Genomic DNA, 72,089 nt, shown 5'->3' with positions numbered 1-72,089 from the left:
TTCAATGAGAGACATTGTGGAAGCTAAGATTGATGAGGTATAATGGGTCTATACCAGATTTGACCAGTTAAATCTCATAGAAGAAAAGCGCTTGATAGCCCTTTGCCACAATCAACTGTACCAAAAGCAGCTCAAGAAAGCGTTTAGCAAGAAGGTTTATCCTTGCAAGTTCCAAGAAGGCGACCTAGTACTAAAGAAGATCCTGTTGATACATAAAGATTCACGGGGCAAGTGGAACTCAAACTACGATGGGCCATTTATCGTGAAAAAGACCTTCTCAGGCGTAACCTTGGTCCTCACCACCATGGATGGGGAGGATTTTCCACTTCCCGTGAACTCCGAAATAGTCAAAATATTATACCTAAAAAAAACCCGTTAGGTCAAGCTAGGCAAAAATGGGTATCCGAGTGGACTAAAAAAAGAGACATCCAACCAAAATTAGGGATAAAACAAAAAATGACAAACCCGCTAAATTGAAAACCCGAAAGGGAGATTTAGGCAAAAATGAGTATCCCGATGGATAAGAAAATATACAATAAAAGTCCAGGAAAAAATTAGGGATTTTAATAAAGGCATTTGACTGTAGCACTCGAGCATGCATCATCACAATTAGATTTCATATGGAAGGAATCGGTTCAATCATCAACTTCTGAAGCAAAGTATTAAGACTCAGGCTCCTAAGAGAAAGTAACACATGTTGTAGTTCAATGGAAACTCGTATAATTTTCCCATTTTCCATTTTAATTTGATTTCATTTTTGTAATTTCCTCTTTTAGGATCTTGCACCCAGGTGTACTTACATCTTATTTACAATTCATCTTTCACATCAAATAAAATATCCCTCTTTTGAGGTTTTTCTCTATTATTACAATTTACCTTATGTTTATAAAATGTTGATTTTTTTTTGTAAATAATGCATTAAAACATTGAGTATAAAGATAAAAAGTATCAAGAAAACTTTAAATCACTTTTATAGTTAGAAAGACTAAAAAAAGATCGCCCACATGCAATAACATATCTAACGTACAAAAGCATCTCAAAAGGGTCATCATGATCTAGTCAAGTCATAATTTATCATAATATTGCAAAAAGAATCAACATGAAATTTTGAACGACGAATAGCAATTCCAGGTTTTCCTAATCTTCCTACAACTTTCTAGTTTGTCTAGTTCTTAAACGCCAAATACTAAAATAATCATTACATGTCCAGCATATCTCATAGCCATATTCATACCCAAACTCCAACTTTGCTTGGTACATATCAAAGACCAATGTTTCTTGGCACCTCAAACACCAACCTATTTGGTACCCATCAGAGTCATAAGCATTAATGATTCATTATATGCATTATTTCATGCATATCTCGCCCAAACATGGCATACCTTGCTAGATAACTAATAGGGATTTCATACATCGCAACAGCATAAAAACATGCACACATAGTATAAGCCAAATTCAATGATTGAAAATCTAGTTAATTTCCCCATTAAAATCCTTTGGTACTTCTCGAGTAAGTTATGATTCCTACATGTTTTCTAGCTGAATCTTTTCCAATAAAGTATGTTCCTAAAAAGTCTCCTTTGGAGTCTGTTCCCTAGCAGGATTTCTCCCCTGTAAATAATCTTCCTAGTGAATCCCATTGGAACTTTTTTCTCCCTTAATAGATGATTTCCTCATGAGTCACTTGTTCAAGAAACCTATTCCCCGGTAAGTTTCCATTGTGAACGATCTCCCCGCGAGTCTCTATTTGCTTGCTCCTCCACTAGGTTACACTCAGTAAACATTGTCCATAATAACATTATTCTTGCCTCTCGCACGAAAAAATATTTTCTTTAAATTCCCAACGAGCTTCTGTGAAACACTACCCCAGGGTATCCTTCTTATAGAACTAATTCTTTGCAAATCTTCAGCAAGTTTCTATGTTTCGTTCCCCAACCACGATGCCAAAGTTAGCGTTGATATTTGCCCCTTTTTTCTTTTGTTGTGATACCAAAGTCAGTGTTATATATCATTTTCTTTTATCATTTTTCACGATATAAAAATCAATGTTGATATCGGTTATTTTTTCCTTTTCCATGGTACTAAAGTCAGTGTTGGAGACCGTTTGCTTTTATCTTCTGTTGTGATACCAAGGTTAGTTTTGGTATCAAACTCTTTTATATTATGTTGCAATGCCAGAGTCAGTGTTAGTGTCAACCTCTTTTATCCTTTGTTGTGATACAAAAGTCAATGTTGATATCGTTTTCTTTTACCTTCGGTTACAATATCAAAGTCAATGTTGATATTGACCTTGTACCTGTTTGTTACGACATCAAAGTTAATATTGATATCGTCTATTTACCTTCTGTTACAATATCAAAGTCACTGTTTATATTGACCCTTTACCTTTTACTAGGATATCAAAGCCAGTGTTGATATTGACTCTTTATCATTTTCCACAGCAGCACCAAAGTCAGTGGTGATATCATTTTCTTTTACCTTCTTGTTATGATATCAAAGTCAATGTTGATATCGACTCTTTATATTTTACTACGATATCAAAGTCAATGTTAATATTGGTTCTTTATCTTTTTCCATGATATCAAAGTCAATGTTGATATCGACTCTTTATCTTTTGTTACGATATCAAAGTATGTGTTAATGTCTGCCCTTTATCCCTTGTGGTGATGCCAAAGTCAGTGTTGGTGTCGTTTTCTTTTATCTTTTGTTACGATATCAAGGCCAGTGTTAATATCGGTCTTTTACCTTTTGCCACAATAACAAAGTCAATGTTGATATTGACTCTTTATCCTTCGCCACGATAGTGTTGATATCAACTATTTTCCTTATTTTAGTCTAAGCCTTAACACTCGGGTTGAAAATAATCCTCTCTCTGTGGAAATAGTTATTACACTAAAGCGGGATAGTAAGAACAAAAAACTTGTGAATGGGCAATAACCATTCATATCTCTAGCAAAAGAGAATCTCCGAGAATTCATAATATTTTACCTCATTTTATCCCACCGGGTCTGCTTTTCTCATATCCCTAACAAGATAAGTTCTCAATAAACACACATAATCATTGCATTGCATTACATTCCATTTATTTCGCATGGAAAAATTTGGGTCTTCTATATATTTAACTACCTTCCACAATGATCATATGAAGAATGTAATTCTTCATATCCTCTGGTTCAAGATAATTAAATAAGGACAATCGTCATACCCTAAATTTTACCATGAATCTTTTTATCTGCATCTAGCTCATATGCCCCATGTTATTATGATTACCCCATTTTGTCATTAAGTCTAATATGCATAAGAGTCATAGGAATAAAAATCAATAGTTAAACTAATGCATCTGGTCATTTTCATTTTTGAGTCATGGCTTCCAATTACCGGTCACTTTCATGTTGCATTCATTCATCCATTATGGCTTCATTATTAAAGAAATTTTCAATTTATAAGTAACATTCATCCATTATGGCTTCATTATTGAATACATTTTCAATTATGAGTGACATCCATTATTTTCATACATTCATCTATCATTGGTTTTATAATTGAAGATTTTAAAGCTTATCATTCATTTTAATATTTGCAAGAATAAGTTCATCCAATTCATTTTAAGATTTGCAAGAATTAGGTTTGAACATTCATATTTTCATACAAACCACATTCACCATTTTCCTTTTAAGATTTTCAAGAATTAAGTTTGAACATTCTATTTTTCATTCCAAATTTGAACAAATTACAAGAGTACCAAATGACATGTTCAAAGTTCTATGAGTACAAACTTAGCATTGTATAATTCAAGTTACAATGTCACATTTTGATCCATTTTTTCTTACACATGAGCCTAAATACAATCAAATATTTATACAAGCATGACCTAATACTAAAATTCTAAACTTGGCATTCAAGTAACCCAAATCCAATGCTTCTTCAAATCCTACTCAAGTGACTTCATGAGCAAGCAATCCATTAACAACACCTAGACCTGCACACAACATTATCCAAATCAGTTTTGTAATCATTTCAATGCAAAATTAAAAAAGGGACAATTGACTTTCTGGTCAACAGGGTTGACATCGTTGACCAGACCCTGGACCAATTGACAAAATGCTTTCAAATTATTTCGAAGTCTTCAGGCATCTCCATTTCTTCCCAAATCCCTTCTTCATACTTAAGCCAATGTGAAGCCTGCAAAAGTACCCTTTTGTTCAAATTCTAGCCATGCCCAGCCCAATACCAATGACCACTTAATTTTTCAGTCCTGCATGTATTAGGTTCACAAGAACACAAGCTTGCATCACTATAACAAATATTTCAAGCTACTTCAGTTCATTTCCGTACAAGATATGCACATTCAAACTTAAGTATGATTCAAGCAAGCATTACAAATTAAGTGCATAACCAATGTCAAACCACTTGCATTAGAAAAAGTACATCTCAAACAAGTGTTAAACTACTAAGTACAAGGATGATGTCAGTTCAAAACAAGGAAATCAAACAATGCATGTTCAAAAAATGACCAAGGTAATTTTCAGAGGCAAAGCACTATAAGTAATCATGTTGACAATTCCAAAGATTTTAGGCTCACAACACTCATTCAAGTCCAATACACATCAACATACCATTCAATCTATGCAACAAAATATGACATTCACAATGCAGTGCAAGACCATATTTAGGTCTTATGGCTAGGTTTTAGAGGGTTTCAACATAAGATTCAGGCTTGGGATGATAAGACGAAGAGATTGGTAAGGTTAGGGTGAGGTTCTGAAGAGCCCCGCCACCGGAGGTGATTTCCGGCACGACGGGGAGATTTACAGCTACAGGTTAATAAGAGAAGAGAGACGAGACTAATGGAGCCTGGGTGTGAAATGAAGAGAGATTTTCTCTCTTTCCCCCTCTTTCTGTCGTGGTTTGTTGGGCTTTGATCAAAGCCCAAATACCTCTTTCACTTACCAACCCCCTAGAGTACTATTGTACCTCCCCGATTGAACAAGTGGAATAAGCATGGGCATGAATACAAGGCCCAACGTCTCAACCACTATTTCTATACCTAATACCAGTTCCAGAAAATTTTACCTTATACCCCTACATTTATCCTTATACCCCAACATTTTAAAAAAAAATACCAATTTTATCCTTATATATTTTTAAATAATTTATTATTTTATTATTTAAATATTTTTTAAATTTTATTTTACATACCGAAAGACTTTGTAAAAGAATTTCGGTAGTCGTTTTTCACGTATTTTTTTTTTTTTATGTATCGGAAGACTTTACAAAAGAGTTCCGGTACACAAAAATTGACTACCGGAACTCTTTTACAAAGTCTTCCGGTATACAAAAAAAAAAGTCAAAAAATGTTTGAAAAATGAGTACCGGAACTCTTTTGCAAAGTCTTCCGGTTCACAAAAATTGACTACCGGAACTCTTTTGCAAAGTGTTCCGGTACAAAAAAAATGATAAAAAAATATTTGAAAATGACTACCGGAACTCTTTTGTAAAGTCTTCCGGTACATAAAATTTGACTACCGGAACTCTTTTGCAAAGTCTTCCGGTACACAAAAAAAAATATTAAAAAAATATTTAAAAAAGGACTACCGGAACTCTTTTGCAAAGTCTTCCGGTACACAAAAATTGACTACCGGGACTCTTTTGCAAAGTCTTCCGGTACATAAAAAAATATTAAAAAAATACTTGAAAAATGATTATCGGAACTCTTTTGCAAAGTCTTCCGATACACAAAAATAAAATTTTAAAAATATTTAAAAAATAAAATAATTAATTAATTAAAAATATATAAGGATAAAATTGGTATTTTTTATAAAATGTAGGGGTGGAAGGATAAATGTAGGGGTATAAGACAAAACTTTCCCAGTTCCATACTCCGTAGACTGAGTTCACTTATTCCTTTAACATTTGTCTTTTTATTTATTTATTATAGAAGTTTTATTTTCTTTTTACTCTTAGGAATTAACGTTTCCTTTTAGGACTTTATTTTGCTTCTTAAAAGTTAATCTTAATTATAGTAATATCGGGAGGGTTAATTAGGATTAAGGTTTTGATCATGAATTTTAATTTTGGTTACATTTCTTTTATTCATGACTTTTAATCTAGATTATATTTCTTTAATTCATGAATGGTTAGACTTATGGATTATTTTATAAATCTTGTAAGATATGATTATTTTATAAATCTTATTTTAATATATGATTATTTTATAAATCTTATTTTAATTACGTAATTCATTTAAGTGGTTAAGTTTAATACACTTAGAATTTAATCATCAATATATATAAAAAAAACCTTTGGTTATGTAAGAGAAACTTGCGATTATCTTAGTACTTTATCATAAAATGACATGTTTACTTTCTTCTATTTTTATCTCCTAAAACAAGATCCTTTCACAATAAAAATGGAGGAAGAAGGATCAGACGCTGTTGTAGAGCTCCATGTTTAAAACTTCATCTTCCATATTATAACACGATAATCAATTGAATTAAGTCGGTTATCTAGTAATGAATCGACTTAATTCGCCACACATCTTTTACAAAAATTCATAAGAAAAAGGAGGGGGTGTAGACCTTTTCTCCCCCGAATTTTCATACACTGCCGTAAAGCTCCATGTCTGAATTTGTCCTCAAACTGAAAACAATCTCAACACATTTAACCCTATTTTTGCCTTAGGACAAACATCATAAGAAAATTTCATAAAAGAATATGTTATATCCATTTGATTGCAATACAAACAAACGCTTAAGTCTCCCATGTGCGAGCAAACAAGTAACTTTTAACTGCTAGAACACGACCTTAACATCGTTCAATAAAATCAACCAACAAACACTTATTTTCTATCATGAACTACGAAGCTCTGATTTTCTCATTGCACCATGAGAATACATAGGCACAAGATTTCGATATATTCACGAGTACATTTATTAAAAACTTTTTTCCCTTAATTAAAACCTTTATAAAATAAAATAATAAATTAGTAATCGCAAATAGCTTTTAGTTAACACCCATATATGCAAAACGGTTCTCGTTGAGCACAACGGATGTGAGGGGTGTTAATACCTCCCCTTTGCATAATTGACTCTTGAATTCGCTCTTGGTTGTGATGACCATACCTTTTCTCTTTTCTTTGTGAGTTTTATCAATATTTTACCTTTCCTTTTGGAATAAATAAAATTCGGTGGCGACTCTGTTGTATTTCGAGCATTCCTCGTACTCAGGTATTTTTCACGATGCGACAAAGACACACAGCCGAGCCTATTCCGATTAGTGTTGTCTTCATCCACTGCACCTGCATTAGAAACAGGGACAAATATAAATAGCATGTCAGGAGAAATGCACAATTCCACAAAATCAACCAATTATTTTCCTGAGTCCAATCCGGAGATGTATCTCCGAAAACAATGTAGAGAAAATTCGGAGATACATCGCCTGGCAAACCTGCGATTGTCTCCCATGGCAGAAACCTCTTTTGTGCCCTACCGGTCAAAAAAATACATCAATGCATGTTCTTCTAGCCTACAAAATTTGTTTACACTACTTTCTATCGTACTTAATACATCTAATGTAGCATAAACAACTAACTACAAATCAAAAAGTAAATAGAGATTAAATTTTGAAATGCTTACCTAATCAAAATGATCAGAAGTAGCTTGAATGTTTGAGACGCTAGAAAAGAGGAGAAGATTCAATGTTGCAGAGCTCCAATGAATGAAGCTTGAATGAATGGATGAGAAGGTCAAAGAAGGTCAATGTTGCAGAGCTCAAAATGTTTTATTTTGAGAACCTTTTAGAAACTGAAGAAGGAGGAAGAGGAAAGGCCTGACACGAGATATGAAACAATAGCGTTTGGAGATGCATCTCCAGATCATCCATCAACTTCTGAATAAATGGTGTTTACGGAGATACATATTCAGACACACTTTTTACGCATATAGAGATGCATCTCATAATTAATTTTTGGCATAATGAGGATGCCTCTTTAATTTTGCCTGAGAAATAGCTAAAATAGGTGCATTCAGATATGCATCTCCGAACTCTATGGGCAATGTGGACTTTTATGATGGTGTGAGAGTATCCATAAAAGTGGAAAGAGCATCCATCAAATAATATCATGTCTTTCAATCAGGCTCGACCCAAGGGCAAGGCAAGTAAGGCCTAAGTCCTTGGGCCTAATTCTGTTGGGCCATAAACCATACCTCCAAATAAATTGGTTACTAATCTCACCTCAATAGATGGAAAAACACTCAATGAAATTTCGAAAATGTCCCTCAGGTTTTAGAAATGCATCTCCGGACGCACCCTGAGTCTTACTAAAACACGTTCTAAGTGAAACTCACCTTATTTCTCCCAAAAATTTAGTCCAAATATGCACTTTTGAATTCACCTTATATTCATTTACCCGAAATCTATACTTAATTAAGTCACATATTCGTTAAAAAAAAGTTTAAAAATTCACTTCTGGAATAAATCTGAAATTACATTTTCGAAAACATTTAAAGCCACCTTTATATATTGGTTTTGTTTTTTCACCTTATTATTCCAATGCACTCTTTGAAGAAGCAAAAAGAGACGCAACTTATTACTTCACACTGATATAAGAATCACCAGTCTAATAAAAACCACACTCTAGATTATTCCTCTATACAACTTTTCAAATTCATTGCATTTTATTTAATTACAAATCATCAGTCTTCTTCAGCTTAATAAACGTGGCATAAAACATTTTATTAGTTTATTTATTTAGTCATTGATATCGTCTCCTGTGCGCAACCTTAATATGTCTCTCATGTGAGAGACTAAAATTTTTTCTTTTTTTTTCTTTCGTTTTTCAACTATTTAGCGAGAGTTATGTTGCGGGGGTTTAAACCCCACACAAAATAACCACCGCTTAATTTAATGGTTGAAAAAAATGCTGAAAATTTGTGAGGTTTATAACCCCCGCTAAATGGTTGAAAACGAGAAAAAAGAAAGGGGAAGGCTCGTAGGAAACCATGTTATAAGACATTAAAAAAAATAAAGTATTACAACTCTGTCACTTTACATCCAAATTTATTTCAAAAGTATATTTTCAAACTATTATTTTTTTACAAAAATAAGGGTATAATTCATTTATGTATAAATTTGAGGAACTTGAGGTGCAAATGCATATTTAAAATTTTGAGATATTTTTTATTTTTCACGAGATTCTGGTAGTAAATCTTAAGGTGCATTAAGTGATTCTCACAAATATATTCTAGCAATAGAATTGTTTGATGTGTATTATGTAGGAAAATTTTACCTCATACTCCATAATTTATTCCTCTACCCCTACGTTAGATTTTTTTTGGATCAAGATGTCCTCATATAAATAATTTATTAAAAGTTAAAAATTATTAAAAAACTGACTATCAGAACTCATTTACAAAGTCTTTTGGTACACAAAATAAAAGTTTAAAATGTTAAAAACCTGCCTACCAAAAGTCTTTTCCAAAGTCTTTCGGTACACAAAAAGACTTATGTTAAAAATTGACTATCAAAACTCTTTTGCAAAGTCTTCCGGTACACAAAATAAAAGTTAAAAAATGTTTAAAAAACGGACTACCACAACTCTTTTTCAAAGTATTCTGATACACAAAATAAAAGTTAAAAAATATTTAAAAAATGACTACCAGAACTCTTTTGCAAAGTCTTTCGGTACATAAAATAAAAGTTAAAAAATATTTTTAAAAAATGACTATCGGAACTCTTTTGCAAAGTCTTCTGGTACACAAAATAAAAGTTAATGTTAAAAACTAACTATTAGAACTTTTTTGCAAAGTCTTCCGATACACAAAATAAAAGTTAATGTTAAAAACTGACAATCGGAACTCTTTTACAAAGTCTTCCGATATACAAAATAAAAATTAAAAAAATGTTAAAAAATTGATTATCAGAACTCTTTTGCAAAGTCTTCTGAAAACAAAAATAAAAAAATATATTTAAAAAAAATAATAAATTAGTTAAAATATATAAGGGCAAAGTTGGTATTTTTTATAAAATGTACGGGTATAAAAACAAAGATAATATTTTAATTTAAATTAAGAATTAAATTAATAAAATTAATATGTTTTAGAGATTATTAATTAATTTTATATTATTTAAAGACTTAAATAAGAAAATATGAATTCAAGAAATTCATTGATAATTTCTTTTATTTTAAAATAAAAATTAAGACAATTATATATATATATAATATATATATATATATATATTATATATATATATATAATATATATATATATATATAAAAAAAAAATTTAAAAAAAAATATTTTAAATTTAGTCTTAGACCTTAAAATTTGTTAGGTCGATCCTGCTTTCAATGGGTCTTTGAACCATTTACACCTAAAATGATACCACGAATACTAAATTGAAAGTATATACATCTAGTGGTATAATGTGTTGTTATAATAGTACGATGTTATGTTTAGGGGTGGCAAAATGGATCGTCCGTCCCATCTTAAGTTCCCCAAAAAAAGGGGTAGGGCAGGCAAATCTGTCAAATAAAATTGTGCTTAAAAATCTAACCCACTCCGCTAAAGTGGCGAGTTGGCGGGCGGCAACCTATTTTTTTTTAAATTTTTTTAAATAGATTAATAGGTTTATTTTTATATTTTAATTAGATTTTTCACTTATTTTTTAGAACAAATTTTTATAAAGCATCTTTTTAACAAATTTTACTTTAAAAAGTATTGCATATATTAAAAAATAAATGTATAAAATAGAATCATCAACAAGTATTTCAAAACTACAGTTCAAGTATTAACCTTCAACCAACGAAAATAAATATTTTGAGTGCTTGATAACTAGGTTAGCGGATTGCGGGGTTAACTGGCCCTTTTTATGGCGGGCTTAAGGTGGGGCGGAGTGGGCGGATAGGCGGATAAAAAATCCCAACCCAACCCGCCATTTTTTGATGGGTGCGTAGACCGGTCTGACGGGCCACACCCCTTTTTCCACCCCTAGTTATTAACATATCTTCATGATATTATTCAAAATTAATGGCAATATACCATATGTCTAAGACTCACTCAAGTCGAAACATGCAGATTGGGAATTCCTAACTTGTTTGAAAAATAACCAAAATGTTACTTTCTAAATGCTTTAACATATGTCAGCTAGTTGAATATTAATGGGTACATGGTGAGTTAAAATGTTTCCTTTTAGAATCTCATCTCATAAAAAATGACAATAACCATGAATGTGTTTTGTGCATTCGTAGAATACTAGATTGACAACTATATGTAGTGTAGATTGACTATCATAATATATCTTTGTAGGGGTAAGACTAAGGGGTGCCAAGAGAGATCAAAAGTGTTTTCAATGATTTGAGCTCACATGCCATAATAACCATAAAATGATATGCTTATCTAGTAGAGGAACGAGAAATAACTCGTTGCCTTTTGATTTTCCAAGAAAAGCTCACACTAGACATAAAGTTGAAGATCACACTAAGCTTGAAAAGGAATACCTTAGTCGATATTTCTTTGAGATAACGAACAACATGAAGATCTGTATTCGAATCCCATTCTAATGATTTTGGAATGAAATGAGCCAACATATGAACATAGTAAGAAAGTTTTTGTCCAGTGACAATTAAGTAAACCAAATGACCTTTTAGTCTTTGATAGTGACCTGGATTGGAATATTGAGTTTTGGTGGCCAAGGAAAGATGATGATTCAGATCTAAGAGAAAACCAACTAGTTTAGCTCCCAACACATCAACTTCATTGATAATGTCAAATACATATTTCCTTTGACACAATAAAAAAAGCCATTGGAATTGTGAGCCACCTCAATGCCGAGAAAATATTTTAAAGGACCAAGATTTTTTAAATGAAAGCATATGCTCATGTAGGTTTTGAATGAATTGATTGATTGTTGTTGTTGTTTCTAGAAATGATAAGATCATCCACTTAAACACATACAACTGTACACAATCACATTATAGAGTAAATAGAGAATAATCAGAGTATGACTGAATGAAACCATGTCGTATCAGAGTGCTTTTGAGTTTATCAAACTAATATTAAGGTGTTTGTTTTAACCTGTGTAGAGATGTGTGCACACGACATGCCTGATTTGGTGTAGATGTCTTGCTAGGTAAACCTTCATACTTTCTGGACATTAAAGTCAACTACCAATCTAATGGCTTATTACTACTAATTCAGTCCAAATATGTCAAGGATCTCATGTTAATATCTCACATGTATGTTTTCAATGGTGTCCCTACACCTATGCTCAATCACTACAAATTGGGTAAGAATGGAACATATACATTCAGTGATCCTTACTATACATGTCCGTTGTATTTACCTTCCAATATGTAACATTAACAAGACCTGACTTAGCCTTCTTTGTCAACAAGGCTTGTCAGTTTATGGCCTCTCCACTTGAAAGATACTAGTTGATTGTCAAGTGAATCTTGAGTTACTTATGTAACACTTCCTCACGTGGCCTCTTTCTCATGTATGTTCCCATTGATAAAAAAATTCACAATTCGTGTTTAGAATGAGTTAGATTAGGCTAGTGACCCTGACAACTATTGAGATATAAATAATATAATCCAAGTTGTGTGGACCAAGCCCAAACTTAATTAGGGTTTATGGTTTGTTATTTAGTAGACAAGTTAGTTAGTTGTATATAAATACATATTATGTAATTCAATTCACATTCATTCAATTATATAAATCCTTATTTCATATTCTCTTTCTCTTTCTCTCCTCACTAAAACTGCCTCACACACTAACAAATTGGTATCTAGAGCTTCAGTTATATTTTTGATCGTGTTTTCAAGAATCACATGTCGATGATCGTGTTTTCGGGATCATGGGTTGTTAATCAATCGCTGCAAAGATGAATGGTACTAATGGCACTCTGAATTCTCTTCTAATTATTGACGGTAAAAAATGGAACCGATGGAGCAAGCAGATGAAGCCCTTGTTCGACTTTCATGAAACCCTAGAAGTGGTTACTAACGGAGTCCGTGAGCTTGTTGAGAATACAACGATACTTAGAGAGTCGTGAACAAGGAGGCGAAGAAGAAAGACTACAATGATGCGTATTGCATTCAATCGGCGGTAGATTCAGCGAATTTCGATAAGATCTCTTATGTTGAATCAGCGAAGGAGGCATGGGATATTATTTTCAAGTACTATGAAAGAGGTGAGAAATTCAAAGTCGTCAAATTGCAGACTTTGCAACGACAATATGAATTGGTGTAGATGGGAGAAGATGAAAAGATTGCATGTTATGCGTCGAAGGTTCATAATCTCGCCCATCTCATGAAGGGTTGTGGTGAAACTCTAACTGATAAGAAGATAGTTGAGAAGATAATGTGCATGTTGACCTCTCACTTTGATCACGTTATCGTAGTTATTCAAGAATCTGACAATCTTGAAACCCTAAAACTGGAGGATTTGGTTGGTTAATTGGATGCATATTGTAACACCCTTCTAAAATACCCCGAGTATATAATTAAAATAACAACATATCAATCAGAGTAAATATGCAATCAAGGGTGTCACACGGCTACTTCACACCATAATAACTGCCATGCTCTTTATTTAATCAAAATAACATTTTTGCATAATTCGCAGCGGATAGAATCAAATCAACCAATCAAAACATATAATATATTACATGTAAATTGGTTCACAACCAACAATAAAACAATTAAAGACATCCCGTCCCGATGTTACATCTATCAGAGCATGACCCACTAAGGAGACTACACTAGACTCCAAGCACTAGCTTCTACTCAATCACTGCTCGTTACCTGAAAAATAGTTGTAAGGGTGAGTTCCTCAATCGATATAATAAGCATTATAAATCATCACGTAATGCTAAGTAAATTCACACATTTCATCACCCTAATCGTAACATACATCCAGTAACGGCACATCAACTCAAACATCATACTTAATATCAACACAATTCCACTCCTCAATTAAATTAAATATCCACACAACAAGCCAACAAAATGCAACTCTAATGAGACTCGACTCGTCATGCATGTGGTACCATTCAGAGTAAAACTCCCAACTTAAAATCATTGCCATTTTATTGGGCATCAAGGCATAAGCCTTCAACTTTCAACTTAAAATTTGCCAATCCAGGCCAACGTGGTGTGAGCAAAGCTCCGACTTAATGCATATGAATGTACATGGCATACACGACTTTAAACTGTCGACAACATAATAATAATAGCAATACAACAATGTTTTCAACAACATCAACTTATAATCAACTTTGGCTCACCAAGCCTACAACTCAGTATTTTCAACAACTTTCCGTACACGGAACAACTCAGCAACATACTTGTATCAACACTTCATGACATAAATCCAACAAAATTACTCATCACAGTTAACTATAGTAGGCCAATCACCAATTAGGTTCACAACATTAAAATATCATTTTTTCAAATTTCCAACAGTGTTAACCGGTTAACGCCCTGGGTTAACCGGTTAACGCAGGACAAAACACACTTTCTGGCAAAACGCAACAGTGTTAACCGGTTAACGCCCTGGGTTAACCGGTTAACGCAGGCAAAACAGCACATTTCCACAAAATATAACAGTGTTAACCGGTTAACGCCCTGGGTTAACCGGTTAACGCAGACAAAACAGCAGTTCCTGCGCTAACACAAGGCAGAATGCAGAGTTCTTCGCATTTTCCGCCGTTGGAGGACTTCCGGACCTCCGATTCAATTTCCGTAAAAGCTATACGTTTGGGGGAACACGACTCACACAATTACGGACTCAATTACAGCTTTAATGCAACTTATTCATCACAATATTTCAGCATTCAACATCCCAATTAGGGTCACTTCAACGGTTTATCACTACCCATGACATGTTAATCTATAATATCCATTAAACGACGATAAACCCCCCTTACCTGAGATAATCCGGCAATCTCTAAGCTTCAAGCTTTTCCGTTCTTCAACCTTTGCTCTCTAGCTCTTCCTCTTTGCCCTTTCTCCACTTTCCACTTTTCAGCCGCTTCTCTGTTTCACGTGAAAACTCTTTACCAAAAATGAAAACCCTTTTCTCTTATTCCAACTTATATATTTTCCACTAATTATTATTCCAAATAATAATAATAATAATAATAATCCAATAATTCAATTTATTTAATTAAATTAATAAATATATTATTAACTTAATTTAAATAATTCTCTTATTTTATTCGGGGTGTTACAACTCTCCCCCACTAAAAGAGTTTTCGTCCTCGAAAACACACCTCAAGCAAATAACTCTGGATAAGACTCTTTCATCTGACTCTCCAGTTCCCAAGTCACATTGCCACCTGCTGGTCCTCCCCAAGCTACTTTCACTAAGGCAATCTCTTTACCCCGCAACTGCTTCAACTCTCGATCCTCAATCCTCATAGGCGATATTTCAACAGTCAGGTTATCTCTCATCTGTACATCATCTACTTGGATCACATGCGACGGATCATGAATGTACCTCCTCAACTGAGACACATGAAAAACCTCATGCAAATTCGCAAGTGACGGCGGTAAAGCGATACGATAGGCTACCTCTCCTATCCTCTCCAAAATCTGATAAGGACCAATAAATCGAGGTGTCAACTTCTTTGACTTCAAAGCTCGACCAACCCCAGTTATCGGAGTAACACGAAGAAACACGTGATCTCCCTCTCGGAACTCAAGTGATTTCCTCCTCTTGTCATGATAACTCTTCTGACGACTCTGAGCAATTCTCATCTTCTCCTGAATCATCTTAATCTTTTCCGTAGTTTGTTGAACAATTTCCGGTCCAACCACAACACTCTCACCGGACTCATACCAACATAAAGGTGTCCGACATCTCCTACCATACAAAGCTTCAAACGGTGCCATACCAATACTCGAATGAAAACTATTGTTGTAGGTAAACTCAATCAAAGGTAAATAACAATCCCAAGTACCTCCCTTTTCCAAAACACAAGCTCTCAAAAGATCCTCTAATGACTGAATCGTCCTCTCAGTCTGGCCATCAGTCTGCGGATGATATGCAGAACTCAACCTCAGCTTAGTTCCCAAAGCCCTCTGCAAACCTTCCCAGAATTTCGATGTAAATCTAGGATCTCTGTCCGAAACAATACTCGACGGAATACCATGCAAACTTACAATCTTCTCAATATACAACTCAGCTAATCTCTCTAACGGATAATCCATTCTAATCGGAATGAAATGAGCCGATTTCGTCAATCTATCAACAATCACCCAAATAGCTTCAAAACTCTTACTTGTCCTCGGTAAACCAGAAACAAAATCCATACTGATACTATCCCACTTCCACTCTGGAATAGCCAACGGTTGCATTAGCCCAGACGGCTTCTGATGCTCAATCTTTGACTTCTGACAAGTCAAACAGGAATAAACAAAACTCGCAATTTCTCTTTTCATTCCCGGCCACCAAAATAACTTTTTCAAATCATGATACATCTTCGTAGCTCCAGGATGAATACTCAGGCCACTACGATGTCCTTCTTCAAGAATACTCTTCTTAAGTTCGATAACATCCGGAATACACACCCGATTACCAAATTTCAAAACATCATTCTCATCAACTCTGAATTCGCCACCTTGACCTTGATTCACTAGAGTCAACTTATCAACCAAAAGCACATCGGATTTCTGACCCTCTCTGATCTCATCCAGAATACCACTTGTTAACTTCAACATCCCCAATTTAACACTATTGTGAGTACTCTCACACACCAAACTCAAGTCTCTAAACTGCTCAATTAAATCCAATTCCTTAACCATTAGCATAGACATATGTAATGATTTCCGACTCAATGCATCAGCCACTACGTTTGCTTTACCCGGATGGTAATTCAAACCAAAGTCATAATCCTTCAGAAACTCTAACCATCTTCTCTGTCTCATATTCAGCTCTTTCTGATCAAACAAATACTTTAAACTTTTATGGTCACTGAAAACCTCAAATCTTGACCCGTACAAGTAATGCCTCCATAACTTCAGAACAAATACCACAGCCGCCAACTCTAAATCGTGCGTCGGGTAGTTCCTCTCATGAACCCTCAGCTGTCTTGAAGCATAAGCTATAACCTGCTTATTCTGCATCAACACGCCACCCAAACCCAACAATGAAGCATCACAGTAAACTTCAAATGATTCCGACGAACTCGGTAATATCAGAATAGGAGCAGTAGTTAACCTTCTCTTTAACTCTTGGAAACCTCCTTCACATTTTGAGTCCCAAACAAACGCTTGCCCCTTCCTAGTCAACATCGTCAATGGTAACGCCAACTTAGAAAATCCCTCAATGAACTTCCTATAATAACCAGCCAAACCAAGGAAACTTCGAATCTCAGCAACAGACTTCGGAGCTTCCCACTTAGATACCGCTTCTATCTTAGAAGGATCAACAGCAACACCACCTCTTGAAATCACATGACCCAGAAAACTTACCTCTCCTAACCAAAATTCACACTTGGACAATTTAGCAAATAACTTCTTTTCTCGTAGAACTCCCAAAACCACTCTCAAATGTTCAACATGCTCTTCTTCAGATTTCGAATACACCAAAATATCATCAATAAACACCACAACAAACTTGTCTAGGTACGGATGGAAAATCCTATTCATATACTCCATAAATACTCCAGGCGCATTAGTCACACCAAAAGGCATTACAGAATACTCATAATGTCCATACCTTGTTCTGAAAGCAGTCTTCTGAATATCCTCGGTTTTCACACGGATCTGATGATACCCAGATCTCAAATCTATTTTGCTGAACACACTTGCACCAACCAACTGATCCATCAAATCATCAATCCTCGGCAAAGGATACCGATTCTTGATCGTCACTTTATTCAGTTGCCTGTAGTCCACACACAATCTCATAGTACCTTCTTTCTTCTTAACCAATAGCACTGGTGCACCCCACGGTGACACACTCGGACGAATAAATTTCTTATCCCACAGATCTTCCAACTGACTCTTCAATTCAGTTAACTCAACAGCAGACATACGGTACGGAGCCATCGATATCGGCCTAGTACCAGGTACCAAATCAATCGAGAACTCCACTTCGCGCTCTGGCGGTAATTCATTCACCTCTTCCGGAAACACATCAGGAAAATCACACACCACGGCTAGATCGCCAATCACCATTTTATCTTTAGCCTCCAAAGTCGCTAACAACATAAACAACTCTGCCCCATCAGCTACTTCCTCATTCACTTGCCTTGCTGATAGAAACAAACTCTTTCCCTCCTCAATCCCAGGAAAGACCACCGTCTTATCAAAATAGTTGATAGAAACTCGGTTAAACACCAACCAGTTCATACCCAGAATAACATCAATCTGCACTAGTGGAAGACACACGAGGTCCATCCCAAAGTCTCTACCAAAAATACTCAAAGGACAATTTAAACAAACCGAAGTAGTAGTCACTGAACCCTTCGCAGGAGTATCAATTACCATACTACCAAACATCTCAGATATCTCTAACTTAAGTTTCACAGCACAATCCAAAGATATAAAGGAATGAGTCGCACCTGTGTCAATAATAGCTACTAGAGGAAAGCCATTAATATAACACGTACCTCGGATAAGTCTGTCCTCACTGGAGGTTTGAGTTCCGGTCAATGCGAACACCTTCCCAGTTTGAGATTTCTTTGGCTTCTGACACTGACTTCCACTATGCCCTTCTTCGCCACAATTAAAACAAATCATTTCCTTGTGCTTGCAATCAGCTATTGCATGACCAGTCTTACCACAACGAAAACATCTCTTTACTTCAGCAGTGCATACATTACTCTTATGACCAGCCTGACCACATTTGAAGCAAACTATACCAGCAGGAGCACCTCCCCTACTAGTCCTCTGAGCCGGAGCAGCTCCTTGTTTCCCTTTTCCCACTGGGGCATCATACGGCTTGCCACGATTTTGATGTTGCTTGCCCCTGCGGTCACTGACAATCTTGTAATGAGCATTATTGTCTTCTTCAAATATCCTGCAGCTATCAACCAATTCAGTAAAAATGCGTATCTTCTGATACCCAACAGCCTTCTTAATTTCAGAGCGCAGTCCATTTTCAAACTTGATGCACTTTGAAAATTCAGCACCAGCACCAGTGTAATGAGGATAAAATTTGGACAGCTCCACAAATTTCGCAGCATAATCAGTGACAGACATGTTTCCTTGCTTCAGTTCAAGGAACTCAATTTCCTTCTTACCACGAACATCTTCCGGATAATACTTTCTCATGAATTCCCTACGGAATACATCCCAAGTAATGACTTCACCTGCCACGGTCAACCTCTCGTGAGTCTCTAGCCACCAGTCATCAGCTTCGACTGCTAGCATGTGAGTACCATACCGAACCTTCTGAGCTGGAGTGCAATCCATAACACGGAAGATTCTCTCAATCTCTTTCAACCATCCCAAGGCTGCATCTGGATCATGCTTCCCTTTAAACACCGGCGGATTCTCTCTCTGAAAAGTCGCCAAGCTACGTGATCCAGCATCACCACCAGCATTTGGCAAGTTCTGCACAGCTTGTGCCATCGCTTGCATTGCGGCAGCCATTGCAGCGTCATTCCTTCCAGCCATTTCAACTTATCAATACAACACAACTTAAAAGTTAGATTAGTAACAATACACAATTGTTAGACAGTAACGACACGACAACTGGTCGGACAGACCGACCTGCTCTGATACCACTAATGTAACACCCTTCTAAAATACCCCGAGTATATAATTAAAATAACAACATATCAATCAGAGTAAATATGCAATCAAGGGTGTCACACGGCTACTTCACACCATAATAACTGCCATGCTCTTTATTTAATCAAAATAACATTTTTGCATAATTCGCAGCGGATAGAATCAAATCAACCAATCAAAACATATAATATATTACATGTAAATTGGTTCACAACCAACAATAAAACAATTAAAGACATCCCGTCCCGATGTTACATCTATCAGAGCATGACCCACTAAGGAGACTACACTAGACTCCAAGCACTAGCTTCTACTCAATCACTGCTCGTTACCTGAAAAATAGTTGTAAGGGTGAGTTCCTCAATCGATATAATAAGCATTATAAATCATCACGTAATGCTAAGTAAATTCACACATTTCATCACCCTAATCGTAACATACATCCAGTAACGGCACATCAACTCAAACATCATACTTAATATCAACACAATTCCACTCCTCAATTAAATTAAATATCCACACAACAAGCCAACAAAATGCAACTCTAATGAGACTCGACTCGTCATGCATGTGGTACCATTCGGAGTAAAACTCCCAACTTAAAATCATTGCCATTTTATTGGGCATCAAGGCATAAGCCTTCAACTTTCAACTTAAAATTTGCCAATCCAGGCCAACGTGGTGTGAGCAAAGCTCCGACTTAATGCATATGAATGTACATGGCATACACGACTTTAAACTGTCGACAACATAATAATAATAGCAATACAACAATGTTTTCAACAACATCAACTTATAATCAACTTTGGCTCACCAAGCCTACAACTCAGTATTTTCAACAACTTTCCGTACACGGAACAACTCAGCAACATACTTGTATCAACACTTCATGACATAAATCCAACAAAATTACTCATCACAATTAACTATAGTAGGTCAATCACCAATTAGGTTCACAACATTAAAATATCATTTTTTCAAATTTCCAACAGTGTTAACCGGTTAACGCCCTGGGTTAACCGGTTAACGCAGGACAAAACACACTTTCTGGCAAAACGCAACAGTGTTAACCGGTTAACGCCCTGGGTTAACCGGTTAACGCAGGCAAAACAGCACATTTCCACAAAATATAACAGTGTTAACCGGTTAACGCCCTGGGTTAACCGGTTAACGCAGACAAAACAGCAGTTCCTGCGCTAACACAAGGCAGAATGCAGAGTTCTTCGCATTTTCCGCCGTTGGAGGACTTCCGGACCTCCGATTCAATTTCCGTAAAAGCTATACGTTCGGGGGAACACGACTCACACAATTACGGACTCAATTACAGCTTTAATGCAACTTATTCATCACAATATTTCAGCATTCAACATCCCAATTAGGGTCACTTCAACGGTTTATCACTACCCATGACATGTTAATCTATAATACCCATTAAACGACGATAAACCCCCCTTACCTGAGATAATCCGGCAATCTCTAAGCTTCAAGCTTTTCCGTTCTTCAACCTTTGCTCTCTAGCTCTTCCTCTTTGCCCTTTCTCCACTTTCCACTTTTCAGCCGCTTCTCTGTTTCACGTGAAAACTCTTTACCAAAAATGAAAACCCTTTTCTCTTATTCCAACTTATATATTTTCCACTAATTATTATTCCAAATAATAATAATAATAATAATAATCCAATAATTCAATTTATTTAATTAAATTAATAAATATATTATTAACTTAATTTAAATAATTCTCTTATTTTATTCGGGGTGTTACACATATGAGATTAGGATTTTCGAAAGGGGTTCAAGATTTGATACAAGCACTACAAACTAAGGCTTGGAAGAAGCATGGTGGTTCCGACAAGTTCAAGGTCAAAGGAGATAAGACTTAGAGCAAGAAGTCTTGGTCGAACCCTCAAAGGCATAAGGTCAATGATAGGGCTTTTGAATCCTCGAAAAGAGGAGAAGGAATATCCTATCAGAAAGACAAGGAGAAAAAAAGGTGTGTAGTGTTATAACTGTGAAAAGTGGGGCCACTTGACCAAGAATTGTTGATATAATAAAGACAGGGGAGCAACAAAACACAAAGAGGAAGGAGAGAACCTTGCACGCCAAGATTCATAGATTATGAAGATATGGTGGTTATATTTGTATTTGAAAATGACCATGTCAACTCCAAGATCTGGTTCCTCAACTCAGGTTGCTCGAATCACATGACTGGTCAAAAAATATGGTTAGCATATTTTGACTCATCGAAGAAGAGCAAGGTCAGACTTGCTGATAATAGCTCGTTGCAAGCAAAAGGTACTAGCGACATAGTTATTCAAAGGAGTAATGGAGGAAAAGTTATGATAAAAAATGTACTCTATGTACCTGGAATAAAGTGCAATCTGCTAAGTGTTTGACAACTGGTAGAAAAAGATTTCTTAATGATTATGAAAGATGGAGCAGTAGAGACTGTTTGACTAGTAGTTGCTTTGGCATGTAAGCAAGGTTGGTCGATATTTCACTTAGATGTGAAATCAACATTTTTGAATGGACCTCTAGATGAAGAAGTATATGTCATACAATCTCCTGGATTTGTGATACATGAGTAAGTAAGGAAAATGTAAAGGTTGCACAAAGCGCTCTATGGCCTCAAGCAGACATCTAAGGCATGAAACAAGGAGATTGACTCATACTTGGTCAAATTGGATTCATCAAATGAAAATCTGAGTATGATGTTTATGTTCAGGTTTTGACACAAGATATTACAATCACCTGCTTATATGTTGATGACTTGTTAGTAACTGGAAATAGCTTGGAGAACTTGTCGAAGTTCAAAGAGATGATGAAAAAGGAATTTGAAATGTTGGATCTGGGAAAGTTGTCGTACTTTCTAGGCATGGAATTTCAAATATCTAAGCAAGGTATGGTGCTACATTAAAGAAACCATGTCAAAGAGATACTCAAGAGATTCATGATGGATGATTCGACTCTTACATCTTCGACTGTCGAACCAAATTTGAAGTTGGAGAAGCATGGAGAGGAAGACAAAGTCGATGAAAATTTATTTAAACAAGTTATCGGATCTCTGAGATATGTGTGGAACAGTCGACTTGATATAGGTTTCTCAGACAGATTAGTGAGCAGATACATGAGTGAATCAAAGGTGTCACACATGAAGGCTGCAAAAAGAATCCTTAAAAAGATTGATAAACTATGAAATTCTATTTCGACGAGACTCTGAAAACAAAGAAGTCATGGTTACTTGCTATTCAGATGTTGATCGGTATGGAGATAAGGAAGATCGAAGAAGCACAATTGATTATTTCTTTCAAGTCTTTGGTGCCTCAATATCATGATGCTCGAGAAAGCAACCTGTGGTGGCATTGTCATCGTGTGAGGCTGAATATATATATAAGGATCCTATGTTATGTGTCAAGAAATTTGGATCATATATGTGCTTGAAAAAATGAAGGTCGAAGTGAAGAAACCTCAGGTGCTGCAAATCGACAACAAGTCAATCATAAGTCTTACGAAGATTCCAGTTTTTTTATTTCTTAAAGGAGAAGATAAATCAAGATGAACTTGAAGTAAGACATTTCTCAAGTGAAGCATAGTTGACCTACATTTTTACCAAGGATTGAAGATCGACTGATTCCTAAATTTGAAAAAAAAAATAGTAATAATTCAGATCGAGTATAATTAGCGTTTGTTCGACAACTTGAATTATAGAGTGGTATGTTAAGATATAAGTAATATAATCCAAGTTGTGTGACTCAAATCCAAAGTTAATTAGGGTTTAGAGTTAGTTAGTTAGTAGATAAGTTAGTCAGTTGTATATGAATACATATCATGTAATTCAATTTGAATTCATTCAATAATATAAATCCTTATTTTATATTATCTCTCTTTCTCTGCTCATTAAAAATGCCTTACGCACTAACAACAACGAATATTCCACCTTCAACTCATGTATCTACTTTAAATTGAATCTAGTTGTTTGATGTTCTAAGAAGCAGCCACTAGTGGCACAATCTTGTCCTGAAGTTGAGTATAATGACTTGCATACACAACATATGAACTACTTGATTGAAATTCTTTCTCGTTTAACTCTTACACTCTTTTTAATTTTATCCCATACTTTTTATTTTGAAAATAGTTAAAATTATAAAAATATAAAAAAAAGTAAAGATATATTTAGAATAATAATATTGAAAGTAATAAATATAGATGCCTGATCATTAATTTTTTTTTTTTTTTATATTTGAGAAGGAGGTAGTACTAGTTATAGTTAAACACCTCTGCACAAATTGCTAAAACAATCCTTTTTGTAAAACTAAGTTTAAAAATAATAATAATTAGTGGCAATGGGAGAGGGAAATGAGTTTCCAGTTTTCTATCCAAAAACCAACCTGATATTTGTTTCTACTACAGAACAAGAACAAGGTAAGAACCATACGCCATTTTTTCAATTTCAACCTAACACCACAATCGTTTAGTTTTCTCTCTTTACACATTCATGTGAATCTATCATCAAATTCAATGGCTCTTCTACCCACTCGCCAACTTCACCCATTCCACACTTCTCCTAACTTCAATTCTCTCCGTTTCTTCACCTACACTTCTTCATCAATCCATAGAAACTTCACTTTCAAAACACCCATCACCAATTTCACTTATCTTCGTTTCAGAAAGCCCATTTTTCCTTGCAACAGTTTCTGCACGGATACCTGGTTGAAACGCTGGAATGATTCCTCTTCCAAACACTCCCGTCCAAAACCGCCGCGTGCCATTCTAGATCATTCAAGCTCTGATGATGAGGATGTTGGTGGTAGTAGAATGGATAGGATTGTTGAGAAATTGAAGAAGTTTGGGTATGAAAGTGATGGGGTTGAGAATAAAACAGAAGAGAGTGTGATTGAAAAAGGGTCCGTGGAGGATATATTTTATGTGGAAGAAGGAATGTTGCCTAATACAAGAGGTGGGTTTTCGTCGGAATCTCCATTTGGGGTTGGAAGATTTGGAAGTGATGGTGGTGGTGGAGAAGTAAGGTTTCCTTGGGAGAAACCAGTGGTGGATAAAGAGGTTGAAGAGAGGAGGGCTTTGAGGAAAAAAAGTAAGACTTCTATGGCGGAATTGACTCTTCCTGAGTCTGAATTGAGGAGGTTGCTTAAGTTGAGTTTTTTGAAGAAGCACAAGACGAGAATTGGGGGTGGCGGGGTTACTCAAGCTGTTGTTGATAAGATTCATGAGAGGTGGAAGGCTTCTGAGATTGTGAGACTCAAGTTTGAAGGTGATGCTGCTCTTAACATGAAGAGGATGCATGAGATATTGGAGGTTTGGTTTTTTACTTGTAGATTCTTGTTTATTTAACAAAGTTTTGTTCTCGTTGGAATACTTGCGCAACTTTGGAGCTTCATGAAATTCTTGATAACATTACCAAATAGACTAACCTAGATTGTATGCAATATTATATCATGTTTTACATGTATGGAAAAGGTCTTCTACACAGAAGGATAGCACAATAGCCAACAATTGTGTTATTTGAACTACTAAAATTTGAGAATATTCACGCAATGTTATCATACTCGGCCGTTCTGACCATTTTCTCGGCATGGGAACGCAAAACCAAAAAAACCACGTCAGGCCGTGCCATTCCGTTCCAGATGGGTGACTCGGCTCGAACAAATTGTGATAATGAGATTGGATTCGGAACGAGGCCGCTCTGACGTGGTCACTTCGGCGACATCAGCGTATATGATTTTACCCTTTAATTTTTAAAGATAGCAAGATTATTTTGTTGAATTTTATTGGCATTTGGAAGTTTCTTTTGCTTAAGACTTATGATTTATATTTCTAAATATGAATCTTCATGAATTTTGATTAGTTTATTCTAGTTTTTAAGTATTATGTGTTCATTAGTATTAACCGTATCAGTGTATGCGTCACTAAAATATTGACCGTTCCGCTCCCCGCTCCCTTTCCGTTCCCTTTTTGGGAATGGCCACTTGTACATTCACAGTTAATCACGTCCAAATTTGCGGTTAATGAAGTTAAGTTGGTGGTTGATAAGTTTTGCTACTTGATATATCCATTAACCATCTACTAATCATAATTAAACACTTATTTGATTTGTGTTGTTGAGTAATGAGATTTTAGATAAAAGGTGGAGAGAAAATAATCAATACTTGAAATAATATTGACAATCACTTGAGACTCCTTCGATACAGAAGACTCATTACTAATCCCTATTTATAGGGATGGGATACATAGACTCAATCAAAATCAAGAACAAATTATGATTAAAAATAAGTAATATAAAATCTGATCCTAAGAAATGCTCTAAATTAATATAAAAGATACTATAACATATTTTATAATATTCTAACACGTGTTAACCACTTTAAATGTTCATTAGTGTCTTCAAATGTTCTTTTATAACTCCATCTCTGACTATCAATAATTGTTGCTATATTCTTGTTAATTCTTGATGTTACATTCAGAGAAAAACTGGTGGTATGGTGATTTGGAGGTCTGGCAACTCTGTTTCTTTGTACAGGGGTGTGAGCTACAAGGATCCTTCAATACAACATAACAAACAGTTATATCGTAAACGTGAAAACTCATCGAAGTTTCTATCACCACCTTCTAATAAATTTGCAGTGAACCCTTCTGAATTTACTTCTAATTCCGAGACAAACACTTCACTGGAAAAATTGGAATCTACAAATGATCAGAAAGAAAAAGTCAATCTTCCAAAAGTTAGTTATGAAGATGAAGTAGACAAGTTACTGGATGGTCTAGGTCCTAGATATACAGATTGGTCTGGATGTGAGCCATTGCCTGTTGACGCAGATATGCTTCCTCCAACTGTTCCTGGTTACCAACCTCCTTTTAGAGTTCTTCCTTTTGGAGTGAGACCGACACTTGGTTTAAAGGAGGCAACTGCTCTACGAAGAATTGCTAGGGGACTCCCTCCACATTTTGCATTAGGTTTGTCATCTTTTTCCTTATGCAGTTATGCATGTGAAGTTTGGAATTTCATTATGATCCTATATTTATCATGAAATGTAGGTAGAAACAGGCAGCTTCAAGGTTTATCTGCGGCCATTATCAAATTGTGGGAAAAAAGCTCTATTGCAAAAGTTGCGCTCAAACGTGGTGTGCAGCTAACTACCAGTGAGAGAATGGCAGAAGAGATCAAGGTGATTAATCATGTTTTTCTTTTTTCAATTCCACTAATAAAATTTGTTGACTCTGTTTTTGTAGCTTTGTTATTTTAGCACTTTGTCAATGTTCATGTATCCTTTGTATGCCATTTCCTAATGTTCACATTGTGGATAACTAAATAATGTGCATTGATGTGTAAAAGTCGGTTAGATTGTTTTTGTAATTAGCTTAGTGTAGGATGGAATTTGATGCTGACATCAAATATAAGTAATCAGTATCAAGTTATAGGCTTTTTAACGCGCATAAATGCCCGGTTATCTTGTTATATGCATTTGTACTACACCATTATGCGATGATTTCTTGATGAACATTTGTTTTAATTACCGGATGCAGAAATTGACAGGTGGCATAATACTCTCTAGAAATAAAGACTTCTTGGTCTTTTATCGGGGGAAGAATTTCTTATCATCAGATGTCACTCAAGCTTTGCTAGAGAGAGAAAGAATGGCAAAAGCAATGCAGGATGAGGAGGAGCATGCAAGATTGAGAGCGTCATCATTGATCTTACCATCTATTAATACATCAGAGTTGTCAGCAGAGGCTGGGACTCTTGGTGAAACTTTGGATGCAGATGCAAAATGGGGAAAGACGTTGGATGAGCGTCACGAGCAAAAAGTTATGAGAGAAGTAGAACAATTACGGCACGCCAAGCTTGTTAGAAAGTTAGAAGATAAGCTTTCACTTGTAAGTCCTTCAAGTTTATGCGTGAAGTCAATTCCCACATTATCAACTGGTCTAAATTATTTGTTATAGCAGTTAGATTCGTTTGATTTTTGCACGTGTTTAAGAAGACTCATATAGATTCTAGACATTCCTTATTTTAAATGATATATATACAGTGTTAGTGGTGCCGGAGGTTTTGCTATTTTTTATCATCATCTCTTGGTACCTAATTTCGCACTAGGTTTATCATCCAATTTAGAATTTACATGATTGTGAACCCTGGATTTTTGCTTACCAGGCTGAAAGAAAGATGATGAGAGCTGAAAAAGCCCTAATGAAGGTGGAGGTGTCTTTGAAGCCATCAGAAAACAGAGCAGACTCAGAAAGCATAACCGATGAAGAGAGATTTATGTTTCGCAAATTAGGATTGCGGATGAAAGCTTTCTTACTTATGGGTAGAGCGCTCTATCTAGATAATATATTCTTTACTCTTTGTTAGGAACACTTTGATTCACTTCACCACTTGCTAAGGGTGGTATGAAAGAAATCAAATAGAAAAAGTTTATGTTAAAATTAAATCTGATTCATGATAATGATATGTGAGGGTACTTTAATTATGTGGTTTTAAAATGAATGTAATCCATGGTTTCAGGTAGACGTGGAGTATTTGATGGTACTATCGAGAACATGCACTTGCATTGGAAGTATCGGGAACTGGTCAAGATAATTGCGAAGGCTAACAACTTTGAACAGGTTAAAAAAATTGCACTGGCTCTTGAAGCTGAGAGTGGTGGTGTTCTGGTTTCAGTTGACAAAGTTTCAAAAGGATATTCTATACTTGTTTATCGAGGAAAGGATTATAAACGTCCGTCAATGTTGAGACCAAAGAATCTCTTGACAAAGAGAAAGGCTCTAGCACGTTCAATTGAGCTTCAGCGACATGAGGTATGCTTTTAAACTTATTTCTTATAATTTCAATCTTGTAAATAATCGATAAAAGATATGTTCCTGTATTCTAGTTGTACTATAATTATTTCTATTCATTTCTTCCTCAATGTAAATGTACATATGTATGCTTTTATTATATTTTTCGTATTCATAATAAACGCTACCTGCTTCATTCTGTTGACAAACAGGCACTTTCGAGTCACATTTCAACTTTGCAAAGTAAAGTGGAGAAGTTAAGATCCGAAATAGTACGTGATACTGATCTATACATTTTTCACATCTCATATTGCAATCTAAGTTGTATATTATACTGAAACCTCTGTTTGCTGATCTTGTCCGCTCTGTACCATTTTTTATAGGAACAAATAGAAAAAGTAAAGGAGGAAGGAGATGAAGATCTGTATAATAAATTAGATTCAGCTTATTCTACAGATGATGATAGCTCAGAGGTCTTTCTCTCTCTCTCTCTCTCTCTCTCGCCCTGGACTATAGGAATTTATGACACTGTATTTCATTTTGTATTTGTGTTAATATCTATATATGTAGGTGGAGGATGATGAGGAAGGTGACGAGACATATCTTGAGAGCTACAATAATGAAAATGATAGGGAAGTTGAAGATGATAGTGAAGTTGAAGATGATAGTGAAGTTGAAGATGATAGTGAAGTTGAAAATGATACGATTAATTTCCAACCTGAGGAGTTTGCCTCACGTAGCTGAAGGTCAAGAATCGCGGTTTTGTGGATTCCTGACGCTTATGTAAATCACCAATGGCGACTGCAGCTGATCGAGGAAGAATGTAGTAGCTCGTTCGGATCAAACAATTGAAAAGTTCATTCTCAATTCAGATTATGCAAGTGGACAGTGTCCTGAATGTAATTGCGTATACAGTATTATGGTTAGTATAAGATGTAGTATGTATATACATTTGTTGGTATTAAGTTCTCTAGAATTGAATAAGTTAAGGGGTCTGTTAACATATGATGATTCTTATAGAAAAATATATCTGCTGATTCTGATGTTTTATTTTTTAAAATATTGAAAAGAAATCGGTTTTCTATATACAACTACATAATTTTCACAAATGCATTTTCATTTGCACCAATTTAGAAATTTCAGGATTGTGTCATGGTTTTACACCAATACATTTTGAAAAGCCTTTTCTTTCTTGTCTTAGTAAATCATAGAATTGAAATAAACAAATGTTTTTATAACATCACACTTCACAAGATAGTAACATTGGTTCTGGCAGAAAAGTCATATTTTCCCGACGGACTTTTCTATTTTATGAATGGATTTCCTTAGCTCTTTCTGAACATTAGACCTTGAAGGTGACAGAACAAAGTCATTCCAAACAGAACCAGGTTCCATTACCGGACTCGGTTCCATGTGAAGTTCACAGATGGAGTCAGCTTCAGCATTCAAACTTGCTACATTGTTCAAGCTTTTGATATCTTCAGGATCCACTAGTAGATTGTGATCACCATCTTTCCACCCAATAAGCTGTTTTTTCATATGAAAAGCAAATCACCCTCTTGTTATTTCAACACTAACTAGTAGAGTGTAAAATCAACCACAGAGAGAGGAAAAAAAGTTTGTTTACCTTTGGTGGAACCCCAACACCATTTGTGCAAAACAACCTTGCATTATCAACAAGTTTGCAATATTTTGGAAATGCCTTGGCAAATCTTTTGTGAGATTTCAATTGTGAATTGACCCTTACTGCCCTCCCTGTCATAATAGCTCTCCTGTTAAAAGTTCCAATAGGAAATGTTAAATTCTATATCATAACCAAAAATCACACTATGAAAATATACTAATATAGTTGAATTGATTCACAATGATATTTACCTAATGCCTCTAATAACTGCAAGATATCCATCACAAACCACACCAACTAGCTCAATTCTGTAAGGTTTTTGACTGTGTTGTTCTGCTTTAGAATTTTCCGCCTGCTCTTCTGTCTCATTCACTTCCTCCCAGTAATTTTCAGTAATTGTTCCATCCTCTGCCACTTTATACCCTACCCCCATTCTGTACTTACATTTGTGAACATTTCTTGCCATAGCAATAGTCTGCTCCACAAAAGGCTCCCATGAAAACGTACCGTCCATGATCACATCTCGCCCTTTGTTTAGAGCCGCTACTAGTAGAGACGATGCAGCATCGGTGGAAGATTGATGCACCTGCTCAGATTTTGACTAGTTTATCGCATACAGATACAATGAATGACCATAGTAGCATCACATGAAAGTGTTTACATAGAAGCATACCAATTCAGAAGTTAGAAGCATGTCATCATGGTGACCCCTAGAGTTAAGGGTTTTATATATGACATCTTTCTCCTTAAAAGCATCTGCCTCAACAACCACAGCCTTCGAAGATGCTCCTAACCAAAATGATCTGCCAAAGCCATTTTATTTATCGCGCAACGATAATCGCAACTCACGAGAGTAGAACTAGAATGGATGATACTTACTCTTTAAGAATGTCTTTAAGAACGGTACTTTTTCCGGCCCCCATGCCACCGCCCATGAACAGAAGCACTGGACTTCTCTCACTGAGGTCCATCGGGACCATGACTCCCTTATCACCGTCATCGATTACTCTCATCTCTGCTACCAAAGTAGAGAACACTCTTGTCAACTTCAGGTTCTTGGTTACTCTCTCAAATCTCTGCTTCCTGTCAACATGTACAACACTTACATAGTTTCATTCTCACTTATATAATGATGTGACGTTTTAGAGTAAAACTTTACCTTGTAGCTGCCAATAAAATTTCTTTCAGTTTTGTTTTGTGCTGAGATTGAGTATTCAATACCTAAAATTTAGATAAGAAAGAGATACTTAATACTCAACACTTAACACTCAACATGCAAGGGAAGGAAAATTGAAGGAATGGAGAATGAACCTGACTAATAACAAATGGAGCTTGTTTCCAGTGAAATGCAAAATAACTGAGAATGCATCTCTCAAACTCATCAACCAATTTGACATAGAGAGATTCAGAGTCCTTTTCATTGACAAGATATTCAAATATGCTCTGCTCACAGTCTTTAGATTTTTGTAGGTATTGTTGGGCAAGTATGCATAGCTCTGGAACTTCACTAGCATCTTCAAATCCTAATTGCCTAGCTGCACACATACAACCCAATGTAAATTTATGAATTCATCAAACGTTCAGTTGCAAAATGATAGTCTTTATTCTTGGCTCACAAACCTTAATTTTTAGGTGAAATGCTTAATGTGACTCCTAATAATAACCTTTTATGTTTGATTCCTATAGTTGAGTAGATTGAATCACATTTATTGTTAGAATGAGTCTTTTTAATCACAACCATCTATTCTTGATCAAAAGGTTTATAAGTATTGTTATCATTCTCACATATAAAATGCATTCTCACCAAAAGATACAATGACTGAGGGGAACTTGACCAAAAACCTCAGCAACTAAGTGATTCAACCCAAAAGATACAATGATTGAGAGGAACTAGACCAAAAACCTCAACATCTAAATGATTCTAAAGTTAGTAAGACCTAGTCTATTTCGATGATAGTCCCTTAGGACATCCATGTGTTTACCATCCCACCAAATAAAATCTACTAATGTTCGACCTAAGTTAGTAAGTCTATCTGCACAGTGGTTGTCCTCCATGTAGATGTGGGTAACCAAGAAGTATATAGACCTCATGCCTATTAAAAAGTTTTTCCATCTATTTCTTTTATACGCCACGGGAGAAGAGAATAATTGTCACAAGCCAACACCACTAGGCTAGAGTCAGATTCCAACCAAAAATTAGTCCACCTCATTGCCATTGTGCTCCATTGCCAAAATAGCTCCCATTAGCTCTGCAAACAGAGCATCACCTGGTCCCACTTTACATGAAAAACTACATAAGTGAGTAGTATCATGGTCTTTAAAAACACCTCCACGCGCTGCATAAGAGGGTATGTCCTGTGAAGTGTCATCAGTATTAGCTTTTATCCAATTTTCCAAAGGAGGACTCCGTAAAACATCCTTGACAGTAGACATAGAAGGTGGATGAAAACCTTCAAAATCATGAAATCATACATGACATTGCTGGATGTTGTCATGGTCAAAGAGCCTGAAAGTAAAACCTGAGACATGATGCAAGTAATTGATGTTCTCTAAGGTATGAAAGTATCATTGAATCTAGCCTGGTTCCTCACTTTCCAAATATTGTCAAAAATATTAATTATGGCTGCAAGCAAAACTACAGAACATTCCTTCGACCAGGACTGTCCAAGAAGCTTCCAACAATCATCCATCAAAATAATGGCAGGGCCTGAGTTCACTATTGAGGCAAAGGTTGCCCAATCCAATTGTCTAACCAGAAGTTGACACTATTCCCATTGCCAATGAGCCAAGAAGAATTAAATTTAAACTCGACATAGGCTTCATACTACTCCAAATAGAGGAGAATATGTGATAACCTATATTCCCTCCAAGCCTAAGAACTTTGTTACTCAGCATGTTGTCCCAATGGTCCTAAGAGTTATCCAAATGCCAGCATTGCAAGAGATTTGAGGCCAGGAGTAGACTAACATACTATGAATGACAACTTTTACCAACAAAATTCTCCAGAAATAGACAACAGAGAGGCCTTCCAAGCAGCAAGTTTAATCTTGATTCTATCAATAATAAATTGAAAGTAGATTGGTTTAGGCTTGCTCTTAAAATTGAAGTTGGCCATTGCAATAGGCATGTACTTCTCTATGTAGTCTGCACCATCAACCTTAGGGATGAGGATGAGGGTATTGGAGTTGTAATTTGGTAGAACCCAACCATCTGCGAAGAATTGCATTGTGGATCTAATCACATCTTCTTTGATGATTGACCAATATGTTTGGAAGAAGAGAGGGCAAAAACCATTAGGGCCTCTGTCACTCTTGAGGCAAAAAACAACACCCATCGATTTCCTCATGTGAAGACAACATGCTGATAAGGTTGTTAGCTTGATCATTGACAAGGTGAGGAACCGTCCTTTCCACTAGGTTGTTGTCCTACAAAATAGGAAGAGTGTTAAACAATTAAGTATAGTGATTTACCACATGCGTGGCAATCATGTCAGGATCAGTTGAAAAATTGCCCTCAATCTTCATTAAATATATCCCTCTTGTTCTGTTCTTAATCTTTGCAATCCTGTGGAAGTACTTTATGTTCCTATCACCTTCAACAAACCACATCACTCTGGCTTTTTCTTTCCAGAACATTCTTCCGTAGAGAGGGCATTGTCTAATCTGACCTGAGCCTATTTTTCTTTGTCACTGAGCTCATCAGAGTGGTCTTGGACAACTATGATGTCCCGCACATCTTGCAAATAAACATCATATTTTCTAACATTCTCGTGAATATTTCCAAAAGTAGTCTTGTTCCATTCCTTGATCTTTCCTTGATCTTTCCTTGATCTTGTTCTTCAACAGCTGCAATTTCTTGTTGAGAATGAACATAGGGCATACCACCACCACACTTCTCCAAATTGATTCCACCAAGTCCCTGAAATCCAGATGTTTGGACCACATGTGGATATATTTGAACTGGGAACTAAACTTGCTCTCCTGACACTGAAAGTCTAGTAGAAGAGGGTAGTGATCTGACCTATTTTTTGTGAGAGTGCAGCAGGAAATGAGGGAGCAAGAATCGATCATAGCATGTGTACGAATTACTCTATCCAACCTCTTTTGAGTTGTCCCTTACGCCCATTGGACTAGGTAAAAGGACCCCTAGTGGTTGGCAGATGGATAAGCTTGTTGGTGTCTGTCCAGTTAGAGAAATCCTGCATTGGAACCTTTGTTGGCTGATAGGAACCCTTGTATTCATGCATTCCAAGTATGGTATTAAAGTACCCTAAAAGAACACAGGGAAGATTATGAGAGCTTGTCACACCTTGCAGGGTATTCCAAAGAGGCCTTCTGGTTAAATAGTTTGTGGATGCATAGACTACAGAAAAACCAAACTCGTTACTATTATACTGAACTGTTGTTGGTCATCCGGGCTTATCATTCTAGGATCTATATCTGTCTTACAAAGGCACCAGAGGTTAGCCTCAAGACTATCAAGTTTGTGGCAAAAAAATTCATGTTAATTCTATCCAGCCATCTACAAGGAAGACTTGTCTGAGACATCTAGGGTTCAGCAATGAACATTAGATGTGGCTTATGTACATTAATCAATATTTTCAGGGCCAAATTTGTGGGAGAGTTGGCCAATCCTCTCACATTCCAAAAAATGACCTTCATGGAGAGGGCGTGCAAGGCGGGCTACCGCACAGGGCCTCAAATTTTTCACGATAAAAGTATAGCTAAATGAGACCTCATAAAATATTTGTCAGGTTAAATAGTGATTAAATAGGGTCTCTATTTGTTTTTCCCTTGTTAAAGTGTAACTAACCTACACAGAGTCTCCAAACACTTGAGACGGCTTTGGGTGTGATATCACTAGACCTGGATCTGGTACTATAACTGGTTCCTTTGTGGTTGTTTTCCTCTCGTGTTTCCTTTTGGATTTTGATGTAACCAACTAGAAACCATCATCCTGGTTGTGGCCTCACTATCTTTTTGAGTCAAAGCTTCATTCTCTTCTACATCTACCATATTAGCCCAAGAAGTCTTAAGGAATTCCACATATTTCCTAACCACTTCAGGTATGCTTTTCTTACCTATTCTTCCCACCTCCAGTGCTTTTTGAGTGTTGTCAACAAATTCAGAGTCCATGGAGTCCTTTGATTCCCCATGGTCTGGTTCAAAATATTTCACCACCAGTGTTTCCATAATTGTAATGTCCTTTGGATTGCTACCACTGGTTTCAACCACAGTTGGTATAACCATAGGCTCCACTTGAGTAGGCTCCATCTGAATTTAAAGTTCCCCACATGCTCCTTGCCTTTGTCATTGTTGTCTTCAGTCTCCTATTTTTCACTTGCATCTTTGCTAGCCACCTAAACATATTTCCTTTTGTTCTCTTCTGCTTTGTTGATCAATGTTTCTCTCTAGTTTTGGTTATGAACCATAACAGGTCTTCTCTTCCAAACATCAAAATGATGCCTAATGCAGTTGCAATAATTGCTGAAATCTGGTACACTTTCGTACTCCAATTCAAAAAAAAAGGAAAAGCCTTGTCTTTCCACCAAAACCTTGTATCTTAGTTCTTTAGAAATTTCCATGTCCACAAGAACGCTAACATAACGCCCAAAAGGTCTTTCAAAACACCCTTTGATGGTTGCTGAATCAGTGCATAAAGGGGTCCCTACGCTACTAGCAATGACAAATAGAATTTTCGGTCTGCAGTACTCTTGAGAGAGGCCATGGATTCTCACCCAGACTTGAGCCGAGATTTGCCTCAAAGTGGTTGGGTTGAAGTACTTGGTACAATGAAAAAGTTTCAAGTAATCAAGACTTAAGTTCCACGAGTTCAGAGCTCTAACCCTTCTAACATCTTCTATAGATGAAAAGGAAAATTCAATATACGCTTTCTTTATGTTGGTTCACAAGGTGAAGAAGATGAAAATGAAATAAGAGAGAAAAGAGCGAATAATAAACTTCCACTACTCTTACAAAACGGTTACAACAAATGATTACGCACACACACTGTACACAATGCACACACCCAGTACACTACACTGCTGTATACACTGTTGACAACTACACTTGTTTATATATACAAACAATAATGCCACATATAGGCAAAAGTGCTTACCTACACTAGATAGGTTAAGCTTAACAAAAACTAATATTATTACTACTACTATTGAATATGAATTATTTATAACACCATCCCTTAATTCATATTCAGCTAATCAAAACTAACAACACCAATTCCATTCCTTAAGTGGAGAAATTGATTAGTTTCGATCGCTTTCGTCAGAACATCTGCCATCTGCTTATAGGTTCTACAATGCATAACTTCTAGCACTCCATTCTGAACCTAACTTCTCAGAAAGTGATACTTAGTCTCAATAAGCTTGCTTCTCCCATGCAGCACTGGGTTCTTGACAAGATTGATTGCAGACTTGTTATCAATCATCAGCTTCAGAGGTTTGTTTTCCTTGATCTTCATATCGTGCAGTAAATTCAGAAGCCAAACAGCTTGACATGAAGCCACAACACCTGCAATGTATTCAGCTTCACAGGTTGACAAAGCAACAACTGATTGCTTCTTGGAACACCAAGAAATAGGACTTCCCAGATACTTAAACAAATATCCAGAAGTACTTCTTCTGTCAACCCTGTCTCCACACCAATCAGAGTCTGAGTAACACATTAACTATGAATTAGTCTTTTTTCCAAAAGGGAATAAAACTTCATACTTCAGAGTCTCCTTAATATACCTCAGAATCCTGACAGTAGCTTGGTAATGAGACCACTTCGATTTACTCATGAACCTACTAACCATTCCAACTGCATAGCAAATATCAGGTCTGATATTACACAAATACCTCAGAGATCCAACCAACTGCTTGAAAGTTGTAGCATTTACATCATCATCTTCAAGATCAGAATCCAATTTTTAATTTGTTTCTGAAGGTGTGACCACAACCTTACAATTCAACAGCTCAAATTCATACTTCAGCTGATGCAAAATGATACCCTTTTCAGAGTACATAATCTCCATCCCTAGCAAATATGTCATAATCTCCACCTTCTTGAACTTAACTATCTCATGTTCACAACTTTCTGTTAGCAATATGTCATAAACATACAGACATACTAGAATCATATTGTCTTCAGAAGTCTGCTGAACATAGACACCATACTCCATCTCACACTTTCTGAATCCTTGAAGTTTGAAAAATGAATCAATTTTCAGATTCCAAGCTCTAGGGTCTTGTTTCAACCCATACAACGCTTTATGTAACCTGTACACCATCTCTTCCTGATTCTTTTTCACAAATCTAGGAGGTTGTGATACATACACCTCTTCTTGCAATGGACCGTTCAGAAATGCAGATTTCACATCCATATGCATTAGAGACCAATTCATGTTAGCAGCTATCGCAGTCACCAATCTGATTGTCTCATGTTTCGCTACAGGAGAAAACACCTCAAGGTAGTCTAACCCAGGTTTTTGTAGAAACCCTCTTGCCACTAACCTTGCTTTGTGTTTGCCAATTGATCCATCTGACTTCAGTTTCACCTTGAAAATCCACCTGACGTTGATGGCCTTCTTGTTCTTTAGAACCTTAGTCAACTTCCAAGTCTTGTTTCTTTCTATAGCCTAAAGTTCTTCTTTCATGGCCTTCAACCACACTTTCTTCTTGAGCACTTCTTCAATACTAACTGGTTCAAAGTCTACTAACATGGCACACTGAATGATTTCTTCTTCAGAGTTTACTTCAGTATCTTGCAGCATGTCAAACTCTGCAAACCTTCTTGGAATGTTTCTGATTCTATGGCCTCTGAACTTGTTCAAAATCTTCTTCGGACGCTGGAACAATATCAGATGCTGGAACCCCAGAAATACCACCTTCAGAGGCATGACCATATTCAGAGTCTGGAATATTCTCAGAGTCTGGATCACCACCAGAATTTGAATCACTATCAGAATCTAGATCAAAATTAGATTCACCTTCAGAGTCAGACTCGCCTTCAGAGTCAGACTCACCTTCAGAGTCGCCTTTAGATTCTGACTCATCTTCAGAACCTTCAAATTCTGAAGTATCTTCAGCAGTTAACTCACCAAAATTAGATTGAGATTTACTCCAATCCCACACTTCTGATTCCTTCACAATGACATCTCTACTGAATTCAACCTTGTCAGTGACAAGACAATAGAGCTTACAAGCACCTATATTGTGGTACCCTATAAGAAACATAACTCTGCTTCTGTCATTCAACCTCCTTCTCTTAGCATCTGGAACATGTTTGTAATAAACAGAACCAAACATCTTCAGATGACTCACATTTTGCTTATCTTCAGTCTAATTATCTAAAGGAACAATTTTCTTCAGCTTCTTGGTTGGACACCCGTTGAGCACATATGTTGTAGTGGCAACAACTTCTCCCCACAAGGTGTAAGGTAGCTTCTTCTCCTTCGCATTGCTCCTTGTCATATCAAGCAAAGTTCGGTTTCTTACCAGGAGCTATTTTCAGAGCCTGCTAATCTACCTCCATTTTATAGTTTCTCTCAGTCAGACGCAACTCTTGTGCCTCTAGACTGCTTTGCAACTCTTTAATTTTCATGGTGCTAAGATCCTTAGAATGTTCAATTTCTACCACAATATAATCAAACTAAGGAGTAAGAGATCTAAGTACCTTCTCCATGATCCTTTCATCAAAGAGAGTTTCTCCACACGACTTCATCTCATTTGTGATCAGAATCATTCTGGAGATGTAGTCAGGTACCTTCTCACTGTTCTTCATGCTGAGATTCTCATACTGCTTACATAGAGACTGAAGCTTCACCCTCTTCACTGATGCATCACCGCCGTAGCATCGTACCAGTGTGTCCCACGCAGCCTTCGTCGTCGTCGAATCAACGATTTTCTCAAACACGTCTGCATCCACCGATGAATGTAGAACAACACATTCTGATCCTTCCTCCTTAGATCACGCCGAGCATTCCTCTACGCATCCGTTGCATTTTCAGGAAGTGCAACCGGAACGTCGTTGACGAGATCAAGAACATCTTGAGCGTCAAACAACACACGCATCCGAATCATCCACTGATTCTAGTTCTTACCATCGAACACTGGAAGCTTAGTACTCAGATTACCGTTTCCGCTCTTCTTCAATCTTGTGCAAATCACTCAGATGTCACAAAACACTAGTATTTTCCAATCCGGCAGAATCAAGAAATATGATTCTATTACGATTTCGATCAGAAATTCAACACGAATTTAAGAAACGAAATCAATCACACAACGCCTCACCGTTCACTCGTGTTTCCTTGTGGATCTGAACCGGAACTCTAGATACCAATTGTTGGTGCACAAGGTGAAGAACATGAACATGGAATAAGGGGAGAGAATAACAAACTTCCACAACTCTTACAAAATGGTTACAACAAATGGTTACGCACACCCACCGTACACAATACACACTCAATACACTGCACTGCTGTATACATTATTGACAACTACACTTGTTTATATATACAAACAATAATATCACGTAGGCAAAAGTGATAACCCATACTAGCTATGTTAAGCGTAACAAAAATTAATTATATTACTACTATTGAATGTGAATTATTTCTAACACTTCAAGGATGTTACACCCCATCTCCCAATCGATTTCCATATTGTAGAAAATTTATTACGCAGACCAACCACAATTAGGGGAACATTACCTTTTGGGTAGACGATTCTCCATGAAGATTGTGTTTGCAAGATTCTACCATTTTCTAATATTCATCTTCAGGTATGACAATTACAATTCTATCCCTTTTGACACAAGGTTTAGAAAATTGACTAATCGAAATGTGACTAATTAGATCAACATTGCAAATCGCGATATGGTTATTGCAAAACAAGTAATTTAATTGGGATTTGTTCGAGTTAAAGTTGAATTTTCATAACAATTTTTCCTGAACCAACTTGCATTTAGTTAATTTAAATAATTAGAATTCTCTCTATTTCTAAAGTACAGCTTGACTAGAAAGCACGCCTACTATCCTTTAAAGTCTACTTTGCTGATATTTTAATCACAAGGCCTATCTAATACACTCTGGATATATGAGTCATCATTACAAAAATAAACAAATTCAATAATGTTTTCATTCACCATTTCACATTATATGACACCTTAAAATTTAAAACAAAATAATAATAATATTTTCATTCTCCCTTTGATATTTTAATAATTTAATTCTATTTTTGCAAAACATTTATATTTTCTGTTTTCTTAAGCAATTTTTTCCCACAGCTTTTCTATTCTACTTCATTTTCCTTCTTTTTGACTAAGCTTATCTTAGAAATCTCAAAAAGTTAAAACATCCGTACCAACATAGTGGGAGAATTTTTCTATCTTTTCAATACGTCCAGATTCTGACTTATCCACTTTGGGAATGATCTTATCGTCTACAACCACCGTTGACACTTGCTTCCGGTAACGCGAGGCGGCGGCAGCGGCAATCAAACCGGCAAAGGAGGCAGCCAGAACATGTGTGAGGCGGATGGCTTTGCCATAACCATCTGAAAATTAAACAGTATATGTTGGAGTTGAACTTGTCATGTTTTTAATTATACAAACATAATATTTATGTCGTGTTGAAAAAAATGAAGAGAAAGAAAAACCTTGATCCATGTTGTTGGAGATTTACAATCAGAAACACAAATTGACTTGAGCAAATAAAGAAGCTATGAAAGAGTAGTTGGCTGCCATAGCTCAAATTTAATGTACAACTCATTTTTTTTATTTGTAGTTAAAACACATATTAAGACAGACACAAATTCCGGCATGATAGTGACGGAAAGCTGACTAATAAAAAATTGTAATCTTTAATTAAAGAAAAAGATAAAATTAAGAAATAAAATAAAATACATTTTTGATTTTATTGATATCTTTTTAATGTCTCAAAAGAAAAGACTACGTGTATTACTTACTCGGTGAAAATTCGCCGCACAGTTCAAAGTTTGAAATTCGAGCGTACCACATCACAACAAACCTTTTCATCAGAATTACTTGTAAGTAAAAAGTAGGTTTAAATATATTTTTGGTCTCTCTATTATATAATTTTTTTATTTTTTAGTTCCCATTTAATTTTTTAGCGTTTTGGTCCTCCAATTTAATTTTGATTTGTTTTTTTTATCCCTCCAAACTTTGGCTTACATGGCAATGGCAAGTGAAAAGGCTGAGTTGACATACAATAGTTTCTGATTTTTTTTAATAAGTTAAATAATAAAATATATTTATAAATTAAAAAGAGTAAATTGAAGATGAAACTCTAAATCTCCGGTTCATCCCCTTTTCTTTTTCAATCTTCAATCGTTCATCCCATTTCTTTCAGCAGTTCATCCCCTTTCCTAAATCGTTCTTAAAAACTACCAGAACCTCATCGTCTACATCATATCGTTCTTAATCTTCAACCATGTCCAGATATTCCCAAGGAAGCAAATGCAGCAAATCACATTTCATCTGTGACGAATGTAGATGTGTCATCGATGCACCATTAATGACATCATGGACTGGTGTTAACCCAAGACGTCGTTTCTATGAATGTGGAATGTACAAGGTATTTAACTTATCTCATTCAAATTTATGTCTGTTACATTCGAAATTCATTGAAACTCTATTTCTTCTGCATTCTTTCTAGCTTCAGGGACACAAAATGTGCAATCATTTTGTCTGGTATGATGAGGAGATGACTCCAAGATCAAAAGAGTTCATTTCTTCATCGAATGAAAGATTAGGTGTAGAGAAGATTAAAGTCGATGAATTGAAGATGAATATCAAGTTTATGAAAATCCAGTTGAAGTTTACAATTGGGATGATCATTGTGTTTTTAATAGGACTAGTTGCCACAAGTATATTGAATTAGGAATTGCCTATGTTCTTTAGTTTTTGAACCAACCATGTTGTGTTGTTGTTGTTTAGTTGATAAGGTTTTGAAACAACCTTGATGTAAACCATGTAACCAAAAATTATGAATGGAAAAATTTTGTTCCAAATATTATTCCAATTTTGTGACAGTAAACTAGTGTAATGACAATATGCAACAAGAAAGCAAAATTTGTGCAATATGCAAGCAAATTTTTTGCAATATGCAACTTGTGGAATATCTCAAAAATATGCAGTATGTATAGTTGATAAGACAATATGCACATATAAATTGACAGACCAATATGCACCAAAAATAAATATTATCATAACATCAAAATAACCATTGTCATTACATCAAAATAATCATTGTCATTACAGTTAAATCCCATTTTCTACAAGCACATGTCTTTTGTTTTAGATTAACAACATATGTTTTGTTTCCATTTGTCACACCATATATGGACAAATCATCATCATCATGCCATGCAAGTGTCCAATTTTTAGCAACCTTCTTGTTCTTTTCAAGCACCAATTGTATTCTAGGATAAATATCACCATTGTACTTACTCAATGCATCCTTCTGACAACTATCCTCTTAGTCAAATAATGCTTGATCTCTTCTAACATAGTTATGACTGGTTTATATATATACTCTAGAATTACCTTGTTAAAAGCCTCACACATGTTATTTTCTTGAAGGTCACATTTAGAATAAGTCCTGAAATGTGACCTTCTTCAGTGTTGTGTAGGAATATCTTTCATTTCCTTCCAAGCAGCTTCATTCAAGCCTTTCATCCTTAGCATTGCCCTCTCCCATGCTACAACTGTTGTAGCCCTTGCTGCACTCCACATAACCTCTTTCAATTCCAACCCAAGATATTTCTTCTTCCAGTTCCCATATAGATGCTTCACGCAAAGGCGTTTCTCCACGTGTGTACTCACACTCTGCACTGCTTGTACTAGGTCCTGACAATAATATAAGGTGATAATCAATATCATGTTACACTATATTCAGGAAAACTTATACAATGAAAGCAAAAGGATGTTACATTAAAATGTCACCTTCTGTTGGTATGAAATAAAAGCATATCACATATGGTTTATGATTTCTAGATCCTCCATTATAATGTCGATGAACCACTCCTAAGAGTCTTTTGTCTCAGCCTCCATAACAACATAAGCAATATGATATATCTTGTTATTTCCATCCATCCCCACAGCTGCCATCAATTGCCCACCATAGTCTCCTTTCAAAAAACAAGCACCCAAGATTATTAATGGCCTACAATATTTTGAAAATCCAAACTTACAAGAATCTAAACATACATAAATCCTCTTAAATACATGACCTTCATTAGAATCAGCACATTGCACCACTACATTACTATTAGGGTTTGACTTTAGTAACTCTTGTGCATAAAGTCTTAAATGGGTGAGGTGTATGCAATACATCAGAGTCATCATCCACAACAAAATTGTTCACATTATCAACTAACTTATTAGAAGGTAAGATTGTGGTCCAATCTATATCATCAATCTCATCACTATGCTCATACTCAATGTCACTGACACTGTCCAAATCATCTTCATTTCCAACATAGTCTGGGTCAACACTTTCACTCTCCACCTGTACTTTATCCTCAACATTTTTACTCCCTACTTACACTTCATCCTCAACATTTTCACTCCCAACTTGCACATCATCATCAACCCTGTCAGCTTTTACTTCCTCATCATCATAATTTGGAGAAAATTCATCATTAAAATGTACTTCCTCAGCATAATCATGAACTAATTATGCATCATCTATCACTTCAGGATTACCAATGGTATGCTCTACATACACATCTATCAATTCAAACCCATTAGCATCCTCAATAAACTTAAGAATATTAGCATCACAGTTAAGGGGTCTAAGGTCACGACTAAAGCCAAACCTAAGGTTCCAGTACCACAAACATTTGATATTTGTATATCCCTTATTTCTTCCAGCTGCATATAAGACATATAGTCTACATCCCACTTCCAATTCATTTCGGAGACTATTCCATTAACGCACCACTTGGCATGTGTTTCTGCTAGTTTTCCCCTATTCCAACATAGCCTGGGTCAACACTTTCACTCCCCACCTGTAACTCATCCTCATTATTTTTACTCCCTACTTATACTTCATCCTCAACATTTTCACTCCCAACTTGCACATCATCATCAACCCTGTCAGCTTTTACTTCCTCATCATCATAATTTGGAGCAAATTCATAATTAAAATGTACTTCCTCAGCATAATCATGAACTAATTATGCATCATCTATCACTTCAGGATTACCAATGGTATGCTCTACATACACATATATCAATTCAAACCCATTAGCATCCTCAATAAACTTAAGAATATCAACATCACAGTTAATGGGTCTAAGGTCACGATTAAAGCCAAATCTAAGGTTCCAGTACCACAAACATTTGATATTTGTATATCCCTCATTTCCTATCATTTCTTCCAGCTGCATATAAGACATATAGTCCACATCCCACTTCCAATTCATTTCAGAGAATATTCCATTAACGTACCACTTGACAGGTGTTTCTACTAGTTTTCCCCTATGATGAATTCTTAACCTAATTGAACGATTCTGAGATGGCCTGGAAAATAAATTAAAATGCACAATCATAACTTGTACCCATAAAAGACAGATATAGAACAAGAAACCCTAAACCCATAGAACAAAAAGTGTTTCACATACCTCAAACAATATTTCACTTCTTTGTTCTTCTTCTTCTGAATACTCAGTGTCAACAAAATGCGATGAACGCCTTTGGTTGTGTTGACGAACGAAACGGGTTGGTCTAGAAGACAATGTGGGTGGACAATGGTGAAGAATGAAAGGGGATGAACGGGAATTAGGGATTCTGGTTTTGTTTTAATGTTTTAATTTGATTTTATAAATTATATTGGACTATATATAATAAAATAATATTTTAGGAAAATCAAATGTTTTTTTTTAGTTTTTAATTTTCATTAATGATGTGGCGCCAACTATTGTATGTCAACTAAGCCTTTTTTGTTTACATGTAGACCAAAGGCTGGAGGGACCAAAAAAACCCATTCAACGTTAAATTGGGGGATCAAAAGGCTGAAAAATTAAATGGGGGACTGAAAAATTAAAAAAATATAAATATGGGGACCAAAAATGCATTTAAGCTTAAAAAATATAACCGAATTACAAATTTCGAATATAGTATACGAACATTGAAATCCAGACACACCATATATTATAAGAGAGATTAACTTCACCTGAAACACACCACAAATAACCCTATCTAAATTTGAAATATAGATATTTGGCTGATGTTTTTCTCAATTTATGGAGAATAGACGGTGTGGCTAGTGATCGAGAGGGGGGGTGAATAGATCACCTTTCTAAAATTGAACGGATTTAAAATTTTATCAGAGTTTTTAAACTTTGGCGGAAAATTTCAGTCCCGAATCGACTTCCGTCTATTCTGAACCGCTACTAGAAAACCGGACACGCGAGTTTAATGCTGGATTTGGATAAGAATGACAAAAATTATTAACACCAGAATCTTAGCTAATTGAATGCACTTATCATTAAAGTCTATTTCCAATGAATAAAACCTGGCTAACAATTTTGTCAAACAGTTGGTGTGTATGTGCTTGATGATGAACAATGGTGGACTTTAGTTTGACAGTTTTCTTGCCACTATTGTATCGCAAAGAGTTCAGCCACAACACACAAACTGATATTGCAAAACTGATGAAAAACGTAAAGAAAAGTAAGGAAAGAATACGATACGCAGAGATTTGGTAAGGAAGTTCCCCACGTCGCCCTCGCGTGTGGGTACGTCTCCCTCTCAATTTCAAATGAAATTGAGAACTTTGATTATCAATTATGCCGAATTCGTAGATACAAGGTTACGATACAAAGACAGAATTCTAAATTCCAAGAACTTCTTCTTGTATGAAACCTCCACTTGATCTGAGCACGATCAAGAATTTCCTGCACGAAATTGCAAACAATTCACCGGTTCCACGACCTGTTTGCGAAATCCCCCGATCTCCAAACGCAACGCTGCGGCTGAATCCGTTCTGCAAACGTGACTTACAAACCCGCAAGAACACTCCAGTTCTTGAAGGACAAACCAGTAGGTTTTTCCTCGAAACCCCCTTCAATCTTCAACTCAGCTAGATCCTCGATCGTTCCACTGAAAACCTCAGCTAGATCCTTGATCGCACCACTGAACGTTATCTCGTTGATCCTTTAATCCAAAGAACAAGAATGATTATGTGTTGATGTTCTTGAAGAAAATTGATTGAGAAGATGAAGAAGATGAAGTCTCTTTCAGGTTTCTGATTGCTCCAAAAACAATTGTTGCTACACTCTTTTGATCTTGTGTTCAACTGTTTTTCTTCACAGAATTCGTATCTGCCCCTGCTGTCACAACATTTCTTATATATGCAAAAATAGAAGCTGTTAGAAAATAAAACAGACTTATGCATTGATACATGAGGGTATGCATCGATGCATACTGTAAGATAAATGAGTTTTTGGTGAATTTAAGTGAGCATGGATCGATGCATAATTCGTATGTATTGATGCATATGACATTTCCACTAACATGGATCGATGCATAATTCGCATGCATTGATACATAGGACATTTCAACTAATCATGGATCGATGCAAGGCTCGTATGGATCGATCCATAGAGCATTTTTCCTGTCCATGTATCGATACATGACTCGTATGCATCGATGCATACTGAACAAAAGAATTTTGTGATTTACAACATACTGTATGGATTGATGCATAGGATTATGTGTTGATGCATACTGACACAAAATGGATTTTATGAGTTCTTTTAAGAGATGTATCAATGTAGGTCTTTATGTACAGTCACGCAACAATAGAATGGAATAAAAACACAATAAAAACACAAATGTATCATGTAAGGTAATGCACAACCAACATTTGGATGATGATCACATAATTTGCTATCATTCAAAATTTATTCAAAGTAAAGAATTTTCTCACAAACTCCCCCTTTTTGATGATGGCAAATTTTTGGCAAGATGTGTGATACTCCCCCTGAGTTTGTGCATATCTGAATTTCTCCCCCTTTGTCAACATCAAAAAGAGGAAGAAACAGGTTTATCAAGGCAACATAAAAAAGAGTTTGTAGCAGGACATGGCAAAAAAATTGATAAAAAAGCTAGCAATCACAAAGAAGGAAGCTTCAAGGTAACGAATCCCTCACAAAGAATGACAAGTAAGGGCAATAACAGTAGAAGTAAACAGAAAGTGAAAAGCATTTGAGGATTCGAACGAGTTTAAGAATTACATAAGCTAAACCATATATTGTGCAACAAAATAAGACTTGAGCAATATGAGATGAAATGCAGTGAAATGAAATGATGATGGGTTAATGGGGATTGTGGCCACCACAGGACTCCTCATCATCTCTATCATGATCTCTGTAGCTTGGCGGAGGCGGAGGAGGAGGCATTGTGTCTGGATTTTGGCCCATGAAGGAGTAGTGCCTAAATCGGTCCTGAACTTCAATACTTCTAAATCTGTCCATAATACCAGGATTTTCACGGCAGTCGTCCATAAAGCCAGACATTTCTATGTGTCGATGCATGTGGCCATAGGTCGATGCATATCAGGCATTTTTGTTTTTAACAGGTCTATGTATCGATACATGCGACGGATGGATCGATGCATCCTGAACTAGTTTTGAAAAATTTGAAATGCAGAAGATATGAATCGATGCATACATGTTTGGATCGATACATACTGATGCCAAAGCAGATTTTAATGAGTTTTTATGCAGTATGGATATGCATTATGAAGTATGTCATGATGGTTATGCCCAAGAATAATTCACAAATCAGATTGTTAATGTGCAAACAGTATAGGCAGACAATATATGCATCCAAATTTACCTCAATGGGAGTAAGAACTTTTGTTCTAACATACACAACCACTTAGTAGTAAAAGAATTGTAGAAGGGAGTGATATTACCTCTGTTGACGTAATCTTGTGATGGATAAATGACATCTAAAAGGAATCTCATCAACCAAGGTGAGGCATAATATAATTAAGAACCAACATGCTTAAGACATCAAATGAGACAGATCTAGGATCCCTAATTCACGACGAATGTTGAAGAACGGTTCCGTTGCCAAAGGTTTAGTGAATATATCAGCAAGCTGATTTTTGGAGTCAACATGCTCAAATACAACGTCTTCTTTTTCAACATGGTCGCGAAGAAAGTGATGTCTAATCTCTATGTGTTTAGTGCGTGAGTGTAAAACAGGGTTTTTAGTAAGGTTTATGGCACTAGTGTTGTCACATTTTATAGGAATACGTTTGAGTTGAATGTTAAAATCTTGTAGTTGCTGCTTTAGCCATAAAATCTGAGCGCAACAACTACCGGCTGCAACGTATTCTGCCTCTGCAGTTGACAAAGCCACATAAACCTGCTTTTTGCTATGCCAACTTACCAAGGAATTTGAAAACAGGTGACATGTACCACTTGTGTTTTTCCTATCTGATTTGCAGCCAGCAAAATCAGAATCGGAGTACCCTACTAAACTACAATCACTTCCTTTGGAATACCAAAGCCCATATTTAGGTGTTCCGTGAAGATATCTAAATATGCGCTTAACAGCTTTTAGGTGTGATTCCTTAGGATTTGATTGATAGCGTGCACACATACAAACACTAAACATGATGTCAGGTCTAGAAGCAGAAAGATACAAGAGAGATCCAATCATACCTCTGAACTTTTTGACATCTACACACTTACCATGCTCATCCTTATCTAGATTTCCGTTGGTAGGCATAGGTGTGTCAATCGATTTTGAGTCATTCATTCCAAAGCGCTTGAGTAGTTCTTTGCAGTATTTTGTTTGACATACTGCTGTACCCTCATCAAGTTGCTTAATTTGCAGTCCTAGGAAGTAATTCAGCTCCCCCATGAGACTCATCTCAAATTCACCCTGCATAACCTCAGAGAATTCTTCGACCAAGTGTATGTTAGTTGAACCAAAAATTATATCGTCTACATAGACTTGGACTAGAAGTATGTGCTTTCCCTTGTGTTTAATAAAGAGAGTATTATCCACCTTACCTCTTGAATATCCATGATCAATTGGAAATTTGCTAAGCCTTTCATACCAAACCCGAGGGGCTTGTTTAAGACCATACAAGGCTCGTTTTAATTTGTAGACATAATCTGGATTTTCAGCATTTTCAAAACCAGGAGGTTGTGAGACATATACCTCTTCATTTATGACACCATTAAGAAAAGCACTCTTTACGTCCATTTGGTAAAGCTTAAAATCATTAGAACACGCATAGGCAAGCAAAAGACGTATAGCTTCAAGGCGAGCAACTGGAGCATAAGTTTCCTCATAGTCTATGCCCTCCTCTTGGTTATACCCTTGTGCTACTAAACGTGCCTTGTTCCTAGTTATCACTCCGTTTTCATCAAGCTTATTTCTAAAAACCCATTTAGTACCTATGATATGATGATCTCGCGGACGAGGGACAAGTTCCCAAACGTCATTTCTTTTAAATTGATTAAGCTCTTCTTGCATGGCCATTAGCCAAAATTCATCAATCAAGGCCTCTTTGGCATTTTTAGGCTCTACTTGTGAAACAAAAGCGAAGTGAGAACAAAAATTACTTATCTTAGAACGAGTCATTACTCCCTTTGAAATGTCTCTCAAGATGTTGTCAATAGGATGGTCTTTTGAGGATTTCCAAGCTGTTGGAAGATCATTCACTTCAGCTGTCTTTTCTTCCTCATTTTCTTCATGACTAGTATCTTCCTCCTTCTCATGGGCAGCTGTTTTGGACTGATCAGTTTCCTCAACAGCTTCCTTGAGTATGTCTTCTATAGATACACCTGCGTCATCAAAAGAAATACCTTTTCCGACATTTTTCGGATAAGACTCATCAAAAGAAACATGAACAGATTCTTCAACAGTAAGTAAACGCTTATTATACACTCTATATGCTTTACTTGACAGTGCGTAACCAAGAAAGATACCTTCATCTGCTTTTGCATCAAACTTCCCAATATTTTCCTTACCGTTATTCAAAACAAAACACTTACAACTGAATACGTGAAGATGTGACAGGTTTGGCTTTCTTCCTTTTAAAAGTTCATAAGGAGTTTTATTTAAAGTAGGGCGAATTAAGATTCTGTTTAAAACATAACAAGTTGTGCTAACAGCATCAACCCAAAAGTATTTTGGTAATCCACCCTCATTTAGCATTGTTCTTGCCAACTCCTCTAAAACACAATTTTTACGCTCCACAACGCCATTTTGTTGTAGAGTTCGAGGAGCTGAAAAGTTATGCTCAATACCATACTTGCCACAGTACTTCTCAAAGTGATAGTTTTGAAATTCACCACCATGATCGCTACGAATTGTAACTATTTTGGAATTCATTTTGTTTTGGGACAGATTTGCAAAATTCTTAAAAGCAGAAAAAGTTTCATCTTTGCTATGAAGGAATATAGTCCAAGTAAATCTAGAGTAGTCATCAACTATTACAAAGCCATAGTAATTTCCACCTAGGCTCTTTGTCCTAGAAGGTCCAAAGAGATCCATATGGAGAAGCTCAAGAGGTCGTGAAGTTGAAATTATATTTTTAGATTTAAAAGAGACCCTCGTTTGCTTTCCCATTTGGCACGCGTCACATAGGTGGTCTTTTGAAAATTTCATTTTTGGAAGACCGACTACTAGATCCTTAGATACAACCTTGTTAAGCAAATCGAAATTAACATGCGCTAGACGTCTATGCCAAAGCCAAGAATCATCATTCAAGGTGACTAGATATTTAGTACTTGTTAAAGATACATCAAAAAGGTCAAGCATATAGATATTGTTTACTCTTATTCCCTTAAACACAACGTTTTGTTCAGCATGTTCAATTATGCAGCAAGTTCTTGTGAAAGAAACTTTATAGCCCATGTCACACAATTGACTTATGCTTAACAAATTATGTTTAAGTCCCTTTACTAGGTGGACATTAGAAATAGTAGTGGTGGAGGGATTACCTACACTACCTTTGCCGAGTATAGCTCCTTTGTTATTGTCTCCATAAGTAACATATCCCTTCTTCTTTGCTTTGAAGTTTATGAAAAGCGATATGTCACCGGTCATGTGCCTTGAGCAACCGCTGTCAAGAAACCACCTTCTATCTACGGAAGCAAGACACTCATCCTACAATATCAAAAGAGAGAAGTTGGTACCCAATTTTCATTGGCTCCAAGTGGGTAAGTGCTAACATGGTTGCCTTTTGGCTTCCATTGATAAATACCTTTAGGAACAAGAAATCTCCTAAACTTGCATTTCTCAATGGTATGGCCAGCATGACAACAATAATGACATAAACCATGATGATGTGTTTGTTGTTTCTTGTTCATTAAATCCTTTAGAATAAAAGAGTATTTTGCATATGGTAGATTTAATGACTTCTTAAACAACCTAGAGTCAACGGCATAAGTAACTTTAGGTTGTAAGGCTTTTTCCAATTTGACCTTGAGAGTGTTTACCTCTTTTTGCCAAATGTGACAAGCTTCACAGTACCTAACTTTACTACATCCGTCAATGTCAATAACTTTTGAATTTTCTGCAATACTAGCTTTTAACATTTCTAAATCTGTTTCAACTTTGTATACTTTACCTTCCAAAAATGAAAAAATCGGTTTATCGGAAGATAGTCTTTTAAAAGCATCTACGTCTTCGTTATGCAGTTTTTCAAAAGCTATTTTCAATTCGGAAAAAGACATAGAAGAGAAATTATTATAATAGGCTTGTTTTACCTTTTTGTCATTGATTTTCTTCTTGTGGTAGGACAGATTTTTTGTGTGAGCCATAAGACACAGATTTGCGGCTTCATCACCATCACTTGAGCTTTGTGTACTTGATGAATCACTATCACTTTCCCATGCAATGTACGCTCTTCTTTGTTTGCTGTATCCTTTTGGTGAAGCTTTTCTTTGATCCTTATACTTCATAGGGCAGTCCGTTTTATAATGTCCAGATTTACCACAACTAAAACAAGATCCCCTTCCTCTACTCTTCTTGTTCTCTTCCTGTTTCGAATTTGTAGATTGTCTTCGAAACTTCATGAGGTTTTTGTCGGAATGCTTGACTCCATTCTTTCAAATGAATCTATTATATCTCCTTACAAACAGTCCCATTTCCCCATCATCCGAATCTTTGTCACTACTTGAATCATTGTCGCTTTGCTCTTTTCGTGAGGACTTAGAGCTAGAGGCCACAAGAGCTATTGGCTTCTTCTCTCCCTCTTTGTCTCTTTTCTTCTCCTTTTCTTTCTTACTCTTGTTCTCAAACTTTTCAAGACTTTCTAATGCTTGCTGATGTTCTTCCAGCTTTCCAAACAGAGTTGTGATTGTAAGTCTCGTTAGATCGTTGGCTTCCTTAATTGTTGTTACTTTAGGTTGCCACTCCCTGCTAAGACACCTCAGAATTTTATTAGTAGCAATTTTATTGGAAACAGGTTTTCCAAGAGCATTCAACCTATTAGTGAGATGAGTGAATCTCTTTTGCATGTCGGAGATAGATTCTCCTTGTTTCATGCGAAAGAGCTCAAACTCTTGATTGAGTGTGTTAATGCGGGACTGTTTTACTTCAGTAGTACCCTCATGGGCAACTTCTAAAGCATCCCACATTTCTTTAGCTGTCGTGCAATGGGATACCCGATAATACTCATCAACACCAAGTGCTGAAATTAGCATGTTTCGAGCTCTCCAATCACACGACCACTTTTTCTCATCTTTCTTATTCCAATCATCTTCTGGTTTAGGAACTATGGCGCCAGCCGCATTTGTCATAGTAATTTGAAAATGACCATTTTCGATGGCAGCCCATACTAGCCTATCCACAGAATTTATATGAACTCGCATGTAGTCTTTCCAGTAGCCATAATTTTCACCGTTGAAAATAGGCGCTCTATTATACGCCCCCTTTGGTTCAGAATCCATACTGTTACAGGCAGCCACAGAGCACCAGCGAACCAGGCTCTGATACCACTTGTTAGACGGTGTGGCTAGTGATCGAGAGGGGGGGTGAATAGATCACCTTTCTAAAATTGAACGGATTTAAAATTTTATCAGAGTTTTTAAACTTTGGCGGAAAATTTCAGTCCCGAATCGACTTCCGTCTATTCTGAACCGCTACTAGAAAACCGGACACGCGAGTTTAATGCTGGATTTGGATAAGAATGACAGAAATTATTAACACCAGAATCTTAGCTAATTGAATCCACTTATCATTAAAGTCTATTTCCAATGAATAAAACCTGGCTAAAAATTTTGTCAAACAGTTGGTGTGTATGTGCTTGATGATGAACAATGGTGGACTTTAGTTTGACAGTTTTCTTGCCACTATTGTATCGCAAAGAGTTCAGCCACAACACACAAACCGATATTGCAAAACTGATGAAAAACATAAAGAAAAGTAAGGAAAGAATACGATACGCAAAGATTTGGTAAGGAAGTTCCCCACGTCGTCCTCGCGTGTGGGTACGTCTCCCTCTCAATTTCAAATGAAATTGAGAACTTTGATTATCAATTATGCCGAATTCATAGATACAAGGTTACGATACAAAGACAGAATTCTAAATTCCAAGAACTTCTTCTTGTATGAAACCTCCACTTGATCTGAGCACGATCAAGAATTTCCTGCACAAAATTGCAAACAATTCACCGGTTCCACGACCTGTTTGCGAAATCCCCCGATCTCCAAACGCAACGCTGCGGCTGAATCTGTTCTGCAAACGTGACTTACAAACCCGCAAGAATACTCCAGTTCTTGAAGGACAAACCAGTAGGTTTTTCCTCGAAACCCCCTTCAATCTTCAACTCAGCTAGATCCTCGATCGTTCCACTGAAAACCTCAGCTAGATCCTTGATCGCACCACTGAACGTTATCTCGTTGATCCTTTAATCCAAAGAACAAGAATGATTATGTGTTGATGTTCTTGAAGAAAAGTGATTGAGAAGATGAAGAAGATGAAGTCTCTTTTAGGTTTTTGATTGCTCCAAAAACAATTGTTGCTACACTCTTTTGATCTTGTGTTCAACTGTTTTTCTTCACAAAATTCGTATCTGCCCCTGCTGTCACAACATTTCTTATATATGCAAAAACAGAAGCTGTTAGAAAATAAAACAGACTTATGCATTGATACATGAGGGTATGCATCGATGCATACTGTAAGATAAATGAGTTTTTGGTGAATTTAAGTGAGCATGGATCGATGCATAATTCGTATGTATTGATGCATATGACATTTCCACTAACATGGATCGATGCATAATTCGCATGCATTGATACATAGGACATTTCAACTAATCATGGATCGATGCAAGGCTCGTATGGATCGATCCATAGAGCATTTTTCCTGTCCATGTATCGATACATGACTCGTATGCATCGATGCATACTGAACAAAAGAATTTTGTGATTTACAACATACTGTATGGATCGATGCATAGGATTATATGTTGATGCATACTGACACAAAATGGATTTTATGAGTTCTTTTAAGAGATGTATCAATGTAGGTCTTTATGTACAGTCACGCAACAATAGAATGGAATAAAAACACAATAAAAACACAAATGTATCATGTAAGGTAATGCACAACCAACATTTGGATGATGATCACACAATTTGCTATCATTCAAAATTTATTCAAAGTAAAGAATTTTCTCACATTAACCTTCTCAAAATGACATGCGGCGCTTTTAAAAATGATAAATTTGACAGATTGCCAATGGCAAAAAATTTATAATTTTGCAAGTCTTTTAACCTTTCTACCCCCACCAGTTTTGACTTTGACAATTCTAAGAGGAGAATACTAGCCGAAATTAATTTTTATTTGACTTCTATTAATTCTTCCAACTTTTTCTCGGAGACTCTATAACCTGAAGCTATTTGTGCCAAGTCATTAGGCTCTTGATTTTCCAGTCAAGGCACATTTTTTATGCCAACCAAATCAAATATTTTTAACAATGAGTTAGATGCAAAAAAGTACATCAATAGATTCTCTTAGATGCATTTGTATTCTCTTATTAATTGCTTCACAACCAATTCTGAGTCGCCTTTAATTTCAACCTTTTGCCCCAAGTCTAACATGATTCTAAGGCCTCAAATCTAGCCTCATTATTAGGCCAACGTGATTACCCTCAACAAGCCTCTCTGAAGTATTTATCTAAAATAGACATCTCCTTATCAAGGATAACTCAAGTTAGTAATCTCCCCTTAGTGAGTATAATGGACAAGAGTTCCCCAACAGATAAGTTGCACTAAAGGATCTTAAGTATATCTCCAACAAGTTTCCTGTGTGTTTATTCCCCATAGATTCTTTTGTATTCCTCTACAGACTACTTCAGTCAATTCCTGAAAGAGTCATTGTTCCTTATTGATTTACTCTCCGAAGAAGCATTGGATTGGACCATTCAGCCAGATGTTTGAAAGTAAGTTCTAAACCTTTTGGTTATTATTAACCTTTCATTCCCCATCAAATCCCTAAGATCTTCTTATTCCCTAGAGAATCTTTATGTTTGATCTAAGAAGCAACCTTCGGGAAGACGACAATCAACATAATTCAACATCAATAGTACGAAGATCTCTTTGTGTTAGATCTGAGTTTTCATTTTTAGCAATGTAACAATCTCTTTGTGTTGGACCGAAACATTCAACTCTTTCAACATGGGAATATCTCTTTGTGTTAGATGGGAACATCGGCTTTCAACCGGGGCGAAGATCTTTTTGTGTTAGATCAAAGTCCCTTTTCAGCATGTGAAAATCTCTTTGTGTTAGATCGGAACATTCAAACCTCAGCAATGTGAAGATCTCTTTTAGATCTTAACATATTTTTTCAGCATGTGAAGATCTCTTTGTGTTAGATCAGAACATCATACCCAACAATACTAAGATTTATTTGTGTTAGATTTTAGCATCATTTTCCGTAGTATGAAGATCTTTGTGTGTTAGATCCGAACTTTCAACTTATCAGAAGCGAAGATCTCTTTGTGTTAGATCCAAGCATCTTGGTTCAAAGGAAATGATCTCTTTGTGTTAGGTCAGAGCTTCTTACCAGTAGTGCGACGACCTCTTTGTGTTTGATCCAAGCAACTTTCAACAAGAACGAAGATCTCTATTTGTTAGATCAATGTTTCTTATCAATAGATCGACAATCTCTTTGTGTTAGATCGAAGTCTCTTCTAAGCGGTACAATGATCTCTTTGTGGTAGATCATTTTTAGGACGAGGATCTCTTTATGTTAGATCAAAGCTTCACTTTCAACAGTGCCAAGATCTATTAGTGATAGATTTTAGCATCATTTTCAGCAATGCGAGAACCTCTTTGTGTTAGATCCGAGCATCCATCCCTAGCATGTGAAGATCTCTTTGTGTTATATCCAAACATCTTTATTCAAATACGACGATCTCTTTGTGATAAATAAGAGTTTCTTTTGACGATGCAAGATCTCTTTGTGATAGATCTGAGCATCAAAATTGCAACGGTGCTACGATCTTTGTGTGTTAAATCAGAGCAACATTTTAAGGGCGATGTTCTCTTTGCGTTAGATCAAAGTTTCTTTTCAGCAGTGCCAAGGTCTCTTTGTGTTAGATCTTAGTATCATTTTCAACAGTATAAACATATCTTTGTGTTAGATTTGAGCATTAAAATTTCAAGAAGGTTGTTTAGACCCCTTTGTTTTGGATATGAGCATCCATTTTAGCAAGGTGAAAATCTATTTGTGTTATATCAGAACATTCAAAAAGCAAAGATCTCTTTGTGTTAGATCTGAACATCAACTTTCAGGAGAGCGACGATCTCTTTGTGTTAGATCATAATTTTCTTTTCAACAAGGGCGATTATCTCTTTGTGTTAGACCAGAGTTTCTTCAGCAAATATCTCTTTGTGTTAGATCGACGCATTATTTTCAATAGTGTAAAGGTATTTGTGTGATAAATCAAAACATTATCATTCTCATCATATGAAGGTCTCTTTTTGTTAGATTTGAGCATCATTTTCTATATAACTGTGATTTCTTTGTGTTAGATCATAGTTTTTTCTCATCAATGATAATCTCTTAGTGTTAGATCAGAGTTTATTCAATGACGATCTCTTTGTGTTAGGTCGGAGCTTCCAAAATTTTCAGGGTCGTTTAAATCTCTTTGTGTCAGGTCTGAGCACAATTTTTAATAAGTGATGATCTCTTTGTGTTAGATATAAGCATTATTTTTCTACCAAGCGAGGATCTTTTTGTGTCAGATTCGAGCATCATATTCTCGATAGGATAACGATCTCTTTGTGTTAGATCGGAATATGAAGTCTTTCAAGGTTGTTTAGATCTCTTCGTGTTAGATCTGAACATTAATCATCCGCAGTATGAAGATCTCTTCGTGTTAGATCAGAACATTCTACCTCCAGCGTACGAGGATCTCTTTGTGTTAGATCCAAGTATCCATTTCACCAGTGCCACAATCTCTTTGTGTTATATCAAAACATCATTCCCAATAGTGCGAGGATCTCTTTGTGTTAGGTCTAAGCATTTTAAATATCAATAATACGAAGATCTATTTGTGTTAGATTAAGGTTTTCAATTTTAATGAAAGGAGGATATCTCTCTTTGTTAGATTCGAGCAGCAAACTCGAGAAAGAAAATTTCCTAACCAAATTCTTTAGGCGAAGACGACCCTGTTGATCATCTTACCGACAACAAGTAACATGAGTAGTTGAATATTTCAATCCCCAGAGGAGTCTACTGCCAATCAAGAGCAGCTGAGTATGACATTCTAATCCCTAGAGAGATCTGCCAATTGTTGAAGAAGCATTAACTCTCGAGTTGATAACTACCTATCATATCCCTAGTAAATTTTCATAGCATTTGACAATTAAGAAATCAAGAGTATTTCTTAATCCCATTATATTTACATATCACGACGCATTCATTCATTCATCTGTTGATTAAAAAGTCAAGATTATTTCATCATCCTAGTACATGCATCCATCATACTCATCTAATGATCAAGAAATCATGAGTATTTCTTAACCTCAATGCATTTCACTCATAACCGTAAGTATATCATTCTATTGCATACAAGGATAAAATTTGGGGGTTGTTTGGTATTTAAACTATCTTTCACTATGATGATTTGAAGACAAGAGTTCTTCATATCCTCATGTTAAAGATGTTTAAATAAGGACAACTGTCATACTCCAATTTTTTCCATCGATCACTAAATCAATGCATTCACCAAACATTTGCACTGTTCGCATATCATAGCACACATCTCTTTCAAAGTAATGCTTAAAATATTGACTAGAATAAATTTTTGGTTATACAAACAAAACGATTGAATCGATTCTCAAATGTACATAAAATTAGTGGACAAAAAATTCAAAGTTGAGCTTGTAAACGTCCTTTTTATTAACCTACGATTTACATAGTTTAACCTAGTGTGCTCGTTTTATTTATTTATTTTATTCCATTTCGGTCGCATTTTGACCAGCTTGAACCTTTTTAACCGATCATTTTTTACTGTAAAATTTGATTAAAATATATCTGTTTTTCAGAGATTTATTTTGGACTGATCATTTTGATGCATTCATTTTAATTTTTCGAACATTTTTGCGTCTGATTTTTATTCATTTTAAATTCTTTTGTTTTTGTATTTTTGTCAAGATGTTCTTATTTTATCTTTGTTTATATTTCGATTATTTAAATTTTTTTATTTTAATTTATTTAAGATTCATTTTTATCTCTCAAAATACAAAGAGACTCTTTGTGATTTCTCAAATTAAATAACCCTAATTCATATTCATGTCATAAAGTTGTGTGAAAGAGAGAGTGGAATCCACACATTCAGAATCCGCGGGGTCCCTTTGTACTCCTCTCTCACTTTTTGAAGCAAGAGAAATGTTGAGGATATGTTAAAAATGGATTCACAAACATTTTTTCTTTTCCACACATACTTCCTCAATTTTTCATACCACTTTTTCTTTCTTAATTTCTCTCTCAATAAAAAGCAAACCAAAAATTAGAAAGCGAAGAAAAAGGAGCTTCATCCAAATATGGCCTCATGGCTATCTCTTTCAATTTTATTTTTACTAAACACTAACTTTACCTTCAAAAAAAAAAACAAAAGAAATTGAAACCACCTTCTGATTCTTTCTTCATCACACCTTAACATAACTTATCACCTTTAACAGTATCTTCACGTTACCAACAACGGCACCAAACGTAACCTCTTATTTTTTCTTTTCTTTTTCAAGCTTCTTTTATATATATACATATTACTTCATTATGTTTTTTTTATTTACTATTCCTTTTAAGGTTTATTTATTTTATGTTTCTTTTTCTTTAGCTTTAATTGTTTTCATTTTAAGTTTTTGTTGTGACGTAGTTAGTGTTATTCACTTGTTATTTTTTCTACGTGTGTATATATATATATATATATATATATATATATATATATATATATATATATATATATATATATATATATATATATATATATATATATATATATATATATATATATATATATATATATATATATATATATATATATATATATATATATATATATATATATATATATATATATATATATATATATATTATATATTTATATATTTACGTTTGTGTTGGTGTTGTTTGAGTTTTATTTTATTTTTATTGTATCACGATTTTTGAAGTTTAAATTTAATTTATCTTTTGAATTTTTTTTGGATATATAGATTCGGTTGTTCAATTTTTTATAGAATGATTTATATATGAATCCACTTTAAGTTAGTTTAACTTAGTGTTAAATTCATTAGTTTGATTGTCGTTTTATTTTACCTTTAAAAAGTATCGTTTAAATCATCGGGTTGTTGGATTTTTAGATGCGTTGTAATTTTGGAGTTAAAATTTCAAATTAACTTCTGAAACTGTTTAAATGCATAAAGTTTATTGACCGACCTTATATAGGGTGATTCCTACATGAATTATTTTGTGTTTGCTTAACATAGTGCTAAATCCATTAGTTTACTTGTTGTTTTATTTTACCTTTTAAAAAAATATGTTGTTTAAATCATCGAATTGTTGGATTTTCATACACGTTATAGTTTCGGAGTTAAAAATTCAATTTAACTTCAGAAACTGCTTAAACGCATATAGTTTATTGACCGGCCTCAGATAGGATGATTCATATATGAATTACTTTACAATTGTTTAACATACGTTTAAAACTCCGATTTATTTTTGGTCCCTTGACTTTCTCTTAGGTCTCCTTATACTGAGATCATTGTCTATTTAGAGTTGTTTATTGAACATGTATTATTAATTGTTGTATTGTATCCCCATTTTGACAAAATTGGACCCCATTCCTCTAATGTGTAATAATTTACCGTTTTTCTTATTGAATTAGTTAGTTGTTAACTCAAGAATAAAATCATCCACTTTTAGAAAATAACCAAAATAACGCTCAATTCAATGTCGAGCCCTTTTTCCAAATCAATTTCAAATTGAGTGCAACGTCAAGTATCTCTTCCGATTAATTCAAACAAATCAACTTGCAACGCTTGATCCAACGTCAAGTCGTTGGTGCAAAATCATTTTTGTAAGAAAAGTTGAAAGACAAAGGACCAAGAGATGTACATATCTTTAGATCCCTTAATGGTCGAGCATTCGGAGCACATCAGATTCAAAATGATTATTAGTTTTTCACATAAAAAACATGTTAAACAAACTTGAAATAAATGGATAATGAAAGCTTTCCTTGCAAACCCCGAATAAACGCGCCCTTGATGCACACATCTACTCAAATGTTTACCCTCCTTTAACAAAGATCAAATCTTCATGATAAAAACAACTTAACCAATCAAACTTGTTTTTCATCTTTGTGCAATTTCGAAAATATTTTCAAAAACGAATATTCTTTATCCATATCGACTTGAAACAAACAAAGACTTTCGTCTCCAAGAATGAACATCAAGTAAATGTTTAGTCATTCGATATGTCTAAAGTACCACTCCTTAAAAACAATCAACCCAACAATTCTTTTTAAATAGAACTATGTAGCATTGAGTTCTCCATAACACCTAAAAATACGTACTATCAGAATTTTAAAATCTTATCGGATACTCTTTTAATAAAAAAAATGTTACATTAAATCATACAGTATTTTACAAATGCAGTACAAAAAAATCTTACTTGTGAATATCTAGACATTTCCGCACAAAACATGCGTGTCATATTCATTAATAGAGGTGACAACTATATTTCTCGAATTATAGATAAAGGACAACCAAAGAGCTAGACAAACCAAGTTAAGCTTTAGGTTTTGTTTTAATTATGTGTCACATTTATAATAAACAATTTTTTAATTGAATTGATTGAAGAGAAGACTTCATTTTTCCATTAAATTTTAATTTTAAAAGAATTTATTATAGAGATTATTTTAGATATATATGTTGATCAATGAACTATTCATCAAATAAAAAGTCAATGAAATTATGGCAGTACACCATCAGATCCAATAGAACTTTAATATTCAATCATTTCAACTCAACATTTTAAAAATAAAAGTAATATTTGGCAAGATACATGTTTCTCATTTGTTAACCGTGTAAAATTACATTGTCAATGTTAATATATATTTCTTTTTCTCATTGATCTTTTTTTACAAAAAATATTGAATACATTTATATACAACAGGCAGTTTAGTAAAGTTAGATACAAAATATGTACATCAATTACACCAACAATTCTTCTTGTGAAAAGTCCATAAGAAAACAACTATTCCCTCCACCCCTTTTTATAAAGACCTTAACCACTTTTCTCATGACGTATAGTATATAAAGGGACGAAGGAAGTAGTTATTATTTTCTAATGGATTTTTCTATTTTCTGAATGGATTCCCTTAATTCTTTCTTATCATTTGACCTTGAAGGAGAAAGAACAATGTCATTCCAAACTGAACCGGATCTGACAGTATAGTTGTATTCATTATATAATTCGTAGATGGAAACTGCTTCAGTATTCACATTGCTTATCGTATTCAACAATTTGAGAACTTCAGGATCCGCTCGCATGTTGTTAGAATCATTCTTCCACTCTATTATCTGTAATATGCAGTACAACTAAGTTTACCCTTTTGTCATGTTAATGCTAATAAAGTGTAAAATCCACCACTTCATCAAAAATACAATGCAAAATTGTTTGTTACCTTTGGTGGACCACCAACAACATTTGTGCAATAGAGCGTAGCACTGTCAACAAGTTTGCAATATCTTGGAAAGGCATTAGCAAATTTTTTGTGAGATTCCAATTGTGATTTTACCCTCACTGCCCTCTTTGTCACAATAGCTCTCCTGTCCGAAGTTCAATGAAAAATGTTAATTATCATCGTATCTACAAAATCCATTTACAATTTAGCAAGTTAACTGAATTCGCAGACAATTATTACCTAATGCCTCTAACGACAGCAAGATAGGCATCACAAACCACACCAACTAGAACAATTTTGTAAGGCTTACGAGTGTGCTGTTCCGCTCTATAATTATCCTCTGGTTGGTGTTCTTCTACTGGCACATTTACTTGCTCCCAGTAATTTTCAGTGATTGTCCCATCTTTAGCTTCTTTATATCCTGACCCCATTCGATACGTATTGTTGTGAACATTTCTTGCCATAGCAATAGTTTGCTCTAGGAAAGGTTCCCATGCTAAGGTACCATCCATGATCACATCTCGCCCCTTATTTAAAGCTGTCACTAGCAGAGAAGATGCAGCATCAGTGGAAGACTGATGCACCTGTTTAGATTTTGATGACAAGCTAATTAGGGAATACACTGAAAATAGTAACATGAAAGTTTCACAAAATGACAATAGAAGCATACCAGTTCAGCACTTTGAAGCATTTCATCATGGCGACCCTTAGAGTTAAGAGCTCTATATATCACATCACTCTCCTTAAAAGAATCTGCTTCAACGACCACGACATTTGAAGCAGCTTCTGACCAAAATGATCTGCCAAAACCATTTAATTAGGGGCAAAACAAGGAAAAGAGGTGAAAGGTGCCAAAGTTTAACATACGTCATAAGATCAACTTTTTTTTCTTATTTTGGATACACATGGTTCATATCATTTGCAACAATTGGAATTGAACAATGATATATTATATGGAAGAAGTAGAGTTAAGGTGATAGTTACTCTCTAAGAATGTCTTTAAGAACAGTGCTTTTTCCAGATCCCATGCCTCCACCCATAAGCAGCAACACTGGACTCCTCTCACTGTGGACAATGGAGACCTTGACATCACTACTTTGAGAGTTGCCCTTTATTGCTTTAATCTCTTCAACCAATGTAGAGAACACTCTTGCCACCTTTAGTTTCTTTGTTATTCTCTCAAACCTATGTTCCCTATAAACATAGCATAGCACCATATTTAATTACTCTATAACTTATTCAGTCTTAATCATTAATATCTCAATTTACATAATAATAATATGCCTATTTCTTATGCCATCCTAGATAAGTGAATAATAGTAGTATATAATAGCATTTTGAATCTTATATTATATAATGGTGTGGTATTTCCATGTACTGATTAGAAATTTTTTAAAAGAAAAAAAAGACATTTAAATTACTCTATATATTCAAAAGGTTATTTTAAAGCAAAATGTGAGTGGATTATTAATTAGTACGCCGGTGTAAAAGATATTTACACTATTAGTCTAATAATCAATAGACCATAAACTTTGTTTGGCTTGGATTATAATTACTTACAAAATCATGGATATGGTATACTATAATTGATTTACGGTGTAAAAATATTTAAACTAACATTACATTAAAATTCGGTCTTAGGCTCACTTTGTTATTAAAAAAAAACATTGCATCAAAATTAAACTCAAAATTAGATATCAATTTACCTTGTGGCTTCCAAAAGAATATTTTTGAGATTTATTTTCGGTTGAGACTGAGTACTTAATACCTATGATTAAGACAATTAAAACATAAATATATTAACATACATTTATCTATGTCAAATAAACAAAAGCATGTATCAACTTAATAGTTAATATATTTCCCGAACTATATAATTCTTTCCTAAGTAATTATTGATTGTAAGGATGATTTTTGTGTACACTCTCAGTGTATATAGTATTTTAATTCTTAATACATACCCAAATGCTTTTAGGGTAGTGTTGGAGGCTTTGGTTAAGCATTTTAATATATTTTGTTAACCATTATGAATTACTAAGCAAGCAATGAGAAAAATAAATGAATTGGTGTTTTTATTAAAGAATATGTACCTGACTAATGATAAATGAAGCCCGGTTCCAATGAAATGCAAAATAACTTAGGATGCATCTTTCAAACACATCAATCAATTTTGCATATAGTGCATTAGGGTCCTCTCCATTGGCTAAATATTGATATATACTTTCTTTACACCCTTCTGAATTTCTCAAGTAGTCCTGTGCCAATCTGCACAGCTCTGGAACTTCACTGGCATCTACAAATCCCATTTGCCTAGCTGCAAAGACAAATGTACAAGTAGCCATGGTATCAATAACAATTCGACAAAAAGACTAGTATTTTTTTTTTTAGAATTTCATCCTATTCTGCTATTCCTACTACCTTTTTATTTTTACTCTCTTGTCAAGATTGATTCTTCTAAAATTTCCTATTCCTATTGCTATGTTTAGGGTTTAGGAATTCGCGGTGAGTTTTCCAGAATCATGATGTGTAGATTTTAATAAAAGCTAACAATACTTTGAAGTTTCAACAAACTCATAGTAGCACCCGGCAATCTAAACATGTACTAAACTAAACTAAACTAAACAAGTAAAATTAAATTAAAGTAAGTAACTAGCAAGAGAAATTAAGGGTAAAGAAGAAGAAGTTACCAACATAGTGAGAGAAAATCTCAAGCTTTGCAACACGGCCTGACTCCGTTTGATGTAAGTAAGGAACGATCTTCTGCTGGTCTACCATCACTGAATTCTCGCCGATCAATCCAACAATGGAGGCTGCCATAACTTGTGCTAGGTTGTTCATCACATTACCAACACTACTAGCATTACCATCTGAGAATCAGATCACGAAAATGAATAAAATATAAACTGACCGTAACGTGTTTGTGAAAATGCATAAACCAAAATCACTACCTTGCAGCTGCATGTTGTTGGAAGACTCAGAAATAATCATAGATCGATGATGGGTGATAATTGGATGGGTGAATAAATAGATTATCTTGAAATATAAAGAATATAAGTAATGATAAAAAATAAGAGTCTACCACTCGGATTAATGGTCTCGCGAAACACGTTCATCATGACTTCTTGGAAAGAATGGCTACATGCTTTTTTGGATTGATTATAATAAAAGCTCTAATTTTAGAGCTTCCCACGTCTCCTGATGACGTACTCCTATTTTATAGTGGAAGGAATTGCCCACGTTTTTACTCTGCGATTTCATGATTGCTTCCCCTTCTATCACTTAATAATTCATATTCTTGTCATACATATTTCTTTGTATAGTATTTATGCCAATATAGAATAATTTTAAATTTCTAGTAGAAAATGCATTCAATAGAAATTTCTGATACATATTTCACAGGATTTTCCTATATCTATATTCCAAATTTTCGATCTAATTTAATAGGATACATCATTATCATCTTTTGATATTGATAATGAATGCATTATTAATTTTCTCTTACATTTCAAAATTATCAATATTACATTAAATTTTTAACCTGATTATCACTTTCTTGGAAATATATTCCAGTATCATCTTTTAGAAAAATTCTTAAGTAGACACAAATATGACTTGCAATTTTAAAAACAACCGATCACAATATTTTTATTAATTACAAAAATAAAAATAATATTTTCTCTCATTCATAATCACAATTATCCAAGATACTAATTAAAAAAATTAAAATTAAAATAAATTAAATTTTTTCCTTTTTTTATTGAGGATTTTTAAGAATATAAAATTAGGTTTGTTTTCATACAAATATTTCTCCATTTTATATAAAAGTAAATTTCTAATCTATCATTTTTTTATTATCTTTTTCTTAATTAAAAAACCTACCTACAAAATGAGATTTTAACTTGTCCCTCCCCTAAATTAAACTTGACACCACACATAGTGGAGCTATTACCTTTATATCCTTATAATCTTTTTTTGGATTTTTCTATTGAGTTTATCAAATTTTTTGAAAAAATACCAAAATTTATGATAAAATATAAATATTTTTAGAAAAAATATGAAGAAATACCGGAATTTTCAAATAAATTTTTTGAATTCTTTTTATAATGTTAAAAATTTTAAAATTTCTGATAAACTACATCATTTTTAGAAATTTTTGATAGTGTTAATTATTTGTGTTGAATATAAACTACCAAATTTTTAAAATATCCGGAAAAATAAGATAATATCTGATTTTTTAAGATATCCGTTATGTTAATTTTTTTTTCAAAAAAACGATAAAAAATTTGTACCAAAAATTTAGAATGAACTATCAGAATTTTCGTTCGTATTTTTGTTATTTTACTTTTGTTATATATTCTAATGTTGTTGTATTTTATTGTAATTAATAATTATATAAATTTAAATTAATAAAAACTTGAAAAAAAAGTAAAATGTATAAATAATGAAAAAAAGGGTGAATATCTATTTTTTCTTTCCATTTTTATTTGAGCGTAAAAAACAAAACCCTATAAAAAAAAACTTAGATTTTTATAAAGATTCTTTTATTTTAGTCTCTCAAGAAGTCTAGTCACTAAAAAAATGACGTGGAATTGTCATGTGATTTTTTTTTATAATTTTAAAATGACGTGGACCGACTAATTGACTTTATTATTTATTTTTGTTTATTTTTTCAAATGTTAAGTTGACTTTTTTATTTACTTTTTAATTATTTTTAAGTATTACTATTTTAGAAAAGCTAAAAGAAACAAAATTTTGGCCTTGTCAAGAGTTGAATGTGTCTTTGTCATAGGAATGAATCACAAAAAAATTGTCTTTTATCTATTTTCTTGTTTTCCGTATTTTGTCTTACTCGACATTCTAGAGAATAATGAGATGTTATATTTGATAAATTCTCTTAAGTAATGATTGGTTGATTTATAACGAACTTCCTTTTTATAACCACAATAGTTGTATGAAGAAAATCTATCAATTATCAATCAATTCAAATATTTCCTCTATATGGTGATTAATGTTTTATATTCTTCATCTTCAATTGACTTTTCTAAAATTTAGGTTAACTCTGGTGTAGAGTGTGGGTATTAACAGTACCTCTCTCTAATATCCAAAACCTCTACCAATTGGTATCAATTTTGGTGACGATGGCCTCACCTCCGTTGCCCTATCTGGATGAACTCGAAAAATGTTTTGACGGACACTTTTCTCAACTACAACTTCATCGCAATACAGACATGGAAGAGCTACGTTATTTGTTCTAAGCTCACGTAGATTAGGGTTCTCATGCGAACTACAATCGACATGGTTCCACATGTCCACGTAACATTAGTAACAAAGTTTATGCCAGATTTCCAAAGTGGAATTCGCATGCTTTGATGGAAAAAATGTTCGTGAATGGTTGTACAAGTGTGACCAATTTTTCTTGCTTGATGAAACTACTGGCGGCGTCAATGGTTCAACTCACCTCTATTCATCTTGGCGTACTCATACTTGCTTGATGAAACCTTTTGGGCCGAGTGAAATTCTAGTTATCAGACTTTGGACGTCACACTGGTTGTTATGACATCCAATTCTGCACAGACAGGGATTATGCAGAACTTAACAATAAGTGCAGTAAATAACACAAGTAATTGTTCACCCAGTTCAGTCCAACATGACCTACATCTGGGGGCTACCAAGCCAGGGAGGAAATCCACTATTAGTAGTATCAATTCAAAGCTAAACTCACCCGTTTACAACTTATCACTTAATCCCTACCCAATGCAATTTCAATCTTAACCTAAGATCAGAGTTCCTACTCACTCCCCCTCAATCACCTCAGTGATATTAAAGACACTTTGAAGTCACACTTCAAACACAACTCTTGATTATGCTTCACAGCTTAAATCAAGATACACAGCACTCACGCTTAAAAGCTTTGAGTGACACAACACTTACAACTCAATGAACACCCTATGCCAAAGCAATCATCTACTTGATAATGGCTTGGCTTACAAGATACGTCTAATACTAGACTCACAAAAATACAGCAGTGAAGTATGATGGACACACTAAATCTTCACGCCTCAAAATCCCCAAAACTGAATGAAGGAACGCCTTCCTTTTATATTGCAGTGTCCTGGGCTTTTGCACCTGTATTCTCCTGAATTTAAGGTCACACAAGTTCCCATAAACTCAACATTTAGGTTACTAACAAATAGGCTATTTGTTAGGTTCATTGAATGTAGCTTGGTTGTTGATTTCCTGGATTTTCTCTCAGCTGTTGAATCCCTAAAGAATAGCCTGAGAAAAAGCTGAAACAGAAAACTGAACAACCTACAATTTAGCATATGCTGTCAGGCATGAATGTCACGACATTCAGCTTGACATCAAGGTCCATATGCTGAGTCTGTTTTTCCAGAAAACAGACTGTACAATTTTGCTGGCCTGTACATGATCAAAATGACCATACTACAGTAACAGCTTACATTAATAAATGTCAAAGTGTCCAACTTAACATTTACACATTTGGCCTTAAGTTAGTTCTGTTATTCTCTTGAAGAACAAACTAAGTTACATGCTGAAGTATAACAAAACACCACTCTGTCTAATCTTCAGCAGCTGCTTTCAATGATGAATGTCATAACATCCAGTTTGACATTCAGTCAGTAGGCCTTATGCCAGGTCTGGTTCTTCCTTGATAACCAGACTGCACTTAAATACTAAGTTCTAACAGAACTCCTGCTGTTCTATTCCTTAGTATCTGTTGACAGGTATGAATGTCACAGCATCCAGTTTGACATTCAATAAATCCTGTGTTAGCTAGTCCTGCAGTAACTACAATGTAGTTACACGTACATGTCATGACATCAGTCAAGACATTGGTACCCATCTAGTGTTTTACCATATAATGCAGCCAATTAAACACCTACAAACTCCCCCTTTGGCAAATTTTTGGCTAAAACACTTTGATCCCCATAACAGAGTTCATGGCAGCGGAATCACACACCTAGCAGGAAATAATACTAGCTAATACACTCAGAGTGGCAGCACACTCACACACATGGAAGTTAAATAAAAACTTCACATAGCAGCACACACATATTAGAAGTTGCACCTAAACTTCAACACCAGCTGCAAAGGATATTAGAAGTTGCACCTAAACTTCAACATCAACTGCAACGGGGGGAATCTTCAGATCTGTCATGAGAGTCTGGTGTAGAGACCCACTCTGTTTGTCAGGGGTAGTAGTGGTGGTTATTACTCCCCCTTTTTGTCAAAAATGTTGCCAAAGTCAACAACATAGCCAGAGCACAATGACAGAGTTCCAGACTTGGTTTTACTTCACAGTTTCAACCAAGTTCACAACCACTTGATCTTGCTTCACAGCTTCGATCAAGTAATCACCCACTTTTGTTTTACAGTAGGTACCACCATATCAGATGCCATGATTTTATTTCTGACATCCAGAACCACTCCGGCATGAACAGCATCCTTGAACTCCTGCAGGTACATTGGCCTTCTCACAGTAGGGTGTCTCCTTACCCTCTTGTATCCACCCTTGTTGCAAGTAGCATAGGTATGATCTGGTGATCAATCATAGCCTAGTACAAATTGTTTAATAGGCAGAGATATTAAACAATTTATCCCAAACATCAGTGGTTGCTATAAGGTCTCAGAGAGACATATTCCCAGTTTGCTCCTTAAATTTTCAAACTGAGTAGCATCCAGCGCCTTTGTAAATATGTCAGCCAGTTGAAGCTCCGTGGCTACATGTTCCAAAGTGATCACCTTGTCTTCCACCAGATCTCTGATGAAGTGGTGCCTAATGTCAATATGTTTGGTCCTGCTGTGTTGGATGGGATTCTTGGAGATATTGATGGCACTGAGATTATCACAGAACAATGTCATGACATTTTGAAAGACATTGTACTCAGTGAGCATCTGTTTCATCCAAACCAGTTGGGAGCAACTGCTTCCAGCAGCTATGTATTCAGCCTCTGCAGTGGACAGAGAGACACAATTCTGCTTCTTGCTGAACCACGATATGAGGTTTTCTCCTAAGAAGAAACATCCACCTGATGTGCTTTTTCTGTCATCAGCACTTCCAGCCCAATCAGCATCACAGTACCCAGAGAGGACAGGTTCAGACCCATGTGAATACAGCATCCCATAGTCACACGTCCCATTGATGTACTTGAGAATCCTTTTGACTTGATTCAAGTGGCTCACCTTGGGCTCTGCTTGGTATCTGGCACACACTCCAACTGCATAAGAGATGTCAGGTCTACTTGCAGTCAGATACAGCAGACTACCTATCATGCTTCTGTACAGGCATTGATCAACACTAGGCCCTCCATCATCTTTGGTTAACTTCAGATAAGTGGGAGCAGGAGTCCTCTTGTGCCTGGCATTATCCATACCAAACTTCTTAACTATGTTCTTGGCATACTTGCTTTGGGAGAGAAACATAGAGTCCTCCATTTGGTTTACTTGCATTCCAAGGAAATAAGTCAGTTCTCCCACTAGACTCATTTCAAACTCAGACTGCATCTGGTGAACAAATTTTTTAACCATTTGTTCTGACATTCCACCAAAGACAATATCATCAACATAGATTTGAGCTATCATGATTTTGCCTTCTTCATCCTTCACAAACAAGGTTTTATCTATGCCACCCTTTCTGTATCCATTTGAGGTCAGAAATTCGGTTAACCTTTCATACCAAGCTCTGGGTGCTTGCTTCAACCCATACAAGGCTTTCTTCAACTTGTATACATGCTCAGGTTGGTTAGGATCACAGAACCCTTTGGGTTGTTCCACATAGACTTCTTCATTCAGGTAGCCATTCAAGAATGCACTCTTCACATCCATTTGGAATAGCTTAAACTTCAGGATGCAGGCTACCCCCAACAGCAATCTGATGGACTCAAGTCTAGCTACAGGAGCAAATGTCTCATCAAAGTCTACCCCTTCAACTTGAGTGTATCCTTGAGCTACTAGTCTTGCTTTATTTCTAGTAATTACTCCTTTCTCATCAGATTTGTTTTTGTAGATCCACTTGGTACCAATGATGTTGGACCCTTTAGGTCTTGGAACCAGCTCCCATACTTCATGCCTTGTGAACTGCTCGAGTTCCTCTTGCATGGCAATGATCCAGTATTCATCAGTCAGGGCTTCTTTTACATTCTTCGGTTCAACCTTGGAAACAAAGCAGGAATTTGAGTTTACTCCTCTTGACCTGGTAGTTACACCACTGGTGGGATCCCCTATGATAAGATCCTTAGGGTGGTCTTTCTGAATTCTGATAGATGGCACTTTGGTGGTTGCATCTACTTCACATTCAGGAGGAGGTTCCTGTACTTCTTCAGACTTGACTGGACTGTCAGTTGGACTGTCAAGGAATGTTTCAACATCCTCCATGACATCGGTTCCTTCCTCTTTATCATCCACAATGACATTTATGGATTCCATCAGGACATTGGTCCTGTAGTTGAACACTCTGTAGGTGTCATACCCCAAAATTCGCCCACTAATCTTATAAAACATTTTTCAAGACACTCCGACTTATTCTGCAAGGCACTAGTCTTAAAGGGACAAAAGCCCAACTCACAACAGGCCCAATCCAGAAAATGGCCCAAACTGGCCTGCTCGCTAGGCGAGCAATTCCTTCGCCTAGCGAACCCCTCGTTATGACACTCGCCCCAGCGAAGCACCAGATCCAGTAAAAGCCCAAACTAGCTTGCTCGCTAGGCGAGCAACTCCTTC

At 35.4% G+C, this 72,089-nt stretch overlaps 3 protein-coding genes across 4 annotated transcripts; 1 reads left to right on the top strand and 2 right to left on the bottom strand.

Annotated features, from left to right (window-relative positions):
• Window positions 1–24,046: 24,046 nt before the first annotated feature.
• On the top strand, window positions 24,047–29,573 carry LOC127097071 (CRM-domain containing factor CFM3A, chloroplastic/mitochondrial). The gene is made up of 9 exons (XM_051035584.1): window positions 24,047–25,050; window positions 26,217–26,706; window positions 26,788–26,918; window positions 27,277–27,627; window positions 27,905–28,061; window positions 28,259–28,551; window positions 28,743–28,802; window positions 28,914–29,003; window positions 29,101–29,573. Exons 1-9 carry the CDS (start codon window positions 24,256–24,258, stop codon window positions 29,272–29,274), a joined length of 2,541 nt encoding a protein of 846 aa, XP_050891541.1. The 5' UTR covers window positions 24,047–24,255; the 3' UTR covers window positions 29,275–29,573.
• Window positions 29,574–29,629: 56 nt separating this feature from the next.
• LOC127097073 (calmodulin calcium-dependent NAD kinase) lies at window positions 29,630–40,966 on the bottom strand. Its single transcript, XM_051035585.1, has 9 exons — window positions 40,809–40,966; window positions 40,515–40,706; window positions 31,466–31,689; window positions 31,314–31,375; window positions 31,034–31,237; window positions 30,828–30,957; window positions 30,406–30,740; window positions 30,158–30,302; window positions 29,630–30,057 (listed from the first exon to the last, which is right to left on the bottom strand). The coding sequence occupies exons 1-9, from the start codon at window positions 40,816–40,818 to the stop codon at window positions 29,812–29,814; spliced, it is 1,548 nt and encodes a 515-aa protein (XP_050891542.1). The 5' UTR covers window positions 40,819–40,966; the 3' UTR covers window positions 29,630–29,811.
• A 20,788-nt stretch (window positions 40,967–61,754) lies between these two features.
• Window positions 61,755–65,599, bottom strand: LOC127097070 (calmodulin calcium-dependent NAD kinase). Of its 2 annotated transcripts, none has more exons than XM_051035582.1 (9): window positions 65,297–65,599; window positions 65,036–65,215; window positions 64,439–64,662; window positions 64,055–64,116; window positions 63,333–63,542; window positions 63,019–63,148; window positions 62,589–62,932; window positions 62,349–62,493; window positions 61,755–62,244 (listed from the first exon to the last, which is right to left on the bottom strand). In XM_051035582.1, the coding sequence occupies exons 1-9, from the start codon at window positions 65,334–65,336 to the stop codon at window positions 62,002–62,004; spliced, it is 1,578 nt and encodes a 525-aa protein (XP_050891539.1). In that variant the 5' UTR covers window positions 65,337–65,599; the 3' UTR covers window positions 61,755–62,001. The 2 variants fall into 2 exon arrangements, with proteins under 2 accessions (XP_050891539.1, XP_050891540.1); XM_051035583.1 differs by having other exon boundaries at window positions 65,036–65,199.
• Between the last annotated feature and the right edge of the window lie 6,490 nt (window positions 65,600–72,089).

Source organism: Lathyrus oleraceus, chromosome 6 (genome assembly GCF_024323335.1).
Source record: "Lathyrus oleraceus cultivar Zhongwan6 chromosome 6, CAAS_Psat_ZW6_1.0, whole genome shotgun sequence".
Taxonomy (NCBI): Eukaryota; Viridiplantae; Streptophyta; class Magnoliopsida; order Fabales; family Fabaceae; genus Lathyrus; species Lathyrus oleraceus.
This window is presented reverse-complemented; position numbering and strand designations above follow the sequence as displayed.

Coding starts and splice junctions, on each gene's coding strand:
- LOC127097070 (XM_051035582.1), bottom strand. CDS start 65,336: ATGATTATTTCTGAGTCTTCCAACAACATGCAGCTGCAAG. Junction 65,216..65,296: donor CAACAACATGCAGCTGCAAG/GTAGTGATTTTG, acceptor TCTGATTCTCAG/ATGGTAATGCTAGTAGTGTT. Junction 64,663..65,035: donor GATTTTCTCTCACTATGTTG/GTAACTTCTTCT, acceptor TTGTCTTTGCAG/CTAGGCAAATGGGATTTGTA.
- LOC127097071 (XM_051035584.1), top strand. CDS start 24,256: ATGGCTCTTCTACCCACTCGCCAACTTCACCCATTCCACACTTCTCCT. Junction 26,919..27,276: donor GAATGGCAGAAGAGATCAAG/GTGATTAATCAT, acceptor TACCGGATGCAG/AAATTGACAGGTGGCATAAT. Junction 28,062..28,258: donor GAAAGCTTTCTTACTTATGG/GTAGAGCGCTCT, acceptor CCATGGTTTCAG/GTAGACGTGGAGTATTTGAT.
- LOC127097073 (XM_051035585.1), bottom strand. Junction 30,303..30,405: donor GCAGTTATTAGAGGCATTAG/GTAAATATCATT, acceptor AACTTTTAACAG/GAGAGCTATTATGACAGGGA. Junction 30,058..30,157: donor GTGTTGGGGTTCCACCAAAG/GTAAACAAACTT, acceptor ATGAAAAAACAG/CTTATTGGGTGGAAAGATGG.